Source organism: Neoarius graeffei, chromosome 13 (genome assembly GCF_027579695.1).
Source record: "Neoarius graeffei isolate fNeoGra1 chromosome 13, fNeoGra1.pri, whole genome shotgun sequence".
Classification (NCBI taxonomy): Eukaryota; Metazoa; Chordata; class Actinopteri; order Siluriformes; family Ariidae; genus Neoarius; species Neoarius graeffei.
The window spans coordinates 70,668,069-70,729,252 of record NC_083581.1 but is presented as its reverse complement, the minus strand read 5'-3'; the positions used below and the strand labels follow the sequence as shown (position 1 = coordinate 70,729,252).

General features: G+C 42.6%; 2 protein-coding genes across 4 annotated transcripts in view; both read left to right on the top strand.

Annotated features, from left to right (window-relative positions):
• The first annotated feature begins 26,144 nt into the window (after nt 1-26,144).
• On the top strand, nt 26,145-46,421 carry asb8 (ankyrin repeat and SOCS box containing 8). Of its 2 annotated transcripts, none has more exons than XM_060938445.1 (4): nt 26,145-26,228; nt 36,067-36,250; nt 36,328-36,432; nt 43,237-46,421. In XM_060938445.1, the coding sequence occupies exons 2-4, from the start codon at nt 36,122-36,124 to the stop codon at nt 43,930-43,932; spliced, it is 930 nt and encodes a 309-aa protein (XP_060794428.1). In that variant the 5' UTR covers nt 26,145-26,228; nt 36,067-36,121; the 3' UTR covers nt 43,933-46,421. The 2 variants fall into 2 exon arrangements, with proteins under 2 accessions (XP_060794428.1, XP_060794427.1); XM_060938444.1 differs by lacking the exon at nt 26,145-26,228 and adding an exon at nt 30,614-30,757.
• Nucleotides 46,422-56,197: 9,776 nt separating this feature from the next.
• The window catches only part of atf7a (activating transcription factor 7a), an 81,615-nt gene continuing 76,628 nt past the window's right edge, over nt 56,198-61,184 (top strand). Inside the window, exon 1 of one of the 2 annotated variants that reach the window (XM_060938443.1) lies at nt 56,198-56,249. The gene's annotated coding sequence lies outside the window, so the exon portion shown is untranslated. The remainder of the gene's footprint in view (nt 56,250-61,184) is intronic. The other variant, XM_060938442.1, reaches the window with a different exon arrangement.

Here is a 61,184-nt window from a genome sequence, read left to right as displayed (position 1 = left end):
GATGACATCACGTTTCACTACCGCGCGGAAATTAAAAGGGTAGGTGACTTTGGTCGCAAAATTAATATACTTGTCGTTGTCAAATTGTTTTGATATATCATTTTGAAGCTAAAAGATTTCTCTGTCTAGTCATGTCATCATAAAATATATTGTATTTTATGCCAAAGAATACATCCAATGGTGGAATGGCACTTTAAGGACTGATCAAGCTGCAGTCTGAGTTACTATTTTCCAGTTCGTTATTTATTGCATGTTGTACAACTTCCTGTACATGCACACGTCTGGCTCGTGTACAGCAGCCAGATGAGATGAGATGAGAGGCCTATATTTGGAAACCACAGCTGGTATGTAAAGTGACGGCCATTTAAAACTATTTATAGCCGTACTTTTGGGTGTGCGTGGGTGTTTTTAGAGCAACTTTTTTTTTTCCCCCCTGCATCTTTACTAGATGGTACTTTTAAATGAATCCCACGACAAATACACACACTTCCTGCTCAATGTGGACTTTCCTGCTGAAGTGATTCCCCAGTATGGGTCCCTCTTTCATTCTCCTACACCTTTTTCTGTGCAAGTTTGTTCCTGTTTTTGTTTAAAAAAAAAAAACGCAACAGCATACGAAGGGGAAGGGGAGCACGGCTTTCCTGTACCCTGGATTTTACAAGCATGACAGAAGTATTGAAACATTTTCTCAGCTCAAACATGAGTGGGTTTTTGTCATATAGGGCACGTTGTGTTACTTTCCAGAAGTGTGCACTCAGGCCAAGTTTACATTAGACCGTATCTGTCTTGTTTTCTTCGCGGATGCACTGTCCGTTTACATTGAAACGCCAGGAAACGGGAATCCGCCAGCGTCCACGTATTCAATCTAGATCGTGTCCGGTGCTGTGTAAACATGGAGAATATGCGGATACGCTGTGCTGAGCTCTAGCTGGCGTCGTCATTGGACAACGTCACTGTGACGTCCACCTTCCTGATTCGCTGGCGTTGGTCATGTGACACGACTGCTGAAAAACGGCGCGGACTTCCGCCTTGTATCACCTTTCATTAAAGAGTATAAAAGTATGAAAATACTGCAAATACTGATGCAAATACTGCCCATTGTGTAGTTATGATTGTCTTTAGGCTTGCCATCCTTCCACTTGCAAGTGGTAAGTGACTTGCGCACAGCGGCTCAGTCCCGAATCACTGCTCGTGCACTTCACTCGCGCGCTCTGTGAGCTACGCAGGGCCGGAGTGCGCACCCTCCAGAGGGCACTCGCTGTTCAGGGCGGAGTGATTTGGAGCGCAGGATGCCTACGGAGCCGAGCGTATCCGTATATTGGTGTTGCTGTGTGCACGCGAATCGTATATTGGTGTTGCTGTGTGCACGCAAATCGTTTTAAAAACGTTAATCTGATGATCCGCTGATACGGTCTAATGTAAACCCCACCTCAGATGAAGGTAACTAGCACCTTTCAGAAGTAGTAGTAAAATTATATGCATTGCACTTAAAATAAAAGAAATGCAAGTGTTTGTTTATCTAGGGGTCTGTACAGAACCTTACAATGCACGGTTTCACTGTGTTGATGTTTTAGAAAGTGTGTGTGGTGCTTGATTTCGAGAGACTGGATTGTGTGTATGTGTTGGTGTATAAAAATGGGTGTGAAACAAACGGACCCCTCTACGAGGGCATGTGAGAGCATGTATTAGCTCGTCAGCCTTGCTGACCTGGGGGTGGGTTTCCCAAAAGCCTCTTAATGCTACGTAAGAGCATCTTTACTAGGAGAGTGTGTGTTCATTGTGATGCTCACTCTACCATTTCACTAGCATCTTTGTGCTACAGTGCTTTTGGGAAACGCGCCCCGAGTAAATTTTTGTGTGTGGGGAGAAAGTTTGGAACAAATGCATTATTTCTGAATTCACTGATTTTTATAAAAACACTTTCTCTGGAAATTTTGTCTCATAAAATGCAACTTGCTGAAGAACCGGTACCTTTTGAGGATTACAGGTTCATCAGTTCAAAGCAGCAGCAACCTTTTGTAATGAACACAATGCTGAAGGGCAGGTAGGTGCACACACACACACCTTACTCGTGTTGAGAGAACTCACTCCTCTTAGAGAGAAGACGCTCTTCTCAACAAGTTGTGTAAGGGGAGTGTCTTCTCAATGTGTGTAGGAGAGGGTGTTCTCTACGAGAGGTGTGCGAGTGAGTGTCTGTCTTCTCTCCAAGCCGTGAGGGAGTGTCTTCTTGACGATGTTCTCTACAACAAGGGGGTGAATGAGGGAGTGTCTTCTCTACAAGTGGGTGTATCGGAGGGTGTTCTCCACACCAGCAGGGTGAATAAAGGAGGTTGCCTTCTCTACAAGAGGTGTGGGAGGGAGTATTTTCTGAACATGGGTATGAGAAGGTGTTCTCTCCAAGAGGTGTGTGAGTAAGGGAGTGTCTTCTTGATGAGGGTGTTCTCTACAACAAGGGGGTGAGTGAGGGAGTGTGTCTTATCTACAAGAGGGTGTATGGGAGGGTGTTCTCTACGGGGGGGTGAGCGAGGGAGTGTCTTCTCCCAAAGTGGGTAGATGAGAAGCAGTGTGTTCTCTACACCAAGGAGGGGGTGAGTGAGGGTGTGTGTCTTCTCCCCAAGTGGGTGTATGAAAAGCAGGTTGTTCTCTACACCAAGGAGGGAGTGAGCGAGGGAGTATGTCTTCTCAAGTGGGTGTATGAGAAGCAGGGTGTTCTCTACAACAAGGGGTGAGCGAGGGAATGTGTCTTCTCCCCAGGTGGGTGTATGAGAAGCAGAGTGTTCTCTACACCAAGGAGGGAGTGAGCGAGGGAGTGTCTTCTCCCAAAGTGGGTAGATGAGAAGCAGTGTGTTCTCTACACCAAGGAGGGGGTGAGCGAGGGAGTGTGTCTTCTCCCAAAGTGGGTAGATGAGAAGCAATGTGTTCTCTACACCAAGGAGGGGGTGAGTGAGGGAGTATGTCTTCTCCCCAGGTGGGTGTATGAGAAGCAGGTTGTTCTCTACACCAAGGAGGGAGTGAGCGAGGGAGTATGTCTTAAGTGGGTGTATGAGAAGCAGGGTGTTCTCTACAACAAGGGGTGAGCGAGGGAGTGTGTCTTCTCCCCAGGTGGGTGTATGAGAAGCAGTGTGTTCTCTACAACAAGGGGTGAGCGAGGGAGTGTGTCTTCTCCCCAGGTGGGTGTATGAGAAGCAGTGTGTTCTCTACAACAAGGGGTGAGCGAGGGAGTGTGTCTTCTCCCAGGTGGGTGTATGAGAAGCAGGGTGTTCTCTACAACAAGGGGTGAGCGAGGGAGTGTGTCTTCTCCCAGGTGGGTTTATGAGAAGCAGTGTGTTCTCTACACCAAGGAGGGAGTGAGCGAGGGAGTATGTCTTCTCCCAAAGTGGGTAGATGAGAAGCAATGTGTTCTCTACACCAAGGAGGGAGTGAGCGAGGGAGTGTGTTTTCTCCCAAAGTGGGTGTATGAGAAGCAGGTTGTTCTCTACACCAAGGAGGGAGTGAGCGAGGGAGTGTGTCTTCTCCTCAGGTGGGTGTATGAGAAGCAGGGTGTTCTCTACAACAAGGGGTGTATGAGGGGAGTGTCTTTTCTCCCCAAGTGGGTGTATGAGGGGAGTGTTTTTTTTCTCTCCGTGTGTGAGAGAGGGAGTGTGTCTTCTCTAGAACAAGGAGGGGGTGAGCAAGGGAGTTTTTTTTTTTTTTTTTTTTTGTTCTCTCCGTGTGAGAGAGGGAGTGTCTTCTCTAGAACAAGGAGGGGGTGAGCGAGGGAGTTTTTTTTCTCTGCGTGTGAGAGGGGGAGTGTCTTCTCTAGAACAAGGAGGGGGGTGAGCGAGGGAGTTTTTTCTCTCCGAGTGTGAGAGGGAGTGTGTCTTCTCTAGAACAAGGAGGGGGTGAGCGAGGGAGTTTTTTCTCTCTGCGTGTGAGAGGGGGAGTCTCTTCTCTAGAACAAGGAGGGGGTGAGCGAGGGAGTTTTTTCTCTCCGAGTGTGAGAGGGAGTGTGTCTTCTCTAGAACAAGGAGGGGGTGAGCGAGGGAGTTTTTTCTCTCTGCGTGTGAGAGGGGGAGTGTCTTCTCTAGAACAAGGAGGGGGTGAGCGAGGGAGTTTTTTCTCTCCGAGTGTGAGAGGGAGTGTGTCTTCTCTAGAACAAGGAGGGGGTGAGCGAGGGAGTTTTTTTTTTTCTTTCTTTCTTTCTCCGAGTGTGTGAGAGGGAGTGTCTTTTCTCTACAACGGGGGGGGGTGAGAAGGAGGGTGTTCTCTCCAACAAGGGGGGGGGTTGAGGTGAGGGAGTGGGTTTTCTCTACAACGGGGGGGTGAGAAGGAGGGTGTTCTCTCCAACAAGGGGGGGTTGAGGTGAGGGAGTGGGTTTTCTCTCCAAGTGGGTGTGTGAAAGGGAGTGTCTTTTCTCTCCAACAAGGGGGGGTGAGAAGGAGGGTGTTCTCTTCAGCAAGGGGGGGTTTTGAGGTGAGGGAGTGGGTTTTCTCTCCAAGTGGGTGTATGAGGAGGGTGTTCTCTAGAACAAGGGGGGGGGGGGGGGGGTTCTCTCCAAGTGGGTGTAGGAGGAGGGTGTTCTCTAGAATGGGGGGCGGGGGTTTGAGTGAGGGAGTGGGTTTTCTCTCCGAGTGGGTGTATGAGGAGGGTGTTCTCTAGAACAAGGGGGGGGGTTGAGCGAGGGAGTGGGTTTTCTCTCCAAGTGGGTGTAGGAGGAGGGTGTTCTCTAGAACCGGGGGGGGTTGAGCGAGGGAGTGGGTTTTCTCTCCAAGTGGGTGTAGGAGGAGGGTGTTCTCTAGAACAAGGGGGGTTGAGCGAGGGAGTGGGTTTTCTCTCCAAGTGGGTGTGTGAAAGGGAGTGTCTTTTCTCTCCAACAAGGGAGGGTGAGAAGGAGGGTGTTCTCTTCAGCAAGGGGGGGGGGGGGGGGGTTGAGGTAAGGGAGTGGGTTTTCTCTCCAAGTGGGTGTATGAGGAGGGTGTTCTCTAGAACAAGGGGGGGGGGTTCCTCTCCAAGTGGGTGTATGAGGAGGATGTTCTCTAGAACGGGGGGGGGGGTTGAGCGAGGGAGTGGGTTTTCTCTCTAAGTGCGTGTAGGAGGAGGGTGTTCTCGAGAATGGGGGGGTTGAGCGAGGGAGTGGGTTTTCTCTCCAAGTGGGTGTATGAGGAGGATGTTCTCTAGAACGGGGGGGGTTGAGCGAGGGAGTGGGTTTTCTCTCCGAGTGGGTGTATGAGGAAGGTGTTCTCTAGAACAAGGGGGGGTTGAGCGAGGGAGTGGGTTTTCTCTCCAAGTGGGTGTAGGAGGAGGGTGTTCTCTAGAACGGGGGGGGTTGAGCGAGGGAGTGGGTTTTCTCTCCAAGTGGGTGTAGGAGGAGGGTGTTCTCTAGAACGGGGGGGTTGAGCGAGGGAGTTGGTTTTCTCTCCAAGTGGGTGTAGGAGGAGGGTGTTCTCTAGAACGGGGGGGTTGAGCGAGGGAGTGGGTTTTCTCTCCAAGTGGGTGTATGAGGAGGGTGTTCTCTAGAAGGGTGAGTGTGTTTTCTCTCCAAGTGGGTGTATGAGGAGGGTGTTCTCTAGAACAAGGGTGGGTTCTTCTTCTTTTGAGTAATGGCAGATCACAATATACTTGTATACCGCCACCTACTGCACAGGAGTGTGTGAAATGATCAGGTCAAATCCATTTGGGCGAGAGAGAAAAAAAAAATTTCCTAAATTCTTTCTATGAGCTTTGTATAATTAAGGTATGGCATAAGGGCTTTAATTCTTCCTACTTGTATACCTTCTTCCTTAAGAATGGTATTAATGTCTCCATCTTCACCCTCTTTTTCCTTCCATGTTTCTCTCTGGACATTGCACTTCCTACAGTGGAAAAGAACATGCTCCACATCTTCCTTTACCTGGCACTCTACACAGAGCTCATCAGTTTTCCCTAATACATGTAATGTGGCATTGAGACCAGTGTGTCCCAACCTTAATCTTGTGTATGTCACTTCTCTTCTGCCAAGTTCTATATATGTAATTCTTTTACCCCCAACCTGACGCTGTACATTGAAATATTGTCTACCCTTTGTTCCTGTCTCCCATTCTTCTTGCCATCTCTTCATGATCTCTGTTTTTATAATGGATTTAGCTTCCTCTCTTCCTAAAGGAATATAAATATCAGTGCACACACGATCTAAAGCTTTCTTAGCGGTTTTATCTGCTATCTCATTGCCAATGTGAGCTGGGACCCAGCAGAAGCTGACAGCAAGTCCAAGGTTTCTCAAATGAGCTAGAAGGTGTTTCAGCTCGATGATTGATTAAATCTTCTCTTGCTGAGTTACCTGAGGAAAAGCTTTGTAATACAGATAATGAGTCGGTACATATGACTGATTTGAGGGGTTTGACTTCCTCGATCCATCTTAAGGCAGTAATTAAAGTTAGTTCAATAGTGTAGATTGATAAGTTACTCAATTTATATCCATATGTCTTATTCAGTTCTGGTATGTAAAGTCCTATACTACATTGGCCATCCTGAATGTTTTTAGAGCCATCAGTAAATATTTGCAGATGTTCCTGGAAGGAAGAAGACAGTTTTTGCAATATATTGCAAAAGTGTGATCATTTGGGTGTTCTTTCTTTTCAGTAAGAAGTGCAATACTGACATCAGGTGTAGGGAGGATCCATGGAGGGACACTACTAATAGCCATTGCAGCACTAAACCCCAAGCTGTTTAGCCCACATAGTCTTACAGCCTGTTTAATATTCCATCCAATCCCCTTATATTCTTTACAATACTCCCAACAATCATTGAGCACTATCACAGCTGGAGTGTCAGCACTACCCTGCAATCTGATCCAGTATGTCAAGGCAAGTTTCATAAAGCGCCGGTTAAGAGGGGATTCCACCAAAAGAGCACTTGTAGGAGTTGTTTTAATAGCTCCCAGAGCTATTCGCAGGGCCTTAAATTGCACTTTTTCCAGCTTTAGTAGGGATGTTTTACAGGCTGGACCATATACCATACAGCCATACTCAATGGTTGATCTTATCAATGCTTTATAAATGTTGAGCAGAGATTGTCTATGTGCACCCCAGTGAAGACCAGAAACCATTCTCATCAAATGTAGAACCTTCTTACATTGTTTCAACATATTCAATATGAGGCGGCACGGTGGTGTAGTGGTTAGCGCTGTCGCCTCACAGCAAGAAGGTCCTGGGTTCGAGCCCTGGGGCCGGCGAGGGCCTTTCTGTGCAGAGTTTGCATGTTCTCCCCGTGTCCGCGTGGGTTTTCTCCGGGTGCTCCGGTTTCCCCCACAGTCCAAAGACATGCAGGTTAGGTTAACTGGTGACTCTAAATTGACTGTAGGTGTGAGTGTGAATGGTTGTCTGTGTCAGCCCTGTGATGACCTGGCGACTTGTCCAGGGTGTACCCCGCCTTTCACCCGTAGTCAGCTGGGATAGGCTCCAGCTTGCCTGTGACCCTGTAGAAGGATAAAGTGGCTAGAGATAATGAGATGAGAGATTCAATATGAGGTTTCCATGTGAGCTTACTATCTAACCAAATACCCAGGTATTTAAATTTATTTCCTCTTTCAAGCGGGTGATTTATAGAGTATAACTTGAAAATCGTCTGAGACTTTTTTTTCCTAGTGAAGTACATCACTTGAGATTTTTTGCACAGAGAACTTAAAACCCCAATCCATCCCCCATTGTTCTAGATCATGTATGTCCCTCTGGACTGTTTTAGTAATATGCAATATATTACGCCCCCTCCTCCAGATAACTGCATCATCAGCATATAAAAGGCCTTCATTCATTTGTCCCACCCTTTCAAAAATGTCATTAATCATAATATTAAATAAAATAGGACTAATCACACTTCCTTGGGGTGTTCCATTTTCTACTAGAAATTCCTCTGAAATGGCTTCACCCACTCTGACTCTCAAAGTACGCTGAGAGAGGAAGTCTAAAATGTAATTATACATCCTACCTTCAATTCCCAATTTCCTTAATTTAATTAACAATCCTTCCCTCCACATGGTGTCGTAGGCTTTTTCTATGTCCAGAAAAACTGCCACCATACATTCTTTCATGACTAAAGACTTCTCAATTTCATTAGTAAGTTTGACCAGCGCATCTGACGTGGACTTCTGTTTCCTGAACCCAGTTTGATAGTTGCGGAGTAACTGATTATATTCCAAAAAATAATTCAGTCTTAACACTACCAACTTTTCCATCAGTTTCCTAAGATGTGATGTAAGAGCAATAGGTCTATAATTTCCTGGGTTACTTTTATCTTTGCCTTGTTTATGGAAAGGGAGAATGGTTGATTTTTTTCCAGGCAGTTGGTAAGGTACCTTCCTTCCACACTTGATTAAATAAGGCAAGAATTGACTGAAGCACTACATCAGGCAGCTGCCTAAACATGGCATAGCATAAATAGTCACTGCCAGGGGCAGAGTAAGCAGTATTACTTAAAGGCGTCGTGCGGTAATTTCAGCAATCAGGCTATATCGTGTCAAAATGTCGGGTTTGGTGGGTTATTCAAGCCTCTCGGTTTCCCGCGATCTCAGTGTCACGATGCGCCCGCTACAAGCATTTAAAGTTGACGCGCACAGCCAAATTTAGGCAGCCAGCCGTTAACTAGGTCAACTTATGTGTGACGTCATACCAGTAACCTCCCTTGGGTGATGCTGGCCTGTCGCCATGTTTTCTCTATAGCGTGCGTTTACCAGAGTTGTTTACATTGCGGATTTTGTGGATTTATTCAGTTTGTGGATAGTTTTGAACACTCAAAACACGATGAAATGATGTATTAATATTCTGTGATACAAAATGCCTAATTGGTGTATTGTGTTTGGCTGTAACAACGAACACTGAACACTATTTGTGACTGTTATCAATGGATCTGATTTCAAGGTCAGGGCTAGGTATTGATAGAAAAAAATTATTTTTTTAAAAACACATTGTGGCAGCGGGGGCGTGGTCAAGCGCCGGTCTGTGACGGGAGGGCGGAGCCAGGGAAGGTGAGTGGCAGAATCATTACACTTGACGGTAATTAACCTGTGTTTTGTGTGTTTTCCCAGTAACCGCGCCCTATTTAAGGAGGCAGAGAAGAGCTCATCCCGGGACAAGAACACAGTGTGTGTGTTTCACTATCAGATTAAAACTGGCGGTTATACTGAAAAGTCTGGCAATAAAAAGCCTATTTGCATCTGAAGCATTGTCCTGCCGTCTTCTGTGCTCCACCCACACTTCAGAGAGCTCTACAGTGGTGCCAAAACCCGGGACAAGGTGGAGCACCAACCTCGCAGCCCCATGGAATCCTCCCCGTTCGCGGACCTGGTCCACGCCCTCGCCACGGCTCAGCAAAGCCAGCACCAGGCGCTCGTCACGCTCCGAAAAGAGCAAGAGCGGCGCTTCGAAGCCCTGGTGCTGGCCCAGCAGGAAGATCGCGAGACGTTCCGGCATCTCCTTGCGTCGGCGGGGTCCACCAGCGCCCCGGCCGCGGGCCCGTCTCCCCTCACCGTGACCAAGATGGGCCCGCAGGACGACCCCGAGGCGTTTCTCACATTGTTCGAGCAGGTCGCCGAAGCCTCGGGGTGGCCGATGGAGCGGCGCGCCTCCTCCCCCTCTTGACGGGAGAGGCGCAGCTGGCCGCGCTATAGCTCCCCGCCGGCTGGCCTACGCGGACCTTCGCCGGGCCGTCCTCCAGCGCGTGGGGCGCACGCCAGAACAACAGCGCCAGCGCTTCCGCGCGCTGGAGGACGGCCCGGTGAAGGTCCGCGTAGGCCAGCCGGCGGGGAGTTATAGCGCGGCCAGCTGCGCCTCTCCCGTCAGGAGGGGGAGGAGGCGCGCCACGCGCTGCTCCATCGGCCACCCCGAGGCTTCGGCGACCTGCTCGAACAATGTGAGAAACGCCTCGGGGTCGTCCTGCGGGCCCATCTTGGTCACGGTGAGGGGAGACGGGCCCGCGGCCGGGGCGCTGGTGGACCCCGCCGACGCAAGGAGATGCCGGAACGCCTCGCGATCTTCCTGCTGGGCCAGCACCAGGGCTTCAAAGCGCCGCTCTTGCTCTTTTCGGAGCGTGACGAGCGCCTGGTGCTGGCTTTGCTGAGCCGTGGCGAGGGCGTGGACCAGGTCCGCGAACGGGGAGGATTCCATGGGGCTGCGAGGTTGGTGCTCCACCTTGTCCTGGGTTTTGGCACCACTGTAGAGCTCTCTGAAGTGTGGGTGGAGCACAGAGGACGGCAGGACAACGCTTCAGATGCAAATAGGCTTTTTATTGCCAGACTTTTCAGTATAACCGCCAGTTTTAATCTGATAGCGAAACACACACACTGTGTTCTTGTCCCGGGATGAGCTCTCCCTCTGCCTCCTTAAATAGGGCGCGGTTACTGGGAAAACACACAAAACACAGGTTAATTACCGTCAGGTGTAATGATTCTGCCACTCACCTTCCCTGGCTCCGCCCTCCTGTCACAGACTGGCGCTTGACCACGCCCCCGCTGCCACACACGTTTTAAGTGTTTCTATGTATCAATCATTAATTGTACAAAATGATTTTCATACATTTATGTATTTGTCATATCTATCTTTGTCACATGAAGTGTTGTCTTGATAACACATGTGGCACATAATTTTAGCAAATGGATGACAGAAGATTAATTGAAAGATTTATGCCACAGAGCTGCCTTTAACTAATAATTATCACTTATTACTGACGATTGTACGTTTACTAAACAATACAAAGCTCAATACTCCCAGCCTATAACATACTGAATATCAAGTTAAAATCAACCGCAATAAAAGGAAAATGATGAAAACTGGAATATCAAGGGGTCTACTGTATCAGAAGGCCCACTGCATTTCGCGAGATCGCAAGCTGTCAAGTTGCTAGAATTCAATCTTTCTAGCTATACTTTCACCCCCTACAGCTATCAGTATTACACATAATCATAGATTAATCACACAGCATTCTAATTCAAGTGAAAATGGTCTTTAAAAATACACACAAGTAGTGATTTAGTCAGAGAAACCAACCAAAACAAGTCTTCAAGTCGCCAGTCTTCATTCTCGTCTTTGTTTCTGTCGTCGTCAGAACTGTCCTCATTTTCTTCTGAAGATGAGCGCTCAGGTTCAAATCTGTAAGGCTGGATACCACCAGGACATTCAGCTGTCAAAATCTCTACTTGTGGGCCATTTTCTTCTGTATCGGTAAAATCAAAGCTAATTTCCTCAGCATCGCTCCTATTTTCTGGTGTGTCCGTCATTGCAACTGCACCGAGTGGTTACTGGTATGACGTCACGCAGCTGTTCCATTGACCGAGAGGGGGCGCTGCGAATGCGGAAAATTTCAAGTGACGGGCATGATCAAATAAGGACCGATTACAACCGCGGGAAGCTTTTGAAAAATCGACGGTCAATTTATTTCGAATCTCGAAAGCATTCTGGTGCAGAATAATGCGACTTTTATCGCCACTGCGTGACGCCTTTAAATCAGTTTTCAGTTCTGTCAAACTAAAATCTACGTCCATGCTAGACATGGACATTTCCAACTTGGTTAAAACATCCTTGTTTACAGTCATGGTTTCCTCTTTCCTTTTCCTAAAGCATTCACCTAAGTGATTACCCTTATGTACATCAGCAAAGGTTTTAGCCAAAATGTTGGCTTTGTCAATATCTGTAACATATTGGAGACTCTTATCAATTAAAACCGGAATATGTGAAGGGTCATATCTGCCTGTCATTTTCTTGATCATTGTCCACACTTGATTTAAAGTAGTTTCCTTGCCAATCGATGAGCGCAAGTTTCTCCAGGAAGCTCTTTTAGCCTCCTTAATGACTCTCCTGGCTATTGCTTTCTTCCTTTGATATTCTAGGAGATTACCAGTTGGTAAGGTTTTACGCAATATTTTAAAAGCTTTATTTCTGTCATTAATTGCTTTGGTACAATTATCATCCCACCATGGGACATTTTGTGGATTCCTCTTACCCTCCTGAATTGGAATACATTGACGCGCTATAGAATATATAAAAGAGCTGACTCTCATTCATGACATTCACGCTTTGGTCAGGTTCTAGCAACTGATTAACAATGCTTTCGGATATTCTCTTAAAATCATTCCATTTAGCCTTCCTGAAAACCCATTTATGGTGTATGTAATCAGGTTCAGACCTAAATTCCGCATCTAATTTACACCAGATTGGAAAGTGGTCACTGCCAATAGTAGTCGTTTGGTCGGCGACCCACTGACACCTATACGCTAACCGTCTATCGACTAGTGTAAGATCAATGCATGAAGTCTTATTTTGAAAAGTATTGACTCTAGTACCAGTACCATCATTTAGGCAAACTAATGGCCTTTCATCGATCATACCCTCAACTGCCATGCCATTTAAATCTGTATGGTTGCTACCCCATAGGCTGTTGTGTGCATTAAAATCACCACACCAAACTTCTGTATGAGTCTTGATAACAATATCATTTAAAATCTCAGTTGACAAAGCTTTACAGGGGTTGTAATAATTAATGATTTTATATATTACCTTAGGCCCGTTAAATATTTCCGTTATAATACATTCATGTCCGTTACCTCCATCAACATGTCTATAAGGGATCCCTTCCCTAATAAATGTTATACATCCACCACCCTTATCAGTGCATCTATCAGCTCTAATAGCTTTGTACCCTTTAATGGTGTAGTCTAAATGTGGCTTCAACCAGGTCTCCTGAATGCATATCACCTCAGGCTTATCTGCAAGATTATGTAGGTACCTTTTTAAATTCTTGTCAGTTTGCAGTTAGACTTCTAGCATTCCACTGTCGGATGAAAAGCACCATATTAAGTTCAATTAGTTTGAGTCTGGCCATATTTAACGTTCAACATTCCATGAATCACATCAGCTTTAACAGTGGCACCCAGAAAATCATTGGCGATATCAACTACAGATTTAATCCTATCACTTTTCTTGGTATATACCAGGGGCGATTTCTCAGAGACAACAAGGGAAGCCGAGCTTCCCCTAAAATTCTCTCCCCAAACTGCGGCATCTATGACGTTGAATTCTCATTAAAACAATAACTTGCATAACATAATATATGCCCAAGATTGTATTTACGTTCATAACTATCCTGTAACTTATTTGAGTGATGTCTGACGAACTTGCAGTTCGCTACGAGAATCACCTTTGCTGCCAGGCTGTAACCAGCATTGCCAGATACTGCTGACGGTTTCCAGCCAAAATATGTTCAAAACCCGCAAAAATGCACTTAAAACAGCCCAATCTGGCAACACGCTGTAACCTTTCTTATTTCAATGGGCTCTATGCGCTGGCAGCCGGGTATCCGTTGCAGTCTATGAGACGGCTCTGAACAGCCAATTTCGGCTAGATGTCATTGGTTAAAATCGACAAAATCGTCACTTCCAGGGAAGCCGGGCTTCTCTGGGACTAAACGAGACAGTGGGAGGGACAAGAAGCCGGGCTGATAAAGGATTATTGGAGGTAGTGAGGAGGGCGGGCTCTGTACTTCGGCGTCGGCAAGGAACACGGAAGCATGATCAGTCGAGAAAGTGTAGTCGTGTGCTAAAGTCTCATCTCATCTCATTATCTCTAGCCGCTTTATCCTGTTCTACAGGGTCGCAGGCAAGCTGGAGCCTATCCCAGCTGACTACGGGCGAAAGGCGGGGTACACCCTGGACAAGTCGCCAGGTCATCACAGGGCTGACACATAGACACAGACAACCATTCACACTCCCATTCACACCTACGCTCAATTTAGAGTCACCAGTTAACCTAACCTGCATGTCTTTGGACTGTGGGGGAAACCGGAGCACCCGGAGGAAACCCACGCAGACACGGGGAGAACATGCAAACTCCACACAGAAAGGCCCTCGCCGGCCACGGGGCTCGAACCCGGACCTTCTTGCTGTGAGGCGACAGCGCTAACCACTACACCACCGTGCCGCCCGTGTGCTAAAGTGCTGTCTGAATTTCTTTTCATATAAACGGTTCTTCTCATTGATGTCTCTGTACATTACTCTGTAAATAAATGTAAATATTACTCGTTGTGCTCCGTTAACTTTCATCCATTCTATCAGTTTGATCATTCGTGAATTCACTCGTTTATTTCATTTGTAGTTCAATCTGGTTGTAGGCTAGCTTGAGCCTTATTGGGATCTGCAGTGCTAGCTGCTAACAGAAATTGGTGAAGTCTCTGGAAAGCACAACCAGCTGGTATGCCAGGATCACAGACCATTTTCTGGAAAAGGAGCGGAGGGCAGAATTTGTGTATAAATAGTGTTCATGTTCATGAATCTGAAGTGTGTATATTGTTCAGTAATGTTAAGAGAATGGTGGGCTCTGTGTTATAGGTTATACCTGGGTATAATAGTCAAGGTTCTGTGTGTTGCATAGCCTACCTGGTTATGAATTTCCAGACTGTGTTGCAGAAGATGTTCAAGGATGTGTTGCACAGCTGGGTGTTGTGTTAAAGACTCTGTGTTGCATATCAGGGTATGATGTTCAAGGCTCTTCGTTGAATAGCCAGTGATTTTTGGATGTTTGATATTTTTGATTAAGGATATGAGGCACTAGCCTGGCAAGCCAGACTATAACATGAAATGTACAAGCAAAAATACTTTCTGCCACTAGGTAGGGTTGTCTAGTTCACTATGCTAATGGGGCACACCTTTCTATGCTTTGATATCCGGCCTACAGGTTTTACGATGAATGCGTAAAATGGGCTTCCCCTGTTTTAAAAACCAGCAGCCGCCACTGGTATATAGTAGTGACTTATTAATAACTGCACAAAGGAAAGCAACAAACTCATTTTTCTTGACTAACAGTGTGTCTGTTGTGTATGTAGTTTTGCATGCACAGCTATGTGGAGGTGAGGTATTGCTAGGTCTACTGCCATGATAGTGACTCTCATTCAATGAACTCTGCTTATTTATATTAGGTTGACCATATGTAAATTGTGCTGCATTGGGGATGTGGGAAATTCTCTTATCATTCTGTACAAATTTAGCTGCATCTGCATATGAGATCTTGCGTTCAATTCTGTACTTCTGGATTTCTTTGGCCTCTTTCTGTTTCTCACAGCCTCCATATGCAGCACTATGTGGGCCTCCACAGTTGCAACACTTCAGTGCGTCTTCCTTACAGTCCCCATATTCATGCTCTCCGCCACATTTGACACATCTCATTTTTCCTCTGCATTGACTTGCTACATGACCAAACCTTTGACATTTGAAACACCTTTTAAAGATTTTTTTTTTGGACTTTTTTCACCTTTATTGGATAGGACAGTGCAGAGACAGGACAGGAAATGAGCAGGAGAGAGAGACGGGGAGGGACCGGGAAACGACCCCGGGTCGGAATCGAACCCGGGTCCCCGGATCCGTGGCACGGCGCCCCCAACATTTGAAACACCTTAAAGGGGGTGGAATGTATTCGCGAAAAGGATAGGACATATATCCCATTTGCACTTTTGGTGGTAAGGTTTTACTGAAGATAAGAAGCATCGACATGCTATCAACTTTCTCTCTGCCTTTGGTAAGACACTTAGCATCAGCAACTGCAAACTTGGTGAGGCTCTTTTTAATCTCTTCCATGGATACATCTGTTGGTATTCCTGATATGACTCCTCTAATTTTGGCCCCTGACCCTGGAATGTGTGAAGTTATTTTCATTTTATTGAGTGTGTCTTTTTTCAGGATTTTATCTCGCTGTTCTTCCGAGCTAGCAAAAATCAGCAGTCTTCTATTTCCTAAGAACATAGCATGGTTTATCTTCCCTATTTCTCTTTTGATAGCTTCGGTGATGTGAATTGGGTGTAAGTCTGGCCCACTTTTAGTTACAAACATAACAATGACTTTCCAAACTTGCTGGGTGAGTTGAACACTCAGTTGTTTCTCTAGGCTTCCTAGTTACCCTGGACTTTTTAACTACAGAAACTACCGATTAGAGCCCTGCACTCCCGCGGGAGTCCCGCGGGACTCGCGGGACCCGCCGCAAAGCAGTGCGGCGCGGAACAAATTTTGAAAGCTCATTGCGGGCGCGGGCGGGAGCGGTGATGAGCTGCAGTCCCGCTAACTAAAAACGTGTTTAAAATAAAATTTATAAATTCTTAATTTATGTCTATATCATATATAATTTGTGCTGGATATTTTATTTGGCATTAATAAAAACATTTTAAGATGCCTAAATTTGCAGAGAGAGTCAGATTGCCAGATTGAGTGAGGAATGGCATCTTAAATTTGCCATTGATCACCCTAACGGGCAATCCTTTGATCACTCTAATGACTCGCCGTTCACACCCAGCCTCCAGTGACCCACACTAACATGATGCCTCAATGACACCTTAGTCATTGGTCATCAGAATTCTGATTCTGATCCAGGAGAGGATAAATAACTCTCGTACATTTCCGATTCCTTTCCTCTTCCGTGTTTGAGATCTCCGATCATGGCAGAAGAGCAGAGCTCCTCTACTGAAGCTCACAGTGCTTCAAAAGTAAGTGCTGCTTTAAAAAGAGGTACATTTACCGTTAAAAAGTCAAGAGTCCTGAAATCGGACATTTTAGTTAGAAATGCTTTACAAATGTAAACTGGGTTCGCCTAATGTTTTGTATGGCTGAACAATAAATATACCAAATTTCCACTTGGAATTACGTGTTCGCCTGTCTTTTTTTATTATTATTATTATTATTATTATTATAGACACTGACGAAGGCAACAGCCGAAACGTTTGTCTCCTGCTGCTAAAAACAACTGAAAAGAAATGTAACTAAAAGAATAAGTTCAAGAGTGCGATCCATCTCTCCTTTCACACTAATTATTCATAGGAGACGCACCACGGGAGAGCGCATACTTAAATGATTAGCCTACTTAAATAATTATTATTATTATTAGGTCTACATGCTGCCATTTCAACATTCCGAATTCAGAAACAAGGTAAATAATAACAAACGTGAACGTGAGCTGTAGATATTTATGCTCAAATCCACTCAAAGTAGGGGGCGGGGCACCATCACGCTGTGTCAAGACAAGAACTTTCCTGAGAAATAACGCGAACGTCTGCATCATGCGGAATTTGCGGGCGGGAGTGGGACTGAAAATCATAATTCTTTGCGGGCGGGGGCGGGAGCGGGACTGCAAAATGCAGGCGCGGGCGGGAGCGGGACTGAAAAATCCGACCCGCGCAGACCTCTACTACCGATTCTCCACTGCTGTCCCTATCCGTTAACTTTCGTACTCGGCTGACTTCCTCCCAAAACATATCATCACCGATATAGTTTAATTGCCCATCGGATTGTTCTGCCATGATCACTCACATTCACTGTGCAGCAAAGTATATCAGTATTACCGTCTGGTTTGAGTTTTGAGTTCCGCGCCGTGAAAAGTTTCTCCACTCTCCCACCATTCCACGCTAATAGCTTTCCTGGTTGCGCGACTCCCGGTCGTCACAAGGGGGGTTGAGCGAGGGAGTAGGTTTTCTCTCCAAGTGGGTGTGAGCATAGATATACATAGAAGACTAGATGCCTCGTCCCCGTTGCCCGTCAATGAAGTCGAACGTCCGCACATGGCGGCCATCTTACCTCAGACAGCTGGCTTACCCATTCCATTGTGTTGGTAGCGATATGTACTTTTCAGATGACCGTAACTTCCTCAAATTTCAATCGATATTCAAACGGTTTGGTTTGTTATATTAAAAAAAAAACGGAAGTATGTATTTATGATATTAATGATGAATAATCATTTTATGTTTTTAAAAAAATACATGCTGAAATTCCTATGCTGTGAGAAGCCTAACACTGCATACTTATGGATAACTGCGGCCTTAGGACAAATAACCATACAATTTATTTCCAATTTTTAGTGAAAATATTTTTACATGTGATAAAGCCGTAGGGGAAGCTAAAGTTAAATAAACAGCTTACTCACTTCTGAAACTTCAGAAATACTTCATCCACCTCAAAAACCTAATGCACTCACATCATAGCATAATAACAAATGTAAACTCACATCATAGCATAATAACAAATGCAAACTCGCATCATAGCATAATAACAAATGTAAACTCGCATCATAGCATAATAACAAATGTAAACTCGCATCATAGCATAATAACAAATGTAAACTCGCATCATAGCATAATAACAAATGCAAACTCACATCATAGCATAATAACAAATGTAAACTCACATCATAGCATAATAACAAATGCACTGCCCGAGTAAGTAATAGTATAAAACAGTGACAGCGACTCATGGTAGTTTGTGACAAAAAAAAGCATTTAATTAATCACGTGGTTATACTTCCAAGGATAAAAATATATCTTTACATTTACAAAAAGAACACTCAAAGCTGATTATCATGTCAAAGTCAATATATGTTAGCACAGAAGATTGAAATTTCATTTGACTAGGCTGCAATGTGCAGTTAAAATAAAACTAAACATACTGATATAAACATCTACAATTAAAACACACACAGACACACACATCATCTTGTCATCAAAGTCAGTACTTTGATTTCCTGTAAATCATAATGTGAGTGCTGGGCTGTGCTTGCGTAAGTCTTCATACCCCTTGAAAATTTTTATACTGTATATTTGGCTAATGCCCTTTAAACAGTACTGCTTTGTTGTGCTTCTGTCTCATGCTGTTGTTCTGGAAGGAAAGGGTTGTCATCTTGGCAATGTGGTGGAGTCTAAGCTTAAAAAATAGGGACACAACCAGTGTTTTCAATTAACCAACCCGAAAATGAAAACCAAGTGCAACTTCAGTTATTGAAAATATTATCTCATGCCCTTCCATGTAAAATTACTTGGTGCTACGAGCTAGCCTAGCATGAAACACAACTTTGACTAAAAGCTGCAGTAAGTCGTTTTTGAAGAGAAAAGGTACGATTTTAGCATGTTCAAGCACCCAGAATTACAACCACATTAATAATGTTTTAAGAAATCAAACCATTTGTATATACAGCGGGGCAAAAAAGTATTTAGTCAGTCACCAACTGTGCAAGTTCTCCCACTTAAAAAGATGAGAGAGGCCTGTAATTTTCATCATAGGTATACCTCAACTATGAGAGACAGAATGGGGGGAAAGAATCCAGGAAATCACATTGTAGGATTTTTAATGAATTAATTGGTAAATTCCTCGGTAAAATAAGTATTTGGTCACCTACAAACAAGCAAGATTTCTGGCTCTCACAGACCTGTAACAACTTCTTTAAGAGGCTCCTCTGTCCTCCACTCGTTACCTGTATTAATGGCACCTGTTTGAACTCGTTATCAGTATAAAAGACACCTGTCCACAACCTCAAACAGTCACACTCCAAACTCCACTATGGCCAAGACCAAAGAGCTGTCAAAGGACACCAGAAACAAAATTGTAGACCTGCACCAGGCTGGGAAGACTGAATCTGCAATAGGTAAGCAGCTTTGTGTGAAGAAATCAACTGTGGGAGCAATTATTAGAAAATGGAAGACATACAAGACCACTGATAATCTCCCTCAATCTGGGGCTCCACACAAGATCTCACTCTGTGGGGTCAAAATGATCACAAGAATGGTGAGCAAAAATCCCAGAACCACACGGGGGGACCTAGTGAATGACCTGCAGAGAGCTGGGACCAAAATAACAAAGGCTACCATCAGTAACACACTACGCCGCCAGGGACTCAAATCCTGCAGTGCCAGACGTGTCCCCCTGCTTAAGCCAGTACATGTCCAGGCCCGTCTGAAATTTGCTAGAGAGCATTTGGATGATCCAGAAGAGGACTGGGAGAATGTCATATAGTCAGATGAAACCAAAATAGAAGTTTTTATTAAAAACTCAACTTGTCGTGTTTGGAGGAGAAAGAATGCTGAGTTGCATCCAAAGAACACCATACCTACTGTGAAGCATGGGGGTGGAAACATCATGCTTTGGGGCTGTTTTTCTGCAAAGGGACCAGGACAACTGATCTGTGTAAAGGAAAGAATGAATGGGGCCATGTATCATGAGATTTTGAGTGAAAACCTCCTTCCATCAGCAAGGGCATTGAAGATGAAACATGGCTGGGGCTTTCAGCATGACAATGATCCCAAACACACCGCCCGGGCAACGAAGGAGTGGCTTCGTAAGAAGCATTTCAAGGTCCTGGAGTGGCCTAGCCAGTCTCCAGATCTCAACCCCATAGAAAATCTTTGGAGGGAGTTGAAAGTCCGTGTTGCCCAGCGACAGCCCCAAAACATCACTGCTCTAGAGGAGATCTGCATGGAGGAATGGGCCAAAATACCAGCAACAGTGTGTGAAAACCTTGTGAAGACTTACAGAAAACGTTTGACCCTTGTCATTGCCAACAAAGGGTATATAACAAAGTATTGAGATGAACTTTTTTGTTATTGACCAAATACTTATTTTCCACCATAATTTGCAAATAAATTCTTTAAAAATCAGACAATATGATTTTCTAGATTTTTTTTTCTCATTTTGTCTCTCATTGTTGAAGTGTACCTATGATGGAAATTACAGGCCTCTCTCATCTTTTTAAGTGGGAGAACTTGCACAATTGGTGACTGACTAAATACTTTTTTGCCCCACTGTACGTCGGGCGGCACGGTGGTGTAGTGGTTAGCGCTGTCGCCTCACAGCAAGAAGGTCCTGGGTTCGGGCCCCGGGGCCGGTGAGGGCCTTTCTGTGTGGAGTTTGCATGTTCTCCCCGTGTCCGCGTGGGTTTCCTCCGGGTGCTCCGGTTTCCCCCACAGTACAAAGACATGCAGGTTAGGTTAACTGGTGACTCTAAATTGACCGTAGGTGTGAATGTGAGTATGAATGGTTGTCTGTGTCTATGTGTCAGCCCTGTGATGACCTGGCGACTTGTCCAGGGTGTACCCCGCCTTTCGCCCATGGTCAGCTGGGATGGGCTCCAGCTTGCCTGCGACCCTGTAGAAGGATGGAGCGGCTAGAGATGATGAGATGAGATGTATATACGTCAAAATTTCAGCGAGATAAGTGTATAAACATTTAAGCACCTCAATGGTCTTACCTCAGTTTGCCGCAAATTCTGTGGAAAATAGTGTTGTGACGTTCGCGAACGTTTTGAACGGTTCCTAGGCATGAACGATGAGAACCGAGTCTCGAGTTGGGGGAGCCGTTCTTTCTGTCGTTCTTTTTCTGTACTGTGTTTCAGATGAAAAAGCTTTTGTCCAAGGACAAGAAGTAGCCCCGATAGCAGAGGGTCGTTGAAACGACGTAGAGTTTTGGTCAGAATGGTCGGTTTCCGTTGTACGTCAGAAAATCAACGTTGAAACGGCGCCGTGAAACGTCGATTTCTCCGCCGTCTGAGAGGGTCGATTTATCACCGTTGAATCAACGTGGGTAAAGGTTGATCTGTCGACCGTCAGAGAAGGTTGAATATACGACGTTGAACCATCGTCACTTTTGCCGGCCAGTTTTCAACATTGGTAGGATGAGCAACTAATTTGGCCCGTAGCCAGGGGGGATCGGAGGGTTCGTTCGATCCCCCCCGCGACACCGCGCCCCGGACACACACGCCCCTCAAGAGCGATTACTGAAGATTTATTCATTTGTTCATGTCCGATGAATATACATTGATTCACATTTAAATTTACAATATCAAATCCAGACTAATCAAAAAAGAAAAGTAGACTAAGTGAGGACGAGTTAGAAAAACGGGTTCATTTCTCCTATGTTTATGTTTACACGTTTTGTTCAGACTGCTTTACACCCCAATCCAGTGGGTGGCGGTAATGCCCCCATTAGACCCCTTTCACTGACGTCACCCGAAACCGGAAGTAAACAAACCCTGCGCCACATTGGAAGACCAACAAACTCGTGATTTGGGGGAAATAAAGGCAGCGCGCGGTATGTGAACCCACGAGGCACTTGGTTCATCAAAAACCTACAATGGTAAACTTTTGTGCTGTGTTAGGGTTCTAACAAAGCTGATGGGAAAGGTGAAAAGAAGTCTTTCTACAGAATACCAGCTGTGATTGAGACAACAAGTAAACCAAGGAGCTTTCTGCCAGGAGACAGAGAGAGGATTTAGCTGCTTTATGCAGAGCGGATCTGAATACTTCTAGTCTATTTTGTTACTGGTAAGTCACTAGGCTAGAGTGTTGTAGAACATTTTTTTAAATGTTTACTGAATAAAAAACATCCTTAATTTTATCAAATATTCTCTACTCTTCATTTATTTCTTTTGTTTTAATTTTCCTCCCTCCATCCCTCTTTGGATTTTAAATATAGTTTTTCCCCCATGTCCAAATAATGAGGTAGGGTGGCATTTAGAAACCCATAGCCTACTGCTGACTTTCTTTATCAATGCTGCATCAAATTAATTTTGGTTATGTTTTTCTGTTTCCATGTACAGGTGTCTGCGCCGCAGGAGGAATAGGCCACAATTATAAATAAATCATAAAATGTTTCTAAGAACTTGTTCAAGTGTGTTCTGTTCCTTATAAATGTTAAAAGTTATGCCTCATTAGATAGCTTGACAAACATTAGGAGAGGTGCATTGTTGCATGCATTTTTATATCCTGTTGTACATTAAACAGGACGTAGCCTACGCACATTGATATAAATTAAGTTTCACTTTCATGGTTGAAGTATGCATGTGTGTGTTCATCCTAGGCAAGAGCCCCGATGCTTTATTGTTAGCTAGTTTAATTTAGCCTGTTTTGCTTAATTTGTAGCCTTACTGTTGTACATAAAACAGGAAGTAAAGTTGGATGAATCATCGCCGAAAATTCAACTATAAATCAACCGAAATACGTAGTTGAATAAAGGGTGAAAGGGGGTCTATTCTCTGTCGACCACCAGCCACTTTTCAACGTCGTTTCAACGGAAACTCGTATGAGCAAAGCGGTGTTGAATCAACGTCGGTGATCGACGGTGATTCGACGGCGTATAGGTCGAAGAACATGCCGATGATTCCACGTCGAATCAACGACCCTCTGCTATCTGGGAGGCTAAACAGCATTTGCCTTTTATTTATTCAAGTTTTATCTGTTTGCCTAATAGTCCAAATTGTTTTGTATATAGTTTATAATGTTGTTGCGTGATATTAATGATAATATTGTGGGAAAACTACTTTGCACGGACGTTCATTTAATTTATTCTATCGTCATTTTGTTTGTTCTATTTTTGTGTATTTTATTTATTTATCTGTTTGTCTAGTTGTATCTATTTTTCTAATAATATATTTTTTTGCATTAATAGTTTGTTTTTTCCTATTAAAATAATCTTGTGTTCTTGTTATAACTTTATCTATTTATCTGAATGTTTAGTTGTATCTATTTTTGTTACAATTTCAATATTTTTAATATAGAAAGTTTGTTTTTTTTCTATTAAAATGTTCTTGTGTGATAACTAGTTCTTGTGTTATATTTATTGTAGTTGTATCTATTTTGTATCTCAGACTTAAATATTTTTGTAAAACAAGTGTTTTTCTATAAAATATTCTTGCGTTCTTGATAACTATGTTCTTGAGTGGGTTCTTTTTTTTTTTTTTTTTTTTTACAGAAAAGCCGTTCTGCATGGACATTCATTGAAGCCCTCATTGTTTTTTAATGGTTATTTATGAGCGTTTAGGGGTTACAATAATGTAAGTCTAGGTTGCTTTATATAAAAGGTATGTCCAGAAATATTGATGTCACTGTCTAAGCAGAGGGATCTGGCTTCTTGAGACGCTGTCTTCTTAACCCTTTGATGCAAAACATGGGTCAAAAGTGACCCAGCTGAGTTTTTATCTTCTATATCTTTGCAATAAATTAATTCCATCATTCATTATTCAAGGTATTCCTCAATTAACTTGTTTTTGATCATCATACATCCTTATTTTATTTTTTCCTTTCTTACTTTTTGAATAAAAACCCTTTTTGTATCACTACCCTTCTAATGCACAACATGGGTCAAAAATGACCTGCATTCATTTTCCAGGTTATTTCATGTATGGCTGAGTGTTTCTATGATATACTTTTGAAATAAATTCATTTTGTCATTTACTTTTCCAAATATGCAGTAAATATCTTGTTTTTGTTTAGCACAAATCATTTTTATTTTTCCTTTCTTAAGTTATGAACAAGCACAGCTTTTGTAATTCTACATCAAGTTTACACACATGGGTGAGAACCGACCCGCATGTATTTACTACAGCGTTTGGTGTGAACTGTGAATTGTGCTCGTGTCAGACATTTCACAGCTCAGCACAGCGCCCTTTGTCCATCTCATACATGGAAGTAATGTTTTTCAGTTGTTCTAACATTACCTTAGAAAAAAATTGATTAGGTTACCTTGAGAGTGAATAGATTACTTGTCAGAAAGTTACAAGTAATTACTATTAGCTACCGAGCTGTTGACATATTCTACTTTAGTTAGCTAATTTTATTGTAGTTGGCTTAGCTAACTACATAGTTAATTAATAAATAAATAACTGACCCCATTCACTGCTAAAGTAATTACTTGAAACAAATTATTATTATAGTATTAAGACATTTAATTTTAAATCACACTTGGATGACCCATGTGTAGTAATAAAAGTATTTTTGTTCATAAAGTAGGAAAGAAAAAATTAAATTAATGATTTGTGGGAAGGGTGGCACGGTGGTGTAGTGGTTAGCGCTGTCGCCTCACAGCAAGAAGGTCCGGGTTCGAGCCCCGTGGCCGGCGAGGGCCTTTCTGTGCGGAGTTTGCATGTTCTCCCCGTGTCCGCGTGGGTTTCCTCCGGGTGCTCCGGTTTCCCCCACAGTCCAAAGACATGCAGGTTAGGTTAACTGGTGACTCTAAATTGACCGTAGGTGTGAATGTGAATGTTTGTCTGTGTCTATGTGTCAGCCAGGGGCGTAGGCAGAAATTTGTAATACTGTGGACTTCTATGAAATAAAGTGGACTCCATTGTAAGTGGGGGGTCTGGGGGTCCTCCCCCAGAAAAAATTGTATTTCTTAGATGCAATTTCCTGCATTCTAACCAATTTTAGGGTGAATATATTAGCAAATCCCATCTGATTCACAGCCCTCTGATTAATGGCAAGATTAAGAATTGTGTCAAGTTTCAGCTCAGAGCAGGTCAGATCTTTTGTTTTGAAATACAGGACGATTCCGTATTGTAAGGGACAGCTGACAACCCTACCCTTTCACCCCCCTATTTTGCTTACTTAAAAAAAAACAAACCCTACATTATAGACAACGGGTCTTTATTCGCTATTGTTTTGTAACGGCATTATCATCATTGTCCACATCTGTTTCTTCTGATTTCGATCTTTTTGGCTTATTAAAGAAAGAGGACAGCGATGTCTGTTTAGACATTTTCTGTTTAAGTTAGCGCAGCTAAACTAGCATTCTAGGTCAGCGATGACTTCCGTTTTTTGGCATAGCAACGGATGTTTGCTTCTTGCCGCTTATCAAAAACGCGGGCATTAGCCAATCAAAATGATTATAGAGAAAAAAAAACACTGACAAAAATATAATTTCTGTAAATAGTTGTAACATTATACTTAATTCAAAGTGTTTTGTTTCGTGTTACATTATTGTTATCCTGCTGTTCATTGAATTTCACGTTAAAAACACCTCCTCTATGGTGGGCGAGCCAGCTGTCAATCAAGTTGGACACCTCCGATAGGGTGGGCCAGCCGTCAATCATAGTGGCACCGGCCCACTGTTGCCCTTATGTGCCTACGCCACTGGTGTCAGCCCTGTGATGACCTGGCGACTTGTCCAGGGTGAACCCCGCCTTTCGCCCGTAGTCAGCTGGGATAGGCTCCTGCGACCCTGTAGAACAGGATAAAGTGGCTACAGATGATGGATGGATGGATGGATTTGTGGCAATTAAAAACAAGATATTTAAAGAATACTTGGAATATTCAATCATAAAATAAATTGATTTAAAAAGATAGAGCAAAGAAAAACTCAGTCAGCATGAAATAACCTGGAAAATGAATGCGGGTCATTTTTGACCCATGTTGTGCATTAGAAGGGGTGTGCATATGTTTTGCATCAAAGGGTTAAAACTGAATAAATATTTAAAAAGAGCCGAATGAGCCAGTCTTTTGAACGGCTCTTTTCAAAGAACAGATCACAAAAAAGATGCGGATCCCATCAAAGAGCTATAAATCCCAGCTCGACCGGAAAAGCGAGTGTGTCTTCGCGCGCGCGCCTCCCTCTCCACTTCCTCTCCCGCCCTTCAGCAGTGTTTGTGTTCCTGACGGGAGGCTCCGCTGCTGCTCTTCCGGACTGATCAACCTGTAATACTCAGCACTATCGTTCCTCAGTGAGTTCTGTTTTGTTAATAGGCACAAATATTTCCACAAAATTGTCTTTATAAAACCACTGAATTGAGAAATAATGTATTCTGTATTTTCTCTCCATTCGCGAGAACAGTTTGTTCCGGTTGCTGAGCTGAGCTGAGCTAACCCTGCTCCAGCCCTGACCACAAGCGGCTTTACTGTCCGTTTGTACCGTCGTTCACAAAAATATTCACCACTTTTATTTAACGGTTGAGCCGAATGACCGAAAAGCCCAACTCAGACTAGTTTAAAGCGGTTTCTGTGCTTTAGCCGGTTAGCCGCGGAAGGCGAGCTAGCAAAAACAACCCGGGCTAAAAACATCCAAACAGCTGATTGTGTTTCTCCGACTGCATGTTATTCCAGGGCTTTGGGGAGCTGCTTTAACTTGGACATATTAACTAGTCTAATATTGTACAAAATGTCGTGGGTAAAATTATTATTATTATTATTATATAAATATATGGAGAGAAATTATAAAAGTGTGTAGCTAGCTAACTAGCCGTCATGTAGCATAGCTGCTTGATTTGTACAGCTTTGGAAGTAAACAATTCACTCGGGTGTGTGAGAGAACATTTAGTTAATATTCTGCTAAACAAGGCATTCGTTTTTGCTCTGAGGCTAAGAATCCGCTCCAGTGTTTGCTAATCCTCTCCTGTTGTGTTTTTATTCCAGCTTGTTTTTGCTCTTAACACAATACATGAAAGCTGCTCGTGTTTCTGACTCTTTTCAGGGGAAAGTATCAAAGGCACACTACAGAACTCGCTTGAAAACGTCAGATGACGTCACAAGAGGCCTTATTTGCATATGGGTCTGTCTCAGAAACTGGGTACTGTTATGCCGCTTTTCCACTACAAACGCGGCTGAGCCGTGCCGGGCTGAGCGGGGTTGTTGGAGTTGCATTTCGACTACAACCGCGCTGAACCGTGCTGGCTGGAAGTGGGTGGACACATTGGGTGGAGTTAGCGAAAGTGGGTGGACGTCAGGTGATGTCGTTAAGCAGCGCAAACAGTGACATCAGTGAGCTTTTAAGTGGTAGTCTCACGACCCGAATAGTAAACAATAAACATGGAGGACATGGAGTCGTTAGTGTTGCTGGTCTTGGTGCTGTGGCTTGTTGTCACCGACAACGCCAACAGATACTGGCAAGAGCGTATAGATGAGGCGAGGCGCATAAGGCTTCAGAAATTCTCGTAATTCGTAATTCTTCTCCTTCCGGGTTTACGGTGTTTACAGATCCCAGCGCGCTCGCGGGGCGTGTGTGGGCATGTGAGGACACTCCTCCTCACCAATCAGTGCACAGGGGAGTGTCTGCTCACGCCCCCAGCCTCACTCGGCTCGCTTTGGCTCGCTTCAGCCCTACTCCAAAACGGTGCGAGTTTTAGGGGCTAAGCAGGGCTGAAGCGAGCTGAGTCGTGCTGGTTTTTGGTAGTCGAAACGCGAGCCGTGTCGGGCTGAAGTGAGCTGAAAAAGGGTAGTGGAAAAGGGCCATTAGTCTGGTTAACACCAGACCATATCACAAGTGAAATATGGTCTGGAATCCGCCTATTGAATTTCTCGTAGGGGAGGTGTGGTTTACGATTGTCAACGGCCGTTTATTGGACGTTGCAAATGTCTATCATTTGGCGTGTACGTAGCCCATGGCCAATCATGGCAGTTGTACCCGGTGACGTAGTTAGAGCGAAGAAGAGAAGGAAGGAGAAAGAGAAGGCAAAACAAAAATAGGAAAACAATGGCACCGAACGATTACTGCCGTTTGTGCAAGACAAAGCTTGATCGAAAGTTTGGTTCGTATCGCTCGTCGCCATGTTAAATGTGATCCGTAAACAGTCCCAAATAAACTACAAGCTTCCGTTTGTCGAGTAGTACGCGTCACCGTCTTTCCACCCCTCCCCACTCTCTGATTGGCTCCCTAACTCAGGGGAGCCTTTAGACCATAGTTTCCATGCTGTCTTTTCAGATCGGAACGATTGTGCAAAGCAGCATGGGATTTCCAAGGCTAGGGTACTGTGGGGGTAGCCCACTAAATATACTCAGTCAATAAACTATCCGGTTTTGAATGGTGATGTTAGTTTTAATTTGAAATAAAATAATGAAAGAAATGATACAGATGAAAACTAAATCGTTGATGTGAATACTCTATTCAGAATTTGGCAAAAACTCTGCAGCTTTGTGGAAAAATGGCGGCTTGATCTGGGACATAAATGGTCAAATACATCGCGTTCCCTTAAAAAGGTTGTAGTCCACTGAAAAGTCTACAGTTATTACTAATTGTATTTTAAGTTGTAACTTCAATCCTTAGGTGTATAGTGTGCTCACAGAATAATCATAACCGTAATAAAACATCTCATCTCATCATGCAAAATATTTGATCACTGTCGTAACTCCGTTTTCCGCAAAACCAATACGATCGTGTGTTTTGATCTAAATGGAAAGCCTCAGGGTCAAGGTCACTACTTCACCAAAAGTAGTAGCTTAAAATCACTACGCCATATAAACATTTAGTTATAAATCTGTGATTTTGTTTTTTTAAAACGAAAGCTGAAAGTTAGGTATAGAATATGTTTCTTACAGAATATGTTACGATGATAGCTGGTTGGTCTTGTGTGAATTTCTGAGCTATAAAATGAGTTGTGGTCTATTTTTTACCGTAGCGTGTTATTTGTGTGCGGGGAAGGACACGCGTTAACAATTTGCATGTGTAGAATGGAATTTTCCACTCCAACAGTTAGAAGTTGATCGTGCTTCTGTTTGCGGTCTCTGTTACGCGGGTGATCTGTTTGGACGTTATCACTGAAAAGGTGAGTTTTGATAGTTTTATTTTGTTTTAGTCTTGCAGCATAAGGCAATAGAATGTTTCTTTTTTATCTTTCATATTTCGTAGTGTTTGCATATTTTTGGCTAATGTTTTGCAACCATGGTCAATTTAGATCGAACTTTTGATAGAATCTACGGCCAGTCATTTTGCCCCGCCCCCGCCTTGCGCTCCATCTGGTGAGGTTGTGATGTCCTGTTGCTCGCACGCCGCAGCAGAGACCCGCACGACCTTCAGCCGGTATTGAGGTTTTTCACCTGACGCCCCGGTGTCCGCCATTTTGAAGGTCAAGCTAGCTAATGTCAACAACATAGTAGCTGGTATGTTAGTGTAGCAATGTTTACGTTCAGTCATTTGGATGACTGTTAAAACCTTTCAGTCTCAAGTTTTTCCTTTACTGTATTTACTAGTTTACTGTAATTATGATCCGGCAGCTATTTACACCGGATCCAGTGTAAATAGCTGCCGGAGCGCGCTCCGGCTTGCTCCTCCTCAAATTAAGCAGTGTGCTCCGGCTTGCTCCCGGAGTGCTCCAGCCGAGGTTCCGGAGCGCGCTCCGGCTTGCACCCCCTCAAATTAAGCAGCGCGCTCCGGCTTGCTCCCGGAGCGCGCTGCTTAATTTGAGGGGGAGCAAGCCGGAGCGCGCTCTGGCAGCTATTTACACTGGATCCGGTGTAAATAGCTGCCGGATCATAATTACAGTAAACTAGTAAATACAGTAAAGGAAAAACTTGAGACTGAAAGGTTTTAACAGTCATCCAAATGACTGAACGTAAACATTGCTACAGTATCATACCAGCTATGATGTTGTTGACATTAGCTAGTGCTAACAGCTAGCTGCTAGTACACTGCTACAACACAGACACCGACCCTAATAATACAGTTCTTGGTCATTGCCTGGTAACAGCAAATTTATAACGGCCCATGTCTCAACAGACTAAGAAGTTATTTCAATGACATTTAATAACATTTTGTTTATCCTGAGGACTGAAAGTAAATGAAAATGTGAACAAACCTTAGCTGTAAGAAGATGGTGCCCACCGGCTCCAGGGACGACCCGCTGATGTAGGCATGTTACCCAGCCTGACACAAAATATTTGTAGGCATCCAAACTCTTCTACGCTTTCAGATCAATACCTGTGTATGGCGATGGGTTTTTAACGACATAGGTATACAGATCATGTGGGCCGAAGTCAGGTAAAGACGAGGGCTTCGTGTACTTCCGTACGTCAGTGAACAAATCAAATCAAGTTTATTTGTATAGCGCTTTTAACAATAAACATTGTCGCAAAGCAGCTTTACAGAATTTGAACGACTTAAAACATGAGCTAATTTTATCCCTAATCTATCCCCAATGAGCAAGCCTGTGGCGACGGTGGCAAGGAAAAACTCCCTCAGACGACATGAGGAAGAAACCTCGAGAGGAACCAGACTCAAAAGGGAACCCATCCTCATTTGGGCAACAACAGACAGCCTGACTATAATATTAACAGTTTTAACAGGTATAACCCTCAACTGTCCTCATGCGGCCGTCCTTCACAGGAGCGGTGCGATAAAACTCCGACCAGACACAGGGCACCAGGATGGATCAAGCAGGTCTGAGGGGCAGAAGAGGCCAGCATCTCAATCCCAGGATCAACATGTAACTCAGAGGGACAGATTGGGGGGAGGAAGAGAGAGAAAGAAAACACAGGTTGTTAGGTATGCCCTAAAAATGACAAGTATTAAATCTGTGTGGTAGACTCGCAGAGACGAGAGTCTTTACATCAGGCATAACACACAACAATGGCATGTTAATATGGTAAAAAATATCATGACCTGCTCTGGCTGGATGCTTGATTGGGTGATGGGAGCACACTCCTCAGCAATGATGAGATGCAGATGGGACCCTTAGGGCTGGCCAAGACAATTCAATCCTGGTGGAAGCAGGTGAACGTCGTTCTCTAAGCCTGCTAACCTCAATTTTTGCAAATACCTCTCCCTCTGCTTGCCCTGGAAATGCCTTACGTCGCTGGATAGTGAAGGTGTTTTCTGCATCTCGCTCCTTTTTCTTTTATGTTTCTCGTTTGTCGCCTTCCTCGCATTCAAACTGATTCGAGCCGTGACGTCCAAAATGGCAGCCTAACGATGCATCACATGACTTGGTCACGTGGGTGAAAAACCTCAATAGTTGCTGTTCTTTTACCACCGCCGTTATTCTCATCTTTCCGGTGTGTTCTTGATTTTTCCATTGTGTCCTATTTCGCCATATCAAATACCCAAAATGTATCATATTATTCATATTTAAGTGAATAATCGATTCAGTCATTATAACTTGGCATTTTTAACCCAAGCAATCAAAAAGAGGAAATTTATTCAATATTTTGACTCATCTGTGAAGGAGGGGCTTTAATTCTTCATGATGGAGTTATTTTTATATGTAAATCAATTTTACAAAAGCATTTGAATTGTAATCAAAAAACCTTTCCAGAGTGGAGGCCAGATAAAGCAAGATGCTATCTTTATTCTTATTAAACATGACAAAAGAAACATTGAGTGTTGGGTAAATGCAAAAAAAAAAAGTAAAAGTAGAAAATTTATTTTTTGACCAAATGGTGTCCCAAATAAGAGACCAGTTTCTGAGATGGACCTGTATATTCGAATCGTCATGACCAGAACGTGTCTGAGCCATGCGACATCTAATATTGGGATTAGACAACACGACTTCAGCCCCATTTTGTCACTGGAAAATTATCAGCCGCGGTGAGCCCGAATATATGAATGTTAAAAACGACAAATGGGCCTTGTGTGATAGAATCGTGGTAGAGCGATTAATTATGGTGTCTGACGCAAATTCAGAATTTTTTTTTTTTTTGTATTTTTGAGACTAGCTGCGGTGTTTCTTGAGGGTCATGATTTGGCCACCTTGTGATCCTCTTCCCCAACAACTGGCAAGGACTTTAAAAGTAGACAGCCTTTCGATTTCACATCAGTGAAATTTAGTTCCTTCTGAAATTTGCATGTTTATTTCTGTAATATCTTTAAAAAAAAAAAAAAAGGGCCATTCTGTGGCTGGGAAGTTATTTAATTTGAGGGGATTCCCTAGCAAATAACGTGCATGAAATCGCTCACTTTGCGCAGTCAAGCAGACAGAGGAAGTCCGTGTGCACATGCGCGTGCTCTACCTTCATTGTCTTTTGAGTTTTATAGCAGCTGGCATCCAGTGTTGCATTACTGCCATCCACAGGTTTACCTTTGACCGTGCACTGATGGTTCCATCATTCTGTCGCTAAACGAATAGTTAATCACGCCGAGGTGCTCGCTGACCGCAGATATTTATTAGTTTGGTCCTGCGTTTCCTTTCCTTCGTAGATGACATATCTTTTCTTCTCACTTTAAGCCTGTATCTCACTGGGCTGCAACAGCTTGCGACAAATTGCGAACGTCATTTGCAAGAGAGTTTCAAAAGTGTCTTGAAACATTCACGGGCCTCTCAATTTCCTCGCATGAGTCGCAAAGTGTCGCTCCTTCGTCGCTGAAATTTTTAACATGTTCAAAAAATGAATGCGACAAAATTTCTCTCAAAATAGCCGCAAATGCTTCGCTGGTGTCGCAAAGTCGTCGCGAACCCTTCTCAAGTCAGTTTCCGTGAAGCTTCCTCTACTTCCCTGCCTGCCGAGGGAAAGCCGGGCTGCGACAGCCTGCGACTAGTTGGAGACTCAACAATTGCGGTAAAATATCCGAATATCAATTCAGTGTGATTCCGAGTGAAAATTGTCGTTAATTCGCATATTTTATCGCAATTGTGTCGCGGGCTGTCGCAGCCCAGTGAGATACTACCCTTGCTGGAGTCAGTCTTTCACATTTCATTCGCACACTCACATCCTTCATTTTTCTCTCCTGTTTCAAATTCGTATCCCACAATGCCTTGTGCGAACGGGGAAAGCCCACCACGTCATGCATGATGTAGTATCTTGTATTGCATCATGGTGAAGCAAGAAAAAATGGTGGAGAATTTAGGGCCATGTGGCCCGAAATTCATTAGTTGTTCTATTTAAAAAAAAAAAACTAAAAATTGGAAGTCTGTGATTTTGAATTCAGTAGCTTTCAGTCCACTAAACAAAAATAATTGTGTCGGGGAAAATTCTTTTCATGACCTACACTTGAAAAAAATCTGGAAGGCAGTACAGCTTTAAGGACGGTGGATCAGATTTTTAGTGATGTCAGTCTCCTAACCAAGACACAGCAATCATGTAGTCTGATTCAAGCAGAAGACGCTTTCGAACCATTTTATCAGAACAGAAAATTAAGGAATAAAATACACTTGTGAAGTGATGTAGCCTGCAATGGAGTTACTGTTTTCATATAACAGCGTGTCCCTGAAGTGATTTATTCCATTTATTATATTTGCAGCAATTTACCAATAATTGCAAATCTATTCATGGCCCACCGCATCCTAGTTTTTGTGTTTTTATAGACCTGTTTTAGACCTGTAGATTCCATGCAATGGAACATACACAAAACAAGTTACTTCCTGTTATCACTGTTATAGCAGCTTTAAGCTGTTATTTCCTCACCAAACTCTCTTTAGTCCTTTCTGTTTAAAAAAAAAAAAAAAGTTAGCTTGTCAAAAAGCCCTCTGTCCGGGAGAAAAAATTAAGTGTGACATATTCAATATGTTGATGCACAAGCTTTAGGGGGGAAGCCATGGTTTAACCTAATGGTGAGAGAAGCAGCTTTGGGACCAAAAGGTCACTGGTTTGATTCCCTGGACCAGCAGGAATGGCTGAAGTGTTCTTGAGCAAAGCACCTAACCCCCAACTGCTTCCCAGTTGCTCTGGATAAGAGCCTCTGTTAAATGCCATCAGAGTCATGTAAAAAAGCTAACACTGGAGACTCCTTCCAAGCATCTCTTTATACAAAGCTGAATTTCACCACTAATGTTTTCCTTTGTTCAATAAAAACCTGAACAAGCACATTTTTTTTAATATGAAGACGTGATCTGAATCAAAGCTGGCACAATTGTCTGAGCTGCTTTTATAGAAACTTTTTAATCAGCACCTTCTGACCAATGAGATTAGAGAATTTGGCAGTGCTGTGGCCAAATGATCTAAGACTTGATCTGTGAGTACTCAAAGTCTATTACGTTTAAAAGAAAACCACTGCTTGTAATTTCAACTTAAAGGATGTTCTTGTCGGGTGGTGGAGTGGTTCGCACTGTTGCCTCGCAGCAAGAAGGTTCTGGGTTCGAGCCCAGTGGCCGACGGAGGCCTTTCTGTGTGGAGTTTGCATGTTGTCTGCGTGAGTTTCCCCAGCAGTCCAAAGACCTGCAGGTTAGGTTAATTGGTGGCTCTAAATTGACCGTAGGTGTGAATGTGAAGGTGTGTGAATGGTTGTTTGTTTCTCTGTGTCAGCCCTGCAATGACCTGGCGACTTGTCCAGGGTATACCTCGTCCATAGTCGGCTGGGCCAGGCTCCAGCTTGCCCGCAACCCTGCACAGGATAAGCGGTTACAGATGATGGATGGATGTTCTTGTGTAACTTTTGGTTCGGAACTTTAAAAAAAAAAAATTTAATCATAGCTTTTCCTCACACGTTATCATGTCTGTTCTCCATCTTCATCATGTGACCTATTTTTGCACATTCCGTGACGTACTACACAGCTTGGACTTCAACAACTCCTGCACACGCCCCTTAAATATGTCCACTTTCAAATTTGTATATTTCAGATTCTTCTAGTTTTTTATTCCATGTATATAGCTACTTTGCTAAATTCTTCTATTTTAACTGTTCAAACACCAATCACCAAAGCAAATTCCTGGTACGTGAGAACATCAATGTTGTGACGTTCGCGAACGAACCGATTCTTTTGAACGGCTCCTAGGCATGAACGACGAGAACCGAGTCTCGAGCTGGGGGAGCCGTTCTTTCTGTCGTTCTTTTTCTATACTGTGTTTCAGATGAAAAAGCTCCTCCTTTACTCCTCCCTTCACTGAGTTAGGGAAAGGTCACGGTGAGGGCACAGTGGTGCCTATTTGTCTGATATGCAAATGTAGCTATCAGACAAATAGGCACCGATGTGACATCGGGGAGTGGGAGGGAGGTGGTCGTCAGAGCGCAGCCCGTTGTGGTCATGCTGCTTGCATGTGCGCTCTCCAGAAAGAAAAAAAAAAACCCTGCGTGGCTCTGTTTCAGAGTAGTTAATTGGAGAATTGGAGGGTTGGGGGAGGGATGGCACCAGTTGTGCACGCTGTCTTCACGTGTACCCAAAAAAAAAAACGTGGGAGAGTCTGTCAGTTCAGTTGCAGTCGGAGTGACTGAGGAGGAGAACAGACATGGATTTGGAAATGAGCCAGAGGAAAAGGAGCAGCGTGTGGGCGCACTTCGCCCGTGAGCCGAACAATAAAGCAAAATGCAACATTTGCCAGAAAAGCATTTTGATGTTATTGATGTTGAGTGGGTTTTTTTTTTTTTACAGAAAAGCCGTTCTGCATGGACATTGATTAAAGCCCTCATTGTTTTTTTGAATGGTTATTTATGAGCGTTTAGGGGTTACAATAATGTAAGTCTAGGTTGCTTTATATAAAAGGTATGTCCAGAAATATTGATGTCACTGTCTAAGCAGAGGGATCTGGCTTCTTTAGACGCTGTCTTCTTTAAAAAGAGCCAAATGAGCCAGTCTTTTGAACGGCTCTTTTCAAAGAACGGATCACAAAGATGCGGATTCCATCAAAGAGCCATAAATCCCATCTCTAGAGAACATACTTGGCAATAAAACTTGATTGATTTATATTCGTTTTAATAGGACAGAGAAGCATCATTAGTATTTCCGGCTCACGCTCAAAAAGGTGAAGAAATGATCTCAAGTTGTAAAGGAGTCATCAACGTGCATCACTTTTTGGAATAATTTGTGAATAAGAAATTGTATAATTGATCAGAAATTTACAGATTATAGTTATTGGTGTTAAGACTCGGTGCTGCTTGCTTGTCATGTAATTTGACATGTCTTCTTTTTTTTTTTCTTTAAAAAGCTTGTTAAAGACGTGAGGCATCACCCGGTACGGGTGCAATGTCCTTTCGCTCCACATGAGCTCGACTATGTGGTACATCATGCAGAGTATTCAGAGTAAATACTCCCTTTCGGAAAGGCTCATCCGAACAATCGCAGCCATTCGCTCATTCCCACACGACAATGTGGAAGACCTGATACGCAAGGTAATGCTTTTCAAGGTAAACATTAACTACTACAACAAACAATTTATTTGGATACTTCTAATAACTTTTCATCACAGGGAGCCGATGTGAACAGGATGCACGGCACTCTGAAGCCCCTGCACTGCGCCTGCATGGTGGCTGATGCAGACTGTGTGGAGCTTTTGCTGGAGAAAGGTGCAGAGGTACGACACTTGAGGATAAATAAAATGCAGCGCTTAAAGGGCTGATGACACGAACATGACTCTATGCAATTTCTTAAATAAACTATACAACATGGCAAACATGTTAGATTTCTGTTATAATTACGTGAAAAGAAGCTGTTGTTCCGCAAATATCCAACTTTTAATTGCACAGCGCAAGAAAACTGGGTCCGTGGCTCGCGGCCATGTTGTGACGTCAGCGGGAGAACACGCTGCGGTTCACTGGCTGTTCTACTCTGGTTCTCAATGGAAATGGCGCATGAAAACGCCGGTGAACACTCTAGTGCTAGCTCTTCCTCTTCTGGGAGTCTAGAATTGTGTTGATCTCTTCCGAATAGAATCTATGATGGCCTACCCTCTTTACCCTTTGCCTCTTGTTGCTAGGCGGCAGTTACATGAAAGCCGCAAGCTTTCACAAGCAAATACATGACTGATATCACGCCGACTTTATGATTACATTTATGATTATCATGTAGAATCTATAGCGCTACGTACCTTTATCTTATGTTGTTTCACAACACATGTTCTGACAGGAGGACTGTCTTTGGATCCGGCATAGCTACTAGTAGACCCCCTCCGGAATACTGGCAGTGTTGCCAGATTGGGATTTTTCCCGCCCAGTTGGGCGGTTTCAAGTGCATTTTGGTGGGTTTTGAACATATTTTGGGCTGGAAAACGTCAGCAGTATCTGGCAACAGATACTGCTGACGTTTTCCAGATACTGCTGACGTTTTCCAGCCCAAAATATGTTCAAAACCCACCAAAATGCACTTGAAACCGCTCAACTGGGTGGGAAACCTCCCAATCTGGCAACACTGTGTAGGCACTGCTGATGGTAGTAACACACGTTTGTGCTGAACTGAACACCGAAGAGATTCTTTTAAGCTGGGAAGGGTGTCAAAACAATCCAAATCGAAGTGTTCAGAGCACAGGACGGATGTTGGTGAGGGCTCCCACTTGTCACGAGTGCGCCTGACTTGCTTCACCCACTTTGCATGCAGCTCGGGATGTCTGAGAAATTTGAATAAACTTACCCCATCCTTGTGGGTTTTGGAGCAAAAGGCGGCAACACAACGCGAAGGCATAATAACTTTTTATATATATATATATAAAATGTATAATAATACTAATAATGACAAACTGAACACCTGTCGCATCAACAACAAACTGGTAAGTGAGGAGGAAGGTTCTTTCGCTGATGTCATATAGCTCCTCCTCCTCTTTCGTCTCCTGGGTGCTGCAGCCCTGTCAAATTTGCCCAAATAGCCGCGTTTTTTATCATAACTTGTAAAATAGGCACCTTCGTGAATTAATATATGGATCATCGGGAATTACTTTTTATGTTATAAAACATCGCCAAAGATGTCAAAAACGTGTCATCAGCACTTTAAGGCTCACGCTTTGGGAACGAGTACATTTGGAGCTGTAGATCCTTTGACTTTTCCTTCACAGAATGTGATTTTTATTTTGGCAGTTACCAGATTACTGTCTGGTTTCTTATTGCATATACAGCGCCCTCCACAATTATTGGCACCCCTGGTTAAGATGTGTTAAAAGCCTTAAAATAAATTCCATTTTTATTGCAGAAGCATCATCTCACACTGAAAATTGTTGAAAAATGTAACCCTTAACTCAAGTGAAATGAAAAAAAAAAATCCCTGACTAAGAAATATTTTTCATAAAATCACCTGTTCCTCAATTATTGGCATCCATAATGCCTAGAAAATAAATGTAATTGAAAAATTTCTGCCATTTCTATTGTAGTTTATAAAGTTGACCAGAGTATCTAGGAACCTTTAATCAGTCAGTGTGTTTACATGCACATAGAGAAAATCGAATTTCTGCCGTAGCTCGGCTGAAATCGAAGTTCTAAATGCCATGGATGCACCTTAGCTCGGTTGAAATCGAAACGAACTGGATTTCTTGTAATCGAGCTACGCGACCTAGATTATGCGATTGTAGCCGAGCTACTTAGTGCATGTAACCCTATCGAGCTACGTAGTCGAGCTACTTACTTCCCTTCCGGGAGTGACGAGACCACAAGCGGGAAACACAACAGCCTCGGTCGGCATGACAACAGTAGTAGTAGCGAGCAGCAGAAGAGGTCAGGAGGAACAAGGAGACAAAAAACAATTGAACTTTTTGTGTGTTTATTAAGACACAAGTTAAATTGTAAGCAAAAAATGGACTTTAGAAAAATATACAATTGTGCAAAATAAGTTGTCTTACAAAACAGTGGTCTGCGCAGGACAGTTTGTAGCCAACAGGTGGCAATGACATGTGGTGTGAATGTAAAGTGGAAATCACTCCTCTTCTTCATGACAACAACCGGAAGTGTACCAACACGATGGGGCGTGTAGCGCCACCTGTGGCTCGGGTGTACAATGTACCTCACACAATAGCTCGATTTCCTTGTGTGCATGTAGGATTGGATTTCTCTGGGACCCTTAGCTCGATTACCGACAGTAGCTCGATTTGGATGTGCATGTAAACGCACTGAGTAATTCATCACATCCTGTTTCCCTGGGGTATAAATATGATGTGACACAGGCTTATTTCTCTTATCCACTCTTCAGCATGGGAAAGACAAGAGAACACACCATTCAAGTAAGGCAGATGTGTGTCAACTTTCATAAGTCAGGCGATGGCTACAAGAAAATAGCCGCTCGCCTACACTTGCCCATATCTACAGTCAGAGGAGTCATCAAGAAGTTTAAAACAACTGGAACAGTGGCAAACAAGCCTGGACGAGGACGCAAGTTTATCTTGCCACCACGCACAATGAGGAGGATGGTAAGAGAAGTAAAAAGTTCTCCAAAGCTCACTGTTAGAGAATTGCATCAAAGAGTAGCATCTCGGGGTCACAAAGTCTCCATAACAACCATCAGGCGCTATCTACATGCCAACAAGCTGTTTGGGAGGCATGCACGGAAAAGGCCTTTTCTCACTTACAAGCATAAACGTAAACGTCTGGAGTTCGCTAAGCGGTACTGGGACCGTGTGCTTTGGTCAGATGAGACCAAGATAGAGCTTTTTGGCAACAAACACTCTAATACATCACAAAAGATAAGTATGCGGAAAAGCACCTCATGCCCACTGTGAAGCATGGGGGAGGATCGGTGATGCTGCGGGCCTGTTTCTCTTCCAAAGGCCCTGGGAACCTCGTTAGGGTGCATGGCATCATGAACTCTTTGAAATACCAGGACATTTTAAATAAAAAAAATCTGGTGGCCTCTGCCCAAAAGCTGAAGATGGATCGTCACTGGGTCTTTCAGCAAGATAATGACCCTAAACATGTGGCCAAATCTACACAAAAATGATTCACCAGATACAAAATCAAGCTCCACCCATGGCCATCTCAGTCCCCAGACCTCAACCCAATTGAAAACCTGTGGGGTGAGCTGAAGAGGAGAGTGCATAGGAGAGGACCCAGGACTCTGGACGATTTAGAGAGATTGTGCAAAGACGAATAGTCGAATATCCTTCTCTCTGTATTCTCCCATCTTGTGAAATGTTATAGGACAATATTAAGCGCTGTCTTGTTGGCAAAAAGGAGTTGTACAAAGTATTAACATCAGGGGTGCCAATAATTGTGGCACACATGATTTCATGTAAAAGGAGTTATTTCTTAATGTGGGATTTTTTTTTTTTCCCCAAAGAATAAATGCACTTGAATTAAAGGTTGGATTTTTCTTTTTTTTACATTGTTGTCCTATATTATAAAAAAAAAAAAAAAGAATTTATTAGAAGCCTAACACGTCTTTATGAGGGGTGCCAATAATTGTGGAGGGCACTGTATGGTAAAATTTAATTTTATTTATTTTTTTTAAATATCTGGACATGTCCGTGAATCTACAACCCCAATTCTTAAACTAGATAGAACTCGACGCCAACGGCGTTGATGGGGATGCCTCCGCCCGGTAGACTACACGCCTTATTAAGTTGTGATTTGGGGATGGACATTGGACCTCACAGTAATCGTGACCTGGTGAAATTACTTGTATCAGCCTTGGAGATATTGTGTTCACAAGGTTTTCGGACAGACATTTGACCTCACTGCGACCTTGACCTTGGACCTTTTGATCTCAAAATCTAATCAGTTCATGTTTGTCCCAGAGCGCACAAATGATAAAAGTTTGGCGAAATTCCTTTCATTAGCCTTTGAGATATCGCGTTCACAAGGTTTCGGGACAGACAGACAGACAACCCGTAAACAATGCCTCCTGCACCTTACGGTGGCGGAGGCATAAAAAAAGTGGGATGCTGTGTAACTGTAAATGAAAACAGAATGTGGTGATTTGCAAATCATGGAAACTCTGTATTACATTGAAAATAGTACAAAGACAACATATCAAATGTTGAAACTGAGATTTTTTTTTTTTGAAAAATATATGCTCATTTTGCATTTGATGTCAACAACATGTTTCAAAAAAGTTGGGACAGGGGCATGTTTACTGCTGTATTGCATCACTTCTACTTTTAACAACACGCTGTAAACATTTGGGAACTGAGGAGACCAAGTGCTGTAGTGTTGAAAGAGAAATATTGTCCCATTCTTGCCTGAGATACAATTTCAGTTGCTCAATAATTCGGGGTCTCCTTTGTCATATTTAGCACTTCATAAAGCACCAAATGTTTGAAATAGGAGACAGGTCTGGACTGTAGGCAGGCCAGTTTAGCACCCGAACTCTCTTACTGTGGAGCCATGCAGTTTTAATATGTGCAGAAAGCGGTTTGGCATTGTCTCGCTGAAAGAAGGAAAGCCTTCCCTGAAAAATATTTTGTCTGGATGGCAGCATATTGCTCTGAAACGTGTTTATATCATTCAGCATTAATGATGCCTTCCCAGATATACAAGCTATCCATGTCATGTGCACTAATGCACCGTCAGACCATCACAGATGCTGGCTTTTGAACTGTGCACTGATAACAAGCCGGATGGTCCCTCTCCTCTTTAGTCTGGAGGACGTGGTGTCCATGATTTCAAAAAAGAATTTCTACTTTTGATTCGTCAGACCTCGGGACAGTTTTCCACTTCGCCTCAGTCCATCATAAAAGAGCTTGGGGCCCAGAGAAGGTGGAGGTGTTTCTGGATATTGCTTATATCTGGTTTTAACTTGCATTTGTGGATGCAGTAATGAACTGTCTTCACAGACGATGGTTTTCTGAAGTGTTCCTGAGCCCATACAGTGATTTCCACGTGTCTCTGCTTTTAATGCAGTGTCTCCTGAGGGCCTGAAGATCACAGGCATCCAATGTCAGTTTTCAGCCTTGTCTCTTGCATACAGAGATTTCTCCAGATTCTTTGAATCATATTGTGGACAGTTTTTCACAGAGCGATGAACCCCTCCCCATCTTTACTTCTGAGAGACTCCGGCTCTCTGGGATGCTCTTTTTCAGGGTGTCCGCGGATCCTTAAAAAGTCTGATATACAGTATATGGCGTTTAAGGCCTTAAATAGCCTTGTATTTTGCTAATATTTCGAAGTGTGGCATTAATTTTCATATGGGTGGCATTAAATTTCATCGGGGCACAAAAATGTTTGTACATTTTTTTTTTCCGTGCTAACGTTGTTCAAACAGCGCATGTCAATGTGTAACAAGATGGCAAAAAGACTGCTCTGTACCTAAAAGTACAGGCGTCACACAACACTTAGGGGGCAGTGTTTTCCTTATAGTGTTGTGGGAAAAGACGAAGAAGTGGTTTCTTTAGCGTTGCAGACATGTAGGATGGGGAAGTGTAAGTTTAGGGACAAGTGGCTTGAGGACCAGAAATATAGCGGTTGGTTGTCAAAAGCAACGTCCGAAAATGAAGCTCGGTGTAAACTCTGCAAGAAAGACCTAAAGTTGGGAACAATGGGCTCTACTGCCCTTGACGCTCAGATGAAAGGGGAAAAGCATAAACGCTTTGCCGCCAGTCAGGTAACAACAGTTCCCATGCAGATGTTTGCAGCACCGGTTGCAAACGTTGGCGCAAAGCCCACTTTCCCTTTGGTGCCTACTTCTCCCAGCACAAGTGCTTTTGCCTCGACCGCTACACTTAAGGCTGAAATACTGTGGGTTCTGCAAACGATTGACCGACACCACTCCTACAATTCGAACGAAGATGTGGGCACCGTCTTCAGGGCAATGTTCCCGGATTCTGAATATGCAAAATCGTTTACTTGTGGGAAAGACAAGATTCTGTTCGTAAACTGGAGATGCACCGATTAAAATATAAATATGCTTTGACCATAATAGCCTAGAGTCTGATTTTTTTTTAAATATTTTTTCCCCGCAGTAGTGGTCTTATTTTTTATTCTCACAGGTCTTAAAATGGCCTTAAAAAGTATTATTTTTGGTTATCAGAAATGTGCAGATACCCTGTTTTATACCCAATCATGATACTGACTTGTTTTGCCAATCAACGAAATTAGTTAGGGTTTTTTTTTTTTTTTTGTTCTTCTTTTTGGAAGCATTACACAACTTCAGTCTTTTGTTGCCCCTTCCCAACTTTTCTGAAATGTGTTGCTAACATCAAATTCAAAATGAGCGCATATTTTTCAAAAAAACAATAAAAATTCAGTTTCAACATTTGATATGCTGTCTTTGTACTATTTTCAATGCAATTTAGGGTTTCCATGATTGATTTGCAAATTCTCATTGTTTTTATTTACAGTTCACACAGAATCCCAACTTTTTTTGCAGTTGGGGTTGTGTTCAGTGATGATGGAGGAGCTCGGTTTAATGCCTGTTAGTTTGCATTGCCTCGTTAAGGCTATCTAATCACACTGTATCATGCACACAGGTAAATGCTTTGGATGGCTACAATCGCACGGCGCTGCATTACGCAGCAGAGAAAGATGAGGGTTGTGTGGAGTTGCTGCTGGAATATGGAGCTCAACCCAACGCGCTGGATGGCAACAAGGACACGCCGCTACACTGGGCTGCCTTCAAAGACAACCCCGAGTGTGCACGTGCGCTGCTGGAGAGTGGCGCCCATCCTAACGCACGTGACTACAACAATGACACGCCACTCAGCTGGGCTGCCATGAAGGGAAACCTGGAGAGCGTGCGTGTGCTGCTGGACTACGGCGCCCAAGTTCACGTGACCAACATGAAGGGCCAGACTCCCATCTCGCGCCTGGTGGCACTGCTGGCGCGTGGCCTGGGCTCCGAGCAGGAAGAACAGTGTCTGGAGCTGCTGTGCAGTGCTGCGGGGAGACTGGAGATGCGCCGGGCCGATGGCTCCATGCCTCACGAGCTGAGTAAACATCCGCAGCTTCTGGCTCGCCTCACCAGCATGATGGCCCAACCGGCGCTGCTGAGAGATCTAGCCCGTTGCGCTGTACGTAGCAGCCTCGGGGCGCAGTACCTTCCTACAGCTGTGAACCAGCTCCCGCTGCCTGAGTCTGTTAAACAGTACGTACTCCTCAGAGACTCTGTGGATATACGAGGCAGAGAGGTGGAGAACACTGTTTGTAATGCACTGCAGAGCAATTAGTGGTATACTAAAGGAGCAAAACAGCCTTATAAATCTGTGTTAATATACATTCATCAGCCACTTTAATAGCAGTACCTGTTCATTTATGTTGTTCTCCAGTTGGGCAATTGTGTGGCAGAATAAAACCTTGTAGATACGGAACACGAGCTTCATTTAACGTTACAGTGCGCACACACCCAGTCAGCAGCGTCTTAAGTGGAAAAGAATTGAAGTCTGAGGACAATAACCAGACTTATTTAACATCACAGGAAGGCGACAGTAACTTGAGCATGTAACGATATATATCGTGTGACGATAAATCGCGATACAAATTTATGACGGACGAAATAAACTGAATTGTGATCATCACCAGCTTGCACAATCAGTTTTTGCAAGCTGTAATTGCGTTGCTTAGACAGCAGAGGGCATAACCGTACAATAGTGGAAATGAGCGTGACGTCACAGTAAGCGGAAGTTACAAGCAATAACATCTCGGACGTGTGATTGGATAAATAAATTTAACAATAAATCAGAGCTGCTTTTTTTTTTTTTTAACATACTGCTGAAAGAGGAAGGAAAAAAGGTGGAAATAGTTGTTTTAATATTTCAAGCCCGACTACAGCCATCACATGTTTATTAAGAAAAGGCCGATTTTGTCTTTTTTTTTAAAATAAAAAGGAATATTTGATTTAATAAGCTCTATTTTACTTCAACCTTTGCACATGTTTGTAAATAATTGTTGTTGGGTATGAATAAAATGAAGGGTTTTTTTATATAATAGGAAAATAAATAGTGCATTTTTGGTCAATAAAATTTTCTTTTTCTTTTGGCTGCTCCCATTAGGGTTCACCACAGTGGATCGTTTTTCTGCATGTTTGTTTTTGGCAGAGGTTTTACACCGGATGCCTTTCTTGATGCAACTCTCCCTAAACTATCTGGGCTTGGCACCGGCACCAAGTACGCACTGAGCTGTGCAACCCTAATGGCTGGGTATTTTACCTAATCTGTACGTCTTTGAACTGTGAGGGAAACCTACGCAGACATGCAAAGAACTTGCAAACTCCGCGCAGAAAGGCCCCATCAGCCGTAAGATTCGAACCCAGAACCTTCTTGCTGTGAAGCGACAGTTCTCACCACTACCCCATCATGCCGCAGTAAACTAAATTTTTAATTTATCGAAAAAGAAAATTAAATTGAATTGTGACTTGGGTGAAGATTTACACACCGATAAATAACTCCTCTTGACGTCTGTGGTGAACAGAAAAGCATCTCGGAACGTGTTAAAACATGAGGTGGACAAGCGACATCAGCCAAAGATCACATCAGGTTCCACTCCGGTTGCCCAAAGAACAGGCTACAGTGGGTAGAGGCTCAGCTGATTTATTATTATTTATTTTTTTTTTTTTTGGTTGGTTGGTTGTGCTGCTGTCATGTGATTGGCTGATTTGGAGAATTGCACGAATGAGCAGTACAGGGGTTCCTATTAAAGTGGCTGATGGTGTCAGAGAAAGAGATGTAGTGTTACCTACGTATTTATTTCCCAGAATGTTTAAAAAAAAAAATTTACATTGAATGGTATGTTCCCAAGAATCAGGACTCTTGTGCACAAACGAACAGCACAGTTATAAATGATTGATACTTTAATGACACTAATCTTAAAAAAAAAAAGGCTAATAGTATAAATTCTTATAAAAATTCCTAATATATTGTGAAATTCTTCACAACCATCTTTTTTTTTTTAATGACTATAACTTGCTTGGCCATTGACTGAATAATTTTAATTTATAATGAATTTATAAATTAAGAGTTGCCTGATTTTCTTTGTGGTGGTGATACTATTTTAATTGGGATTGTAAAATGTATAGTGTAGGATTTGTAATTGGGGATTCTATGAGAAATTTATGAGGGATAAATTTTAGTTCATATGTTTAAAATCTATTTTTCTGTCAAGCTATTTTGCGACACTGTTTAGTTAAAAACCGTATCCAAATAAATTAACGTTAGGCATTTACTTTGTGTTATCGGTGGAGGGAGGACTACAGTATAACTTATAAGCTATAAATGCTGGTGCTTCCCTTTAGGCTGTGTTTTTTTTTTTTTTTTTTTTTTTCCCCCCTTTCTCCCCTTTTGTGAGATCACGGAGAGCATGCAGTTTACTTTTACACCTCACAAGACACAAAAAGGACCACTGTTGTACCTTTGTGGACACATTTGCGTTGTTTGTACCCTGAGGGAACAAATCCTGGACTCTGTGATTAAGCAGTTGTGAACGCTTCCTATTGGGATCTGTACAGCTTTCTCAGTGGTAGAACACGGCACGTTCGTTCACAATATCTTGCGTTTCTGAATTTTATAAGCTTGTACTCTGTTTCAGTTGGGACTTTTCGTCATGTTTCTGCTCTAATATTATAGAAAGTGAGCCAGTGTGATGTTTGTGTGTATTGTGTGTCGTCAACCACTTGACACACTTTCTTTGTGGAACACAAGTAAAAACCCGTCCTGCATCACAATGTGGAGGTTTGGTTCATTCTTGCAGGCAAATTGTTACACCATGAACGTTTTTGTTGGATGCATGGGGTAAGATCAACTGTTGGCCAGAAGGGGGTGATATATGATAAATTACTGTATACAGTTTACTGCGATTCAGTACTCCATATTTATATTTAACATACATGTGATGAGATTTCGATCATGTTTTATTTTAATTAATCATTACGTATCTCCCAAGAGGGTGTAAATGGGAAAGATGTATGAGATGTATCTACAGACTGTATTTCCAGAGTAACAGCACTGACTTTAATTTGCGATTTGCCTTTTTTTTTTTTTTTTTTAAAGCAGCATAAATCTGATCTTAGATTGGCCCTCAAGTTTTATACAGCAGATATTACACGGTGGTGTGAAGACATGAAGTTGCTCTTCGAGTAGTGAATGTACATTTCACGAGTGAAAATATTTTTAACACAAGTAGATAAACTTAAGACCTTCGCACCACCGTGTAATATTCTTAATATTATATGGACACATCAACAGGTTAATGAAAAGAATTTTAATTTTGAATCAGTTCGCTATTTTGTCCAGTGAGTGGGAAAACACTGGGAGTGACATCATCGGAGTGAAATATCGGGAATTATTATCCATACAGGACGCCTTTTTCCATGGAATAAAAATGTTCTATTCCCTTCTAGCGGGTTTCGTTCATTTGGGTTGATAGCATGCAGTATTGTTCGCATATCGCTTATCCTACTTGAATTATGTTACTGTACCCAATGAAGAATGAGCATTGAATATGGTTTATGGTATTGCATGGTTGCCAAGACAACATAACGTCGCACATCGGAACTGACGTGAATGTTTTCTGCTGTGCATGGGCAGAACCATTTCTTTGTTCGCCAGGAAAGACAAAGACGCGTTGAACACCTGAAAGGTTACCGAAACTTTGTTAGATGTTCTTCACGCATATATATTTACAAGAGAAAAACATACCAACGGACATTGAAAAACTGGAAAAGGAACAAGTCAGAGATGTAAAACTTGCGTGCTAGCAAGCAATTGTGCCCATTTGTAAACGAACATGGCTGCCAGGTTTGCTTCGTAAAAGACGAAGAGATGGAGAGAGAATTTTGAAAGAGAAAGATGCGGTGAACACCTGAAAGGTGTGTATGTTTAAAATTTAAATAATATTGGCTGGCTTTTTTCATGGTATACCAGATGTATTCGATTCAGCTACTCGTCTTCGACTCGGTTATGATCATGCTAGCTGAATGGAATATATCTGATGTACCACTCAACGCCAGCCCATATTATTTAAATAGGTCACTCAGATCCAGGATGTATTTCGAATGAAAAATGCGAATTTTTCAACACGAGAAGATAAACTTCGTGTCTTCAAGCCAATTTGTGAAGTTCTTTCATTATATAGAGACATTCACGAACAAAGTACCCAAATTTATCAAAACAATTCATCAATTTCCTCATGAGTGACCTAGAAGTTTACCAGGGTTTTGGTTCTCCATGTCCCAGATGGAGAGGATATGAAAATTACGAATGGCGTATTTCCCAATAACGCACTCCTATCTATATAATAAATATCTATATGGATCTTGCCGAACAATAGGCTCTGTTCAGATGACCGTTTTTCCCATATTGGTTTTCCTGTTTCAACATGTACTTTGTACATCTGTACACAAAGTATAACCTGCCTTACACAAGACCTTTGTTCAAAAAGAAATAGGTTTTGTTTTTCTTTCCCCACTATTTGTATTGTGATTTTTTTTTTTTTTTTTCCTCGACAAAGTACAGGACGTCCTTTTAAAGTGAACGCAAAATATTGGCAGGAAGGAAACCACACTATAGTTAAATAAAGCCCTTTTCTCTCCATTAACTTCCTGTGTTCTCGGCACCTCCATTTTGCTGTAAGAACCTGAACGTATCTCCATATTTGGGAACAAACATGGTTTTGTGCTTCAGGATGAGAAAACGATTACGGATTGTTTTTCACAGTCGAGACGTGAGAACACTCGATCATGTCTGTCTTTTATTCATGACACAAAACTGGGATGACATTTTTAGAAAAATGCAGTGAGCCAAAAAAAAAAAAAGTGTCGTGTTGAGCAAATTCAAAGACTAATTGTGTAATATTTTGTATTTAAGACCGTCTCCTTATTTCTCTATCCAAGCTATGCAGAATCACCACCACAACCTCACAGCCATCAATCACTCTGTGTGCTGGAGCACTTTCTCCTGTTTCGCTTTTCAACTCCTGCTTGGGAGGAGGAGGAGGATTTGATTTTATTAATAACAGCACATCATGAGCTTTATTCCTCTCGTATCCCACAGCAATTTTGCTATAGATTGAATTTTTATTATTTAAAAAAACCTCCCCCCCCCCTTTCCTTTACAGGTATGGATGGCTACATAGTACTGACGCTGGAGACTCCTAAAGATCTTCCATGAACATGAGTGATGTTTTTGTGAACCCTTTTTTTTTTTTTCAGCGTTCATCCTGTAACCCACCTGCAAGAACACCTGATCCAACCTGTCAATAACTCAACTTGCTCACTTGATCCGACGATCTCCTCTATTATTAAAGCGCATCTTGGATATACTGTACATAAGTAGCTTCTCATCTGGTTTCTTCAAGAGTGCCATTACTTTCCGTAATTAGACATCTAATCTAATCTGATGAATCTTCCTTTTCTGGTAATGTCCTCAAAGCTTTGGCCTCTCAGTTACAGGAATGTACTGGATGTCTGGAAAGGCCGTTTTTGGCCATTACTAAACTGTCCATCTTGATGCTTCTGATTTGTTCACGTCTTGCTCGTTTTTCCATCTTGCAGCTACTTTTACAACTTTCTATCTGTATTCCTGCTTTCATTCATCTATCTTCAGGAACCGGTTCATCCGTACAGACATGGATCCAGAGCTTCTCCTGGGAACACTGGGCTTGAGGTTTGAATTCACCCTGGATGCGATTCTAGGTAATGACAGGACACACATTCACACCAAGTGCCAATATACCATCACTAATCCACTGGATAACCTGGAGAAAGCCTGTGTGGACATAGTGAGAAGATATGAAACTCCTCAAAGACAGTAACCCGAGCTCAGGACCGAACATTGGAGTTGTGATGTGGTCATGCTACTAAATGCGTCACCTACTATCACCAGATTCAAAACCTACTTTATTGACTGATATTTTACCTTGGGCGGCATGGTGGTGTAGTGGTTAGCGCTGTCGCCTCACAGCAAGAAGGTTCTGGGTTTGAGCCCAGCGGTCGATGGAGGCCTTTCGGTGTGGAGTTTGCATGTTCTCTCTGTCTGTGTGGGTTTCCCCAACAGTCCAAAGACATGCAGGTTAGGCTGATTTGGTGACTCTAAATTGACCGTAGGTGTGAAGGTGAGTGTGAATAGTTGTTTATCTCCATGTGTCAGCCCTGCGATGAGATGACCTGGCGACTTGTCCAGGGTGTACCCCGTCTCTCACCCATAGTCAGCTGGGATAGGCTCCAGTTTGCCCGCAACCCTGCACAGGATAAGCAGCTACGGAGAATGGAATGGGGAAAATGGGATATTTTACTTGTATTGTTTTCTCAAGGTGTCCCACTTGGTTTTATCTTGGGCCCGTTTCTATTTATTGTCTACACGTTCATCCCTGGGGTGGTACGGTGATGCAGTGGTTAACATGGTCACCTCACAGCAAGAAGGTCCTGGGTTCGAGCCCAGTGGCTGGCTCGGGCCTTTCTGTATGGAGTTTGCATGTTCTTCCAGTATCTATGTGGGTTTCCTCGACAGTCCAAAGACATGCAGTTAGGTGAACTGGGTACTCTAAATTGTCTATCAGCGTGAATGGGTGTGCAGACAGTTGGTTCCCCAAGGGTTGTGGCAGGAAGGGCATCCAGTGTAAAACTACACTCCAATTAATATGACATGGATCAGTCTGGCCCACATGACAGCAACCCTACATATGTACAGGTAAGTGGGACAAGCTGGAAGCAGTGAGTGAGTCGACATGTTCATCCCTGGTTCTTTTATGCATCACCGTGGTATTCTATTATATTTGTATGCTAATGTACACCTAGACCGATTATCCTTCCGAAACAAACATCTTTTCTCGCACCGTCATCATTCTTCGTCCGTTGTCAGACAGGTAATTTCTTAAAATTGAACACGTTGGTGTGTTTACAGTCCAAGGCTGGCTGTAGATGACACGAGAATCACTTGTTTTAAATACAGTTGTTACTCACGGCCTTGCGCAATCTTTGCAGACACATAAATTCTATAACCAACACAGGTTTCTTTCATCTATGAAATATTGGCTACTTCTCGTGCTTTCTTGGTTCCCAGGAAGCATGAATTCAAGTATTTATCACCTCTCACTGACACATTTCTTCCAACCTCCCTGTCAAAACCTTCAAGAAACTACAAATCACCCAAGATTCAGCAGCAAGCTTCACAACTCAGAAGGAAATGTGGACATGATGCCAAATTTTACATACTGAAATATTTACAGGTTGCACGCTGTTATTTAGGTTGACACGGAGTTGCAGTGTAATATTGCTGTCGTGCTTTCGGAAATATATTACTGGACCTCTATATTGATGTAGCACACAGCTGATTTTTGAGTTTGTTTAAATGTTTATATGTACAGTGGTGCTTGAAAGTTTGTGAACCCTTTAGAATTTTCTATATTTCTGCATAAATATGACCTAGAACAACATCAGATTTTCACATAAGTCCTAAAAGTAGATAAAGAGAATCCAGTTAAACAAATGAGACAAAAATATGATACTTGGTCATTTATTTATTGAGGATAATGATCCAATATATCCAATATCTGTGAGTGGCAAAAGTATGTGAACCTCTAGGATTAGGAGTTAATCTGAAGGTGAAATTAGAGTCAGGTGTTTTCAATCAATGGGATGACAATCAGGTGTGAGTGGGCACCCGGTTTTATTTAAAGAACAGGCATCTATCAAAGTCTGATCTTCACAACACATGTTTGTGGAAGTGTATCATGGCACAAACAAAGGAGATTTCTGAGGACCTGAGACAAAGCGTTGTTGATGCTCATCAGGCTGGAAAAGGTTACAAAACCATCTCTAAAGAGTTTGGACTCCACCAATCCACAGTCAGACAGATTGTGTACAAATGGAGGAAATTCAAGACCATTGTTACCCTCCCCAGGAATGGTCGACCAACAAAGATCACTCCAAGAGCAAGGCGTGTAATAGTCGGCGAGGTCACAAAGGACCCCAGGGTAACTTCTAAGCAACTGAAGGCCTCTCTCACATTGGCTAATGTTAATGTTCATGAGTCCACCATCAGGAGAACACTGAACAACAATGGTGTGCATGACAGGGTTGCAAGGAGAAAGCCACTGCTCTCCAAAAAGAACATTGCTACTTGTCTGCAGTTAGCTAAAGAGCATGTGGAGAAGCCAGAAAGCTATTGGAAAAATGTTTTGTGGACGGATAAGACCAAAATAGAACTTTTGAGTTTAAATGAGAAGCGTTATGTTTGGAGAAAGGAAAACACTGCATTCCAGCATAAGAACCTTATCCCATCTGTGAAACATGGTGGCGGTAGTATCATGGTTTGGGCCTGTTTTGCTGCATCTGGGCCAGGACGGCTTGCCATCATTGATGAAACAATGAATTCTGAATGATACCAGCAAATTCTAAAGGAAAATGTCAGGACATCTGTCCATGAACTGAATCTCAAGAGAAGGCGGGTCATGTAGCAAGACAACGACCCTAAGCACACAAGTCGTTCTACCAAAGAATGGTTAACGAAGAATAAAGTTAATGTTTTGGAATGTCCAAGTCAAAGTCCTGACCTTAATCCAATCGAAATGTTGTGGAAGGACCTGAAGCGAGCAGTTCATGTGAGGAAACCCACCAACATCCCAGAGTTGAAGCTGTTCTGTACGGAGGAACGGGCTAAAATTCTTCCAAGCCGGTGTGCAGGACTGATCAACAGTTACCGGAAACATTTAGTTGCAGTTATTGCTGCACAAGAGGGTCACACCAGATACTGAAAGCAAAGGTTCACATGCTTTTGCCACTCACAGATATGTAATATTGGATCATTTTCCTCAATAAATAAATGACCAAGTATAATAATTTTGTCTCATTTGTTTAACTGGGTTTTCTTTATCTCCTTTTAGGACTTGTGTGAAAATCTGATGTTGTTTTAGGTCATATTTATGCAGAAATATAGAAAATTCTAAAGGGTTCACAAACTTTCAAGCACCACTGTAATTCTTCTATCCACGTTCACTGGATATGAGCAATCGCGCGCTCTGATTGGCTACTCTCCTACTAGGATATCAGCTCATGTACCGTGAGGAGAGAAAAACAAAATGGTGGAGTGTGTTGCTGAACCAACCGAGGATGAAATAAAAACTCCACTTGAAAACAAAACACAAAAAAAGGCAAAAAAATATGGAGTAAAAGTATTTGATGGTAAGAATGTATCTTTATTTATTTTTCAATAATTATAGCATTTTTCACAAATTGCTCCTGTCATTTTGACGGTTTGTTTACATTCTAAGTGGAAATGATTTTGTCGGATGTTTTGTATAGAGGTTTTTTTTTTATCAAATTTGCAAAAAAAAAAAGTTCTGTTTCTCAAAATCCAGTGAATGTGGATATAATAAAACAGTGACTGGAATAAATCTCGTTGTCCATGGCTTATAGCCAACTCAGTGCTACGCACCTCATCAGCTGTCTGCTCATGTACAACTTGATTTGGTGGAATAACTGTTAAATGTATAGTTCATAATTTATTTTTGTTCTCAAACCCCTTTTGTATCATAAAGGTCTATATTACATAGACGCGAGTGTTTTACTGGGAAATTCGCCACTTGTATTTTTCATACGAATTACATCCGGGACGTATTTTCCAATATCCTCGCTTGTGAGGAAATCGATGAAATGTTTCGAGAGATTTGACGAGGGACAGTCGGAATAAAAAAGCCAGTGGATCGTAGGCTATAATGTCCATGATTCCTAACAAGGTAATTTCCGAGATAGGATGGGACCATACCACGTAGAGCCTTATGAATAAGTCAACCAATGAGTGAATCTTCTAACAGACAGGGATGACCATTCGGCTTTTTTGTTTGTTCCAGTCACTTTTTGTTTGTGATTGTATCTATACAATAAAAAAAATCACACATTGTCTTGAAGACCAAGTTTATCTTGATGTTGAATAACTTGCGTTTTTCATATGAAATACATTGCAGATCTGTGTGACATATTGGCTGGTGTTGAATGGTATATTAGATATATTCCATTCAGCTAGCATGATACTGAATGAGTCCAAGATGAGTAGCTGAATGGAATATATCTAATATACCATGAAAAAAGCCAGCCCATATTATTTCCATACATATTCCTTTTGGGTGTTCAACGCGTCTTTCTCTTTCAAAATTCTCTCAAAATCAAACGTATTTAACAAAGCAAACCTGGCAGCCATGTTCGTTTACAAATTGTCACAGTCCCTTGCTAGTGCAGAAGTTTTACGCTTCTGATGTGTGATGTCATGTCTTGACAACCATGCGATATCATAAACCATATTCAACGCTCATTCTCCACTGGGTAGAATGATGTAATACATCTCAGATAAGTGGTATACTCACAATATTGCATACTATCAAACCAAACAAATGAAACCTGCTAGAATGGAATAGAACATGTTTTTATTCCATGGAAAAAGTGTCCTGTATGGATAATAATTCCCAATATTTAACTCCGATGACATCACTCTGTGTTTTCTTACTGACTGGATGCTTGTTGTCAAAATGGCGAACTGGTTCAAAATTAAAATTTTGATTAACTTGAGTATTTTTTTGTGGATGTGTCCATATCATATAAAGAACATTGCACGGTAGGGCGAATATATGAAGTTTATCTTCTCGTGTTGAAAGATGTACTCATTCGCCTTGCTCAGTTGTGAATATATACATTCACCACTGGACGATAAACTTCATATCTTTGTGCCACTGTGTAATATCCTCTCTGTATACCTTACATGGACTGGCTTCCCATCCGGTGTTCTCTGGATCCACCATGACTTTTTTTTTTACTTTATTTAACCAGGTAAAGCTTATTGAGATATAAAATCTCTTTTTCAAAAGCAACCTGGCCAAGAGGCAGCAGGTTTTATAGTACACACAATAAAACAAATAATCATACAATAAATAAAAATATCAGAGATAGATTAACATCTGTAACACATCTTAACATCTGATTTAAAAACAGTGACAGCCCAACGCTTTCGGGTTCCTTAGTTTTAAGAATTCTAACAAAGCTATCGAGGAATCAAATCCTACAATTTTAATTCATCTTGCAGAAAGTTTCATGCAGAGGGATCAGCAAAGTGAAATGCCTTTTTCGCCAGTTCTGTGACGACACGAGGGACAGTCGGAATAAAAAAGCCAGTGGATCGTAGGCTATAATGTCCATGATTCCTAACAAGGTAATTTCCGAGATAGGATGGGACCATACCACGTAGAGCCTTATGAATAAAACTCAACCAATGAGTGAATCTTCTAACAGACAGGGATGACCATTCGGCTTTTTTGTACGAAGTGCAATGACGGGTTAGATTCTTGCATCCAGGCTACGATAACGTGGTTACTGAAGATGGATGGATGAATGAACAATGATGATGGCTGGTTGTATCTGTGAAGATACTCAGTCATCCAGGTACATAGTAATCTGTGGTTGGTAGAAGAGAGCAACTGGACTTGCTTGAAAAGTCTTGAAGACGTTTCGCCTCTCGTCCGAAAGGCATCCTCAGTTCTGTCTGTCTAATAGGGAGTATCAAGTATTTATCCTCTCATGGATCATCATAGAATCCGAATCAGAATGCTGATGGCTGCATTGTAGGTGGCTGATAGATGTCCTAGACACCCACCTCTGTTCAGTGATGGTCGTTCCAGGTTGACAAAAATGAACGATCCTCTCTGGCTAAGATGTCTGGAAGTCCTCTCATACTCCCGCACCAGTCGACGGGAACTCATCCCAAAGTGCGTAGAAACATATCTGTGAAGATACTCAGTCATCCAGGTACATAGTAATCTGTGGCTGACTGGTGCGGGAGTATGAGAGGACTTCCAGAAAACTGGCAGACATCCTAGCCAGAGAGGATCGTTCATTTTTGTCAACCTGGAACGACCATCACTGAACAGAGGTGGGTGTCTATGACATCTATCAGCCACTTGCAATGCAGCCATCAGCATTCTGATTCGGATTCTATGATGATCCATGAGAGGATAAATACTTGATACTCCCTATTAGTCAGACAGAACTGAGGATGCCTTTCGGACGAGAGGCGAAACGTCTTCACGACTTTTCAAGCAAGTCCAGTTGCTCTCTTCTACCAACCACAGATGGCTGGTTGTGTCGGGCAGCAAGAACAAACTCCATCAGGAAAGTCCTGAGTGTGCTCTGTTAATACAAATGCACCCCTGCCATTCTCCACATGTGTTTTGCATTAGAAGCTGGAGAAAATAGTGGTATGAGCTAGTCATGTCTGAGTGAAAGTTCTTCCAATTCATAGCCAACATGCATTTTTTCACATTCACGCAGTGTCAGTTCAACACAATATTCCTTGTTCAAAAAGATCTGACATTTTGGAGACTGAAAGTAGTGCCATGAATTATACCACGTGGGCTGCCAGAATTCAATTTCACACTTTCAGTTCCAGTAAATCACGCTTTGGAAATGGACATGACACCGTGTGACGCTTAATCTCGCGATACTTGAAGGGGGCGGGGCGTGTCAGATTCCAAAGGAGAAAAGAGAGAGAGAGAGAGAGAGAGGGGCGCTGAGGTGAGTTTGTAAACACTTCTGTGCCTGTCAGTTAACACGAAATTCAGCGAAACAGTCGCGAACTGATTACTTGTTCATTTCTAAAACATTTACCGAGGATTTCAAGTAACTTTACGTGACATTTGTTGTGTTGTCAACTTATAGCTAGTTAGCTGCGACCGAGCTCTGAGTGCAAGGCCGCCTGTATTTCGACAAACCCCGCCTTCCGGCCCAGGATTGGCTAGTTTATCATTCTCATTCACAAGTCTGCCAACACGTTATCCAATCAAAATGTTTTCTACGAGCTGTCAGCCAATCCGACTGAAGAGGGTGGGAGTGTCTGAATGTGGGTAGGTTTGTGAAAAATAACACGGTTAGCATGCTAGCCAAGCTAGTTAGCCAATTAACGAGCTTCACTAACAAGCTTGGTTGGTTGGTAAAAGAAGTGAGAGAATGATTAACGGGCATTGAAGTCCGTATAACAAGATGAACAAGTTGTTAGAAAGAGCCGAGTTGTATCTTTTGACAGAGACGGAGATGAGAGAGACTCATAAGTTTTCTCGACTTGCTCCAAACTGGCTGTTTTACTTATTTTTAGAGTCCATTGGGGGGGAAAAAGTTTTGAAAGGTAAAACTGGAAAGATGTGCGACTGTAATCTGGTTCGTTCCGGTTTGATGAAGTTTTGAGCGCGAGGAGAGCAGAGGCGCAGGCGCCTCGCGGCTGAAACTAAGTGTTTAGGGCGGGCGCGTGCGGGAAAAGGCAGCGGAATATTAAAGGCTGTAATCTAAACCGCGTCTCGTGCACTATACAAGTGCACTAGGCAGAGGAGGAAGTAGTTGGTTTAAACCCTTAGTAGTGTGCACTGTGGATCCAGGAGAGAGCGGTTTGGGCTTCGTCCCAAGTTAGTGTGATGGTTAGTCGTGGCCTTGTTAATGTCTGACTTTAGCTTGTAATTAATCAGGAAGAGAGTCAAAATGTCCTGCCCTGCTCAGCAGACTCTCCTATTCCTGAGTCATAAATAAACAAATCTAATGATGGTAGTAGTCATAAATTATAATGAAGTTTATTATTATTATTATTATTATTATTATTATTGATACAAGTACAGAAGAAGAAACAACCTTTATTTGTCACATGCACACTTCAAGCACAGTGAGATTCATCTTCTGTATTTAACCCATCTGAAGCAGTGAACACGCGCGCACACCCAGAGCAGTGGGCAGCCACACTACGCCGTCAGGGGTTAAGTACCTTGCTCAAGGGCACCTCAGCCCAAGGCTGTCCCACGTTAAAGTGCATATTCTGGACCAATTTCGTTTTCTTTAAATATGAAAGAATGTCCCTTTACACACTCATCCAGAAGGGTAATTTTGCACAAGGCCATCTGTCTACAGCAGAAAAAAATAAAATAACAAAACACGTCTGGAAAAATCCCAAGCGAGCCTGGAGCCAGATTCATGACGTCACCTGCGGAAGCGCCAGCAGGCTGTGCGAGCTTTGCACGGTTTCAGTGCACAGCCTGTGTAGACCAAGCGCTCCCATTTCTCTTTCATTTGGGAAACGATGAGTACTAATCCCATCAAGATTGGTGTTGCTACTGTACACCCTCCTACGATACATCTGTTAACCATTTTAATAATTATGCGATAACGTTGAAGAAATTTGCAGAAAACCACCAGGTTGTTTTCTCATAAACAAACCAGTGCTGACGTAGGATTCAGAGGGAGGCGTCCCGCACGCGACGTCACGAAAATCAATGTTTGCCAGGAAATCCAAATGCCAAGTTTTTTCAGAGGCGGACCAATTCGCCTCAAATGGCTTGATTTCAACTGAATGTTTCTGGTATTGTGCAAGGTAAAAAAAAATTGCACAAAATGTGACCGATATTTGACCAAAGTTTAATATAAAACAGGATAATTACATTGATCTTGCTCCTGAATTTACCCGTGATATGGACGTTAACCTAACTGCATGTCTTTGAACTGTGGGGGAAACCGGAGCACCCGGAGGAAACCCATGCTGACACTGGGAGAACACGCAAACTCCACACAGAAAGGCCCTCGCCGGCTGCTGGGCTCGAACCCAGAATCTTCTTGCTGTGAGGCGACCGTGCTAAGAACAAAAACTAAATGCTGAAAAGTAATGCAATAAAAAGTAAAATTAAATATATAACACACAGCCATGTATAATAAATTAATAAATAATTCTGGTAACTTTTGAATTATGGAATAAAATAAAATGAAACTTTAAAAAAAACCAAATTTATTTCTTTATTTAATTAAAAATAAAACGTGTCCACAAGTTATAGTGTCCACTTGTCAGAAATTTTGGACCAACTCGACACACAATCAGTTCCCTAAGTATTTGGACAGCGACCGTTCCTGAGTTTGCATCTGCACGCCATCACAGTAGAGATTGAAACGAAGTCATCAAGGCGATATTTTTACAGCTGAATGATGGCCGCCTTCACTTGCATCAACACGTCTTTTGACCACGTACTGTCTGAACAGTTCCCGCGAATAGGCACCAAATGCAAATTCAACGCTTGGAATCAGGTCGAGGCCTTTTATTTGCTTAATTTGTCATGACGTGAATAAACTAGTAATAACTGGATATGAAACTACTCGTCAGTCAGTTGTCCAATTACTTTTGAGTTTGTCTAAATGGATGGACTGTTGGCGGGGGGGGGGGAATGGCTGTAATTCCTAAACAGTTAATGCATTGCTTTTGTTAAATGCCTTGAATTAAAGCTGAAAGCCTGCACTTCAGTCACATCCTGCTGGCTTCGTTTCATATCCGTTGTGGAGGTGCGGAGACGTGAAATTATGAAAACGGTTAGTCCAAATACTTACGGACCCGACTGTAGAGGAAAATATTTGCTCTTTTTTGATCCTGGTTGAAATTTGTGTCGGATATCAAAATGTATGCATTTATTTCTGAGGTACATTTATGAAACGTGAAGCTGCTTGAGAGGTTGCGGTGTATGTGAACGCTTCATCAGGACCACTGTTCAGAGTTTACGGTACAAAATGGTTATTGAGTACTTTACTCGGTCACTGAACAATTCCATGCATGTTATTTCACATTGGCACAATGGTAATGTGGTGGTGATTATTATTATTATTTTGAAATTGTCGTGAAGTTGTAACAAATGAAGAAAACCTTTTGTGTGTTCCTTGTCACTGGGGGTGTGAAAGTATCCCACATTGTCATACTCGCTCCCTTTCACCACCTTTCAGTCTCTCGGAGAGCAAAACCGGGGCGTCTTGTCGGCGTGACAGATCCTGTTATTCCTGTATATGTTGTTTCAGCACAATTGTTTTTTCTTTCTTAAACCTCAGCACTGTTCATTTCTCCATTCTGATTGGTCAGAAGGTGTTTGATTAATTTTCTTTCGCAGCTGCTCTGATCATCGTGCTGGCTGAAGGGCAAATCACAGATTTATATTCATACACTCGTTCTAATACGTTCCCATTTCTCTAGTAACCTTTGATCGCTGATGTAATCTGAGATTTGTAATTAACTAATAATGAAGTTGAGAGAAAAAAATGAGAGGTTGGTGAGGGAACAATTGTTTATAGTTTTTATAATGTAAGTGAAGAGGAACTTTTAGACTCGTCATAGCATTTACATGTAGCTATATATGGATAAAAAGTACAGTACATGTTCTTTTAAGAAGAAATTGTTGGGGAAGTAATGTTATGATATGAGGAATGAAACACTTTGGGACTTCAGAGTGGAAACCGTAACTCGCACTATCTTTTCATTGATTATTTTACTAAAACAGCATGTTCTGTCATGTTTTTGTCCTCGAGTTGCTCTGTGTCGATGTGTGTGGGTGCTGCTACAAGCTTTCACAGACGTTAAAGTAATTTACTTTTAATAACCAAGTAATGAGACTGTTTGTTTTGCCTCCTGTCAGTGTCTGTAGTTCACTAAAGCCGTGTTCAAGGAAGGGAGTTTATGGGTCAGTTTGTGGTGTCACGTATTCTAGACTGGTGTTGGCAATGACCCCAGCTGTAAACGGGTAGTTTTTCCTCCTCAGTTACTATATTAGTATAATGCGTGCCGTGTCCAGCTGCTCTCGGCGACTCTGGCTTATTTGTCGCTGAGGGAACCTGCCCAAAGGGATCAATAAAGTTTATCTAATCTAATTATTTGAACAGTACGGGCTTTCAAACCATCATGTGTTTGAGTTTGGAATTGAGTCTTTGAGTCTTAAAGGTTTAATTGGTGGAACCCGGAATACAAACAAATACACCTTCTGTTTGTAGTGTTTGGTCAGAAATAGACGTGCAAAGAAAAACTTGAATAAGAGACACCGTAATCGAGCAGGAAGTAGAGGTGTGCTTTGATCCTGGTTGGTTTCTCCGGAGTTTACATTTTAAAGGTGTATTGGCGAAGATCAGAGATGTCCACAAGCGCTAGTGATAGATAGACGGACTGCGCCAGCTACTCTGTCCCGGGGGCAAAAAAACCCCTTGCCTTTTAGTGTTCAAGCAATTTATATCATCTCCGCTGTCCATAATTTGCTGCAAATCCAATTATTCCACCACGAAATTGTCTTCGATTTGGGTCTAGCATGACCGGAAGCAACGCTGTATTTGTTGATCGATTCTCTCACTCTGATTGGCTGAGCCGGACCACGTGACCATGCAGTAACGGACAATAGAGGTGTGACGATTCAGTTTTATCACAATTTTGACCTTTCGATTTGAATCACGAGTCACTTTTTTTTTTTTTTTTGTCCTATTTTATGACTGATTCAAATCATTGTCAGTATTCTGTTAACTGTCAGTCTAGAAATGTAGAGCAATAAGAAACAAACAAGTCATGTTGCCTGTGGAGTCTTTATTCAGACGCCAGTCACGCCATTGACTTGGAATGCATCACAGTTCAGTAATTTTTGGCACATTTTTAAATTTTCAAGCCGCAAAACACAAAGAAACAACAAA

Excerpts from the sequence above, each read along its gene's own strand:
- asb8 (XM_060938445.1), top strand. The coding sequence starts at position 36,122 with ATGAGCTCGACTATGTGGTACATCATGCAGAGTATTCAGAGTAAATAC. Across the intron at positions 36,251-36,327 it reads TGGAAGACCTGATACGCAAG|GGAGCCGATGTGAACAGGAT; the intron begins GTAATGCTTTTC and ends TTTTCATCACAG. Across the intron at positions 36,433-43,236 it reads TGCTGGAGAAAGGTGCAGAG|GTAAATGCTTTGGATGGCTA; the intron begins GTACGACACTTG and ends TCATGCACACAG.